A 72,089-nucleotide genomic window follows, 5' to 3' on the forward strand; every position below is an offset into this window, starting at 1 on the left:
TTGTTTTCCTCTGTAAAATGTCTTATGCAATCCTACTGTATATAATAAAAGTACCAACCTGAGGCTGCTGCTATAAATCCGCCTGCCTGCTAGACACAACATGCCCGACTTGCCTCTGCTCTCTCCTGCAGCACTCGCTGCCCTTTAGCACAGATGTAATGTCAGATCAAGCCATCAAATAGTGCATGAAACAAATCATAATTTTCCTATTTATTCAAGCAGCGGGCCAGATGGCAACACAACACACACACACACACACACACACACACACACACACACACACACACACACACACACACACACACAAGCAGCTCACCTCGCCTCTTTGTTATGGAAACAGCAGCTTGGATTAATGCTTAAACTTGTCCCCTGACTTCTTTGCACGGGGGGGGGAGTTCAATATTGCAGGAAATGTGCATGCCATGTCTTATCTGACCATATGGGACACACCCACCCTGCCCTTAGGAGCTAAGGATCAAGGGAAGGGGGAAGAAGTTTTAGAAAGGAGAGAGCAGCTAAGGAAGAGATGAGCATGAGGCGGTTTTTCCGAGCGCACCGGGACGAGGACTACAGTCAGATCCAGTATCTGACGGCCAAGTGCACCCGCATGGCTCATGACAAAGGTAAGTGATAAAGGTCAAGACTTTAACCACTGAGAATAAAGTTACACATTTACAATTTAGGGAAGAGCAAGTGCTGCAGTGTACTGCTTCAACTGCCACTGTTCATGCTGTCTACACTCAAGTGTGAGTTTATTAGGAACACCTGACTAAAACTAATACATGGGATGTAGTTTGTGGTGCTGTTGATTTGTGATGTGTATTAACACAATTCACTGGCACCACAAACTACATCCTCCATAATTATCGTAAAGGTAAATCAACACCTTTAACAAAATGTGAACATGAAGGGAGGATTTACTGTAGAACTGTTGGATTACACTACATTAGTTTTAGACATGTATCCCTAATAAATTACCAACTGAGTGCATGCCTCCTCTAATTCACTATTTTATTTATTGCACTTGAGGCACCAATAATTAACTTAATTTAATGTTTAATTAGGAAAATCCCAGACCCAGTTACACTCTCATAAAGATGATTATCAAAAGTGACAGGGTTAGAAAACCTCCAGCTTTTGTAAAATGCAGTACAAGTTTAATGTAATCTACTGTGTAATTTAACACGCATAGTACTGTCGTATATAAAAGTATATTTACTAGATTTTTGACTTTGTTAGTTTAATGTTTAAAACTAGTTTTGTGACATAAAATGATCCGCTTGCAGAAAATACCATAACTGCCTGAAGAGGTTGAGGCTTTGTGCTTCAGTAGTAACATTAAAGTGTTTGTGCACATGCTCAGGAGTAAACAGTTTACCTGGTTCAAAGGTCATTACTTCAAAGTGAAAATGTGCCTCATAGACAGTAAAACCAAGTAACACAGAATAATCCCATAAAAACTACAGTACACCACGGTGACAATGACCTTAGCAAATGTTGTTGTTTTTATTTTTGTGATGACAACTGTAACATGACGTCCGGGACAGAAGTACAGTCACAATTATTTCCTTTATTTAATCTTAAGAAATGATCAAGTCTGAGGTTGATTCTTCTTCCCTCAGCATCAGATAAAATATCTATGACAGATGTTTCCCCTGGAGACTGATCTGTTTCATAAATATTTCAGCTTTGGCTTTAAAAAAAAGAAACTTGTATTAGTTTGTCCAAAGTGATCAGTGTTTTTTTCTTTTTCTGGACTTCCCATTGTGTTATATGTACGGTAGTTTGCAGAATATGTCGGCTGAATCAACCCTTTAATTACTTTTTATAATTAATTCTTCCCTGTAAATCCAGTGTGATAGTTCAGTGATATGTACCTCTGAAACATGTTTTAACAAATATAACCTCAAATGTGTTACTATGTTTAAAAGACTCCATTCACATTGACTTTTAGCCAAACCATGATTCCATACATCCTCAGGATAAGTGAGCCTTTTGTAATTTATTATTCAAACATAAGTTGTAATGGCTGCAGTGGATTTAATTTGATGATGGCAATTTGTAACAACCACACAGACTCATCTCATCAGCTGAATGCAACAGTCATGATACAACTGTTGTTAGTCATCAGGGCTCTTTGAAGAGCTGCAAATTAAACCTGTATTTATCATAAATGTCTTTTTAATGAACACCTTTGCAGGATAACATTGTATTTAGTGATATAATGAGAGGGTTGGAACAAATTAGAAATCTGTGACCTTTGTCGACCTCTGTTAATGAACAGTGGGAGTTGAAATGATACTGAAAGAGTCAATCTACTGTATGTGCTTGACATGGATGATGAATGATACCTGCAGGGAAGAGGTCTAACAGAAATGAGAGGCTAGTTTTCCAGATGGTATATAAACCTATATTTACAGACTCAATGAAATACAAAATGTTTTCAAAGTCCCAATCCTGTTTTCCTGTGTCAGCTGTTAGATTTCTATTATAACAAAATCCCTCTCCCTCTTTACTCTGGCAAGTAACTAGCACTGCCCACCTACTGAACCACACTTTAATTTTAGCTTTCTGGTAGCCTGTAGTAGTTAAAGGAGTGATACTGTGGTAATAGCTTAGTTTCAGCAGTAAATAAAGGTTACTTTATACCGTGGATTGTAAATTTGGAGAGAGGAGAAAGGAAAGGTCTGCACACTTGGTTCCATAAGGTCAAGCTCTGGTCTTTTGACGTTTATGTTCAAAAGGATGGGAAAAAAAGCTGTAAACAGTAAAAATCTTGCTTTACATTAACATGTCCAAATGGCCTGGATCTTCTGTTCACTCACAGCTGTGGTTTAGCTGCCTGACCTGACTTTGGTGTGATGTCTTGTGTGGCTGCAGCAGTGCTTGACAGGGAGTTCTTGATGGCCAGAGAGAGGGAGAGGAAGCTGCAGAACGACCTGGATGCTGCGAGCGCTCGACTCCTCCACCAGGAGCAGGTGAACATGGAGCTGAGGATGAAGCAGGACCAGCTCTTCGGCAGGATCCACCAGCAACAGGTGACCTGTCGGAAGAGGAGCTGCTCCGTGGGCAGAGAGGGAAAGAAAAGAAAGAATCTCAGTGGTTGAGTTATTGGACAACATAGTATAGTAAGGAAAAAAAACATAATATTATGGAAAGGCATAAAAAGTCATGGTATAGTAAGGCATAAAAACGTCAAAAAAACGTCATAGTATAGTAAGACATGAAATCTGAACAGAAATATACCTAAGGGGAGGATTAGAACACACAACCTTCCAAGTCTGAGGGGACAGTTCCAACCATTGTATTACCGTTTAGTAGTTTGGTTTATAGTATGGTTATCCATAAAAACGTCGTAGTATAGTAGGACCAAAAAAAAATCAATTTTATATTAACGCGTAAAAACGTCATGATATGGAAAGGCATAAAACATCATAAGGTACAAAAATGTCAAAAAATGTCATAGTATAGTAAGGCATAAAAATGTCAAAAAAAATTTCATATTATAGTAAGGCATGAAAATGTCAAAAAACGTCATAGTATAGAATGGTATAAAAATGTGATAAAATACCATAGTATACTAAGGCATGAAAATGTCAAAAAATGTGATATTATAGTAAGACGTTAAAATGTCAAAAAATGTCATAGTATAGTAAGGCAAAAAAAAAAGTCAAAAAACGTGGTAATAGAGTATGGTATAAAAATGTCATAGTATAGTAAGGGGAAAAAAAATGTCAAAAATGTCATAGTATAAGTAAGGCATAAAAATGTTAAAAAAAACATCATAGTATAGTAAGGTATGAAAATGTGATGAAATGTCATAGTATAGAAAGTCATAAAAATGTCAAAAAATGTCATAGTATAGTAAGTCATAAAAATGTCAAAAAATGTCATAGTATAGTAAGGTATGAAAATGTGGTGAAATGTCATAGTATAGTAAAACATAAAAATGTCAAAGAATGTTATAGTATAGTAAGGCACAAAACGTCATAGTATAGTAAGCCATAAATTTGTCAAAAAACGTCATAGTATACTAAGACATAAAAATGTAAAAAAATGTCATTGTAAAGTAAGGAATTAAAATGTCAAAAAATGTCATAGTATACTAAGGCATAAAATTGTCAAAAAACGTCATAGTATACTAAGGCATAAAAATGTCAAAAAACGTCATAGTATAGTAAGGCATTAAATGTCATAGTATAGTAAGGCATAAAAATGTCAAAAAATGTCATAGTATAGTAAGGCATAAAAATGTCAAAAAACGTCATAGTATAGTAAGGCATAAATTTGTCAAATAATGTCATAGTAGAGTAAGGCATAAAAATGTCAAAAAACGTCATAGTATAGTAAGGCATAAATTTGTCAAATAATGTCATAGTAGAGTAAGGCATAAAAATGTCAAAAAACGTCATAGTATAGTAAGCCATAAATTTGTCACAAAACATCATAGTATACTAAGGCATAAAAATGTCAACAAACGTCATAGTATACTAGGGCATAAAATTGTCAAAAAACGTCATAGTATACTAAGGCATAAAAATGTCAAAAAACGTCATAGTATAGTAAGGCATAAAATTGTGAAAAAACGTAATTTGTATAATAAGGCATAAAAATGTCAAAAAACGTCATAGTATACTAAGGCATAAAACTGTCAAAAAACGTCATAGTATAGTAAGGCATTAAATGTCATGGTATAGTAAGGCATAAATTTGTCAAGAAACGTCATATTATAGTAAGCCATGAATTTGTCAAAAAAACATCATAGTATAGTAAGGCATTAAATGTCATAGTATAGTAACGCGTAAAATTGTCAAAAAATATCATAGTATAGTAAGGCATAAAATTGTCAAAAAATGTCATTGTATAATAAGACATTAAATGTCATAGTATAGTGAGGCATAAATTTGTCAAATAACATCATAGTATAGTAAGCCATGAATTTGTCAAAAAAACGTCATAGTATAGTAAGCCATGAATTTGTCAAAAAAACGTCACAGTATAGTAAGCCATTAAATGTCATAGTATAGTAAGGCATAAATTTGTCAAATAACATCATAGTATAGTAAGGCATAAAAAGTGTCAAAAACATCATAGTATAGTAAGCCATGAATTTGTCAAAAAAACGTCATAGTATAGTAAGGCATTAAATGTCATAGTATAGTAAGGCATAAAAATGTCAAAAAATGTCATAGTATAGTAAGGCATAAAAATGTCAAAAAACGTCATAGTATAGTAAGCCATAAATTTGTCACAAAACGTCATAGTATAGTAAGCCATAAATTTGTCAAAAAACGTCGTAGTATGCTAAGGCATAAAATTGTCAAAAAACGTCATAGTATACTAAGGCATAAAAATGTCAAAAAATGTCATAGTATACTAAGGCATTAAATGTCATAGTATAGTAAGGCATAAAAATGTCAAAAAATGTCATAGTATAGTAAGGCATAAAAATGTCAAAAAACGTCATAGTATAGTAAGCCATAAATTTGTCACAAAACGTCATAGTATAGTAAGCCATAAATTTGTCAAAAAACGTCGTAGTATGCTAAGGCATAAAATTGTCAAAAAACGTCATAGTATACTATGGCATTAAATGTCATAGTATAGTAAGGCATAAAAATGTCAAAAAATGTCATAGTATACTAAGGCATTAAATGTCATAGTATAGTAAGGCATAAAAATGTCAAACAAGTCATAGTATAGTAAGCCATAAATTTGTCAAGAAACGTCATAGTATAGTAAGCCATGAATTTGTCAAAAAAACGTCATAGTATACTAAGGCATAAAAATGTCAAAAAACGTCATAGTATAGTAAGCCATTAAATGTCACAGTATAGTAAGGCATAAATTAGTCAAATAACGTCATAGTATAGTAAGGCATAAAAATGTCAAAAAACCTCAAAGTATAGTAAGCCATAAATTTGTCACAAAACGTCATAGTATAGTAAGCCATAAATTTGTCAAAAAACATCATAGTATACTAAGGCATAAAAATGTCAAAAAACGTCATAGTATAGTAAGGCATAAATTTGTCAAATAACGTCATAGTATAGTTACGCATAAAAATGTCAAAAATTGTCATAGTATAGTAAGGCATAAAATTGTCAAAAAACGTCATTGTATAATAAGGCATTAAATGTCAAAAAGCATTATAGTATAGTAAAGCATTTAATTTCATAGTATAGTAATGCATAAAAATGTCAAAAAACGTCATAGTATACTAAGGCATAAAATGTCACAGTATAGTAAGGCATAAAATTGTGAAAAAATGTCATAGTATAGTATGGCATAAAAATGACAAAAAACGTTATAGTATAGTAAGGCATAAAATTGTCAAAAAACGTCATAGAACACTAAGGCATAAAAATGTCAAAAAATGTCATAGTATAGTAAGGCATAAAATTGTCAAAAAACGTCATAGTATAGTAAGGCATAAAATTGTCAAAAAACGTCATAGTATAGTAAGGCATAAAATTGTCAAAAAACGTCATAGTATAGTAAGGCATAAAATTGTCAAAAAACGTCATAGTATAGTAAGGCATAAAATTGTCAAAAAACGTCATAGTATAGTAAGGCATAAAATTGTCAAAAAACGTCATAGTATAGTAAGGCATAAAATTGTCAAAAAACGTCATAGTATAGTAAGGCATAAAATTGTCAAAAAACGTCATAGTATAGTAAGGCATAAAATTGTCAAAAAACGTCATAGTATAGTAAGGCATAAAATTGTCAAAAAACGTCATAGTATACTAAGGCATAAAACTGTCAAAAAACGTCATAGCATACTAAGCCATAAAATTGTCAAAAATCGTCATAGTATACTAAGGCATAAAAATGTCAAAAAATGTCATAGTATACTAAGGCATAAAATTGTCGACAAACGTCATAGTATAGTAAGGCACAAAACGTCATAGAACACTAAGGCATAAAATTGTCAAAAAACGTCATAGTATAGTAAGGCATAAAATTGTGAAAAAACGTAATTTGTATAATAAGGCATAAAAATGTCAAAAAACGTCAGAGTATATTAAGGGATAAAATGTCACAGTATAGTAAGGCATAAATTTGTGAAAAAATGTCATAGTATAGTAAGCCATGAATTTGTCAAAAAACGTCATAGTATACTAAGGCATAAAACTGTCAAAAAACGTCATAGTATACTAAGGCATAAAAATGTCAAAAAACGTCATAGTATAGTAAGCCATTAAATGTCATAGTATAGAAAGGCATAAATTTGTCAAGAAACGTCATAGTATAGTAAGCCATGAATTTGTCAAAAAAACGTCATAGTATAGTAAGGCATTAAACGTCATAGTATAGTAAGCCATAAATTAGTCACAAAACATCATAGTATACTAAGGCATAAAAATGTCAACAAACGTCATAGTATACTAAGGCATAAAATGTCACAGTATAGTAAGGCATAAATTTGTCAAGAAACGTCATAGTATAGTAAGCCATGAATTTGTCAAAAAACGTTATAGTATACTAAGGCATAAAACTGACAAAAAACGTCATAGTATACTAAGGCATAAAATGTCACAGTATAGTAAGGCATAAATTTGTCAAGAAACGTCATAGTATAGTAAGCCATGAATTTGTCAAAAAACGTTATAGTATACTAAGGCATAAAACTGACAAAAAACGTCATAGTATACTAAGGCATAAAATGTCACAGTATAGTAAGGCATAAATTTGTCAAGAAACGTCATAGTATAGTAAGCCATGAATTTGTCAAAAAACGTTATAGTATACTAAGGCATAAAACTGACAAAAAACGTCATAGTATACTAAGGCATAAAATGTCACAGTATAGTAAGGCATAAATTTGTCAAGAAACGTCATAGTATAGTAAGCCATGAATTTGTCAAAAAACGTTATAGTATACTAAGGCATAAAACTGACAAAAAACGTCATAGTATACTAAGGCATAAAATGTCACAGTATAGTAAGGCATAAATTTGTCAAGAAACGTCATAGTATAGTAAGCCATGAATTTGTCAAAAAACGTTATAGTATACTAAGGCATAAAACTGACAAAAAACGTCATAGTATACTAAGGCATAAAATGTCACAGTATAGTAAGGCATAAATTTGTCAAGAAACGTCATAGTATAGTAAGCCATGAATTTGTCAAAAAACGTTATAGTATACTAAGGCATAAAACTGACAAAAAACGTCATAGTATACTAAGGCATAAAATGTCACAGTATAGTAAGGCATAAATTTGTCAAGAAACGTCATAGTATAGTAAGCCATGAATTTGTCAAAAAACGTTATAGTATACTAAGGCATAAAACTGACAAAAAACGTCATAGTATACTAAGGCATAAAATGTCACAGTATAGTAAGGCATAAATTTGTCAAGAAACGTCATAGTATAGTAAGCCATGAATTTGTCAAAAAACGTTATAGTATACTAAGGCATAAAACTGACAAAAAACGTCATAGTATACTAAGGCATAAAATGTCACAGTATAGTAAGGCATAAATTTGTCAAGAAACGTCATAGTATAGTAAGCCATGAATTTGTCAAAAAACGTTATAGTATACTAAGGCATAAAACTGACAAAAAACGTCATAGTATACTAAGGCATAAAATGTCACAGTATAGTAAGGCATAAATTTGTCAAGAAACGTCATAGTATAGTAAGCCATGAATTTGTCAAAAAACGTTATAGTATACTAAGGCATAAAACTGACAAAAAACGTCATAGTATACTAAGGCATAAAATGTCACAGTATAGTAAGGCATAAATTTGTCAAGAAACGTCATAGTATAGTAAGCCATGAATTTGTCAAAAAACGTTATAGTATACTAAGGCATAAAACTGACAAAAAACGTCATAGTATACTAAGGCATAAAATGTCACAGTATAGTAAGGCATAAATTTGTCAAGAAACGTCATAGTATAGTAAGCCATGAATTTGTCAAAAAACGTTATAGTATACTAAGGCATAAAACTGACAAAAAACGTCATAGTATACTAAGGCATAAAATGTCACAGTATAGTAAGGCATAAATTTGTCAAGAAACGTCATAGTATAGTAAGCCATGAATTTGTCAAAAAACGTTATAGTATACTAAGGCATAAAACTGACAAAAAACGTCATAGTATACTAAGGCATAAAATGTCACAGTATAGTAAGGCATAAATTTGTCAAGAAACGTCATAGTATAGTAAGCCATGAATTTGTCAAAAAACGTTATAGTATACTAAGGCATAAAACTGACAAAAAACGTCATAGTATACTAAGGCATAAAATGTCACAGTATAGTAAGGCATAAATTTGTCAAGAAACGTCATAGTATAGTAAGCCATGAATTTGTCAAAAAACGTTATAGTATACTAAGGCATAAAACTGACAAAAAACGTCATAGTATACTAAGGCATAAAATGTCACAGTATAGTAAGGCATAAATTTGTCAAGAAACGTCATAGTATAGTAAGCCATGAATTTGTCAAAAAACGTTATAGTATACTAAGGCATAAAACTGACAAAAAACGTCATAGTATACTAAGGCATAAAATGTCACAGTATAGTAAGGCATAAATTTGTCAAGAAACGTCATAGTATAGTAAGCCATGAATTTGTCAAAAAACGTTATAGTATACTAAGGCATAAAACTGACAAAAAACGTCATAGTATACTAAGGCATAAAATGTCACAGTATAGTAAGGCATAAATTTGTCAAGAAACGTCATAGTATAGTAAGCCATGAATTTGTCAAAAAACGTTATAGTATACTAAGGCATAAAACTGACAAAAAACGTCATAGTATACTAAGGCATAAAATGTCACAGTATAGTAAGGCATAAATTTGTCAAGAAACGTCATAGTATAGTAAGCCATGAATTTGTCAAAAAACGTTATAGTATACTAAGGCATAAAACTGACAAAAAACGTCATAGTATACTAAGGCATAAAATGTCACAGTATAGTAAGGCATAAATTTGTCAAGAAACGTCATAGTATAGTAAGCCATGAATTTGTCAAAAAACGTTATAGTATACTAAGGCATAAAACTGACAAAAAACGTCATAGTATACTAAGGCATAAAATGTCACAGTATAGTAAGGCATAAATTTGTCAAGAAACGTCATATTATAGTAAGCCATGAATTTGTCAAAAAAACGTCATAGTACAGTAAGGCATTAAATGTCATAGTATAGTAATGCGTAAAATTGTCAAAAAATGTCATAGTATAGTAAGGCATGAAATTGTCAAAAAACGTCATTGTATAAAAAGGCATAAAAATGTCAAAAAACATTATAGTATAGTAAAGCATTAAATGTAACAGTATAGTAATGCATAAAAATGTCAAAAAACGTCATAGTATAGTAAGGGATAAAATGTCACAGTATAGTAAGGCATAAAATTGTGAAAAAATGTCATATAATAGTAAGGCATAAAAATTACAAAAAACGTTATAGTACAGTAAGTCACAAAACGTCATAGTATAGTAAGGCAAAAAACGTCATAGTATAGTAAGGCATTAAATGTCATAGCATAGTAAGCCATAAATTTGTCAAAAAACGTCATAGTATAGTAAGGCCTTAAATGTCATAGCATAGTAAGGCATAAAAATGTCTAAAAATATAAAGCTTAAAACTGTCACAGTATAGTAAGGCATGATATTTGGTCGCAGAAGTAGGGTTTGAACCCACAACCTTCCAAGTCTGAGGTGACAGCGCAAACCATTGCACTACCATGCTGCTCCATCACCAGTTCAGAGCATAAAAATGTCATAGTATAGTAAGACCAGAAAAAAACTCTTTTCATATGAAGGCATTAAAACGCATAATATTGTTAGGCATAAAACATCATAGTATAGTAAGGAATTAAAATGTGATAAAACATCATAGTGTAATAAGGAATAAAAATGTCAATGAATGTCATATTATAGGAAGGCATAAAAATGCCAAAAACGTCATAGCTTAGTAAGGCATAAAAATGTGATAAAGTGTCATATTATAGGAAGGCGTAAAAGTGTCAAAAAACGTCATAGTATAGTAAGGCATAAAAATGTCAAATTATAGTAAGGCATGAAATTTAGACACAGAAGCAGTCCAGGGTAGGGTTCGAACCCACAGCTTTCCATGTCTGAAGCGACAGTTCAAACCATTGTACTACCATGCTGCTCCAACACAAGTTTAGAGTATGGGAATCCATAAAAACGTCATAGTATAGCAAGACCAGAATAAACTCATTTTATATTAAGGCATAAAAACGTGGAAATATTGTTAGGCATAAACCATCATAGTATAGTAACGTATAAAAACGTCAAAAATTGTCATAGTATAGTAAGACACTAAATTGGAGACAGAAATAACCCAGGGTAGGGTTCAAACCCAGAACCTCCCAAGTCTGAGGCGACAGTTGGAACCATTGTACTACCACGCTTCTCCTTCACAAATTTAGAGTATGGGAACCCATAAAAAAGTTATCGTATAGTAAGAACAGAAAAAAATCATTTTATATTGAGGCTTAAAAACATCATAATATTTTTAGGTATGAAACATCATAGTATATTAACGTATAAAAACGTCAAAAAATGTCATAGTATAGTAAAGCATAAAAATGTGATAAAACAGGGCTGTTGAGTGGCGCAGTTGGTTGAGCAGGTGACCCATATGTAGAGGGTACAGCCCTCACTGCAGTCAGTCCTGGTTCAAATCCTGCGTCGGACGGCCCTTTACTGCACGTCATTCCCCCTCTCCCTGCCCACCCATTTCCTGTCTCTCTCCACTGTGCTATCAATAAAGGCACAAAAAGCCCCAAAAAATAATACAATTACTTGTATAGTAAGGCATAAAAAGTCATAGTCCATATAAAACCCTACACCCTTGGATTTTCAACAAAATGTAATTTTATTTCAACCTCAAACATTGTTGTAGCAATTACACTTGTTAGGAAACATCAACAGAGTGATTTTTTCTTTTTAAACTTATTGGGTTTTTTTTTTATAACAGCAAAACAGACCAAAACAAAACACAGAAAAAACACAGAAAAAACACAGAAAAAAGCGAAACAGACAGGGTCATCATAGGTTAGGCAAAGTGCTTGACATTCATATAAGACAATATATATAGTAATTAAAAATAAAAAAGGTACAATAAAAAAATGGAGCGGTGCTATATTACATTGCATTAACAAGATGCATGTACTTTGGAGTCCTTTATTTCTTTTTGTGTCCTTTAAAAGCATTGTGGGTCCTCGTGATCCATGACTTTGGTAGTATAGTCAAGGGGGGGTGCATCTCAGCACAAAGGTAAGAAAACAAAGCCCATCTAACTTTACAAATACACAATATAGACATATAACATTTTCATTTCTTCCAGTATTTTTCACATTTTTCAGTGGCATGTCTCAGGGAAAACGTCAATCGCTGCATGATATAAATTTCCTGAACTATTCAGAGTGATTTTTTTTTAAATTTGTGTCATTTAACCTTGTAGTGTTTAACCTCATTACAGCCCCATAATTTGAACGAACAGAGCCATGACCATACCAACAGGCCACCTATGCTGCAATTACAGTAATTACACTTTGAATAGGGCTACCAGTAAGTGCCGGTGTGAACATACGGTAAATGCAGAGAGTTTTGGCAGCAGTTACCAACCTCTTTGGGTTTTTGGCTGCTCGACACAGGCTGCATACAGTAGGTGTGAGCAGTTTAACTAAAGAGCGATTAGTTTTGCTTTCTCACACTGTTTGATTTCGATGCTTTTTAGAGGCCTGGATCCAGTACTTCATGGGACAAAAGAAATACAAGAGAAAAATGTTGCTGTATTTTGGCTTCTTTCTTTCTGGATTGGGAACATTTTGATTATGGGACTTAAAGAGGATTTTCTCAGCTGTTCTAGAAAACTTCAATGGTATTTGTTTGACATTTGGAGTGTGTTACTCACCCACTCTGTTCACATAGATTTGATATAGTTTCAGGTTTGAACTTGCCACAAACTCTTTGACCTGCATGTATACTGCAGGTGTGTTTGGTATCAATTGTGCAGATAATAATGACGTCTCCAGGGAGATCTGAAAAGGTCTATGGTGTATGCTATAAAATAGATGGTGGAAACAGTGGAGACAGAGTAATAAAAACACAATCATAAAAAAGGAATGTTTATGTGTAAATATGCATGTACATTTGCACAGATTACCTAAATGTTTACACTTAATGCCGTGCATGTGTGTATAAGAGGAACTGTGTATCATCAGTAAGTCCATGTGTCTCTCCTGCAGGACCTGGTGGACTCGCTGCAGCAGCGTGTGGTCCTGCTGGTGGAGGAAAGCTCCCGGGACGAGGAGCTGCTGCAGCAGGTTGGCTCAGAGCTGCTGTTTCTGCAGAGTTCCGAGGTGAAGCTGGAGGGCCTGGTGGAGGAGCTGCACGCTGAGGCACAGCACAGAGCTGAGGTAGCAAAGAGCCTCCAGGCGGAGCTGCATGCTGAAACCCAGTGCAGGGCTGAACTGGCGGAGAGACTCCAGGAGAAGCTGCGCAGGTGGGCCCACAGAAGCTGTCATCTCATTCCTAACAAAGCACAGGAAATTTAGCCAGAGACAGTCGAGGATAAAAAACTCAAACTGAATTAATCATCACTTTAATTTGACACAAAATTCTAAATGAATTAGCCACATGCTGCAGCTCTATATACTACTCTTCTGTTTTGCTGTTAGCATTCAACAAATCAATGACACTTTGCACTAACAAACAGGAGAACAGGAAAACTACCAAGAGGGAGCAGAATGTTTTTTTTCTAGACATTCATTTTTTGTTCATTGTGTAACTTATACAATCAAACCTAGGTGTACCCTGCAGAGCACGCCCTGATAAACATTAGGAATACAGTATACATGACTGCATGCCACAACTAATCAGCCCGTACATCTCTAACCCTGAGGAGTTTGACAATAATGCACAAGATCTTTATCACAGGTTCCTGAATAGAAAGAAATTAAATAAATGAAAATATGATTTAAACCACATTAAGCGACAATAAAAGGGAAAAACTGGATGTTTTAACCTCCTTGTGTGGTCAAATCAGATTCACAGTTTAGTGTACATTAATAGTAATAACTGCACCTCAGCAGACAAGAAGCTATGGAGGAAATACCTGAAGAAAACGACTGTGGAAACCTGTCACTCTCCATGTTGTTCTTAGCCGCGTTGAACTGTTTCTGAGTCGATTTAAACACATTCCTCCATGTTTCACCCAGCTGTTAAAACTGAAGCAAATATAAAAACAAAACAGTAATGTTAAAGATAAGGCCGCAGACGTAGAAGAGAAACATTCAAATGAATAAAAAAGTCTGATTACCATCTGCAGCAAACCGGAGCCAAGTGAAGCTCTCACCCTCAGCTCAAACTGTTGTCTCAAGACTGAACAAAAACAGTTTGAACGTGTGATTTTTAAGTTGTCCGATCTGCTGACTTTAAATCCCTGCGGAGAGTCCAGAGAGTTGGCATAGTGTCAGAATATGTTATCACATTATGATTCAGGGAAACAGCAGCCGAACAGGAGGAGAAGATGAAAGAAAATTATTATTGAGGCCAACATAAAATACATTAATGCAACTGTGAAAATAAATCTCACTCACTCGTCTGTGAGGGCTGAAAACAGAAATCCAGATTCATAGATACATCAGATGAAGAAACACCTGTAAAAACAATAAGAATGAGAAAAAGTACTTTGGTTAAGAGCAATCCAGGCACCAAACAGGCATTTATTACAGACTTATAAGACCTTAAATGAATTTTTTTTCTAATTTATTTTTACCATTGACTGTTTTTTACTAGTGAAAAATGAAATGGTAGAGAAGTAGACTTTTTTTGTTTTGTTTTTGTGTTATTGTAAGGCGTTCATGTGGAAAACAGTGTGCCAAAAAGTAAATCAAAGGTAAATTTTAATTAGTTTTTGTGTGTATAGCAGCTTGTAAACCTGGTGCTGACAACTCCATCTATATGTTAAGCTTATCTTTGTGTATCTGTCCTCAACAGTAAGACAGTGGAGGTGGAGGAGCTTCGAGACCTCAACAAAACTCTGACAGAGGATCTGAAGGATTCAAGCAGAGCTCATCAGAAGGAGGTGAGGGAAATAGACTCAGCTCTGCCTCAGTTTTTTTTATGTGGGTACCAAGACAACCTGAGGCCTCTCTGAAGTATTAAGAAACTTGAGAGGTTCTCTTTGTGTTTCAGCTTTCAGACAGGTAAGTCTCAGGCCTTTAGAGAGGCTGCAGCAGGACCCAACTGTGGGTTAGTTGAAATCACCCTTGTTGTGATGCACCAACAACTCTGCTTAGCCAATCAAGATGCACAGCACTGGCTGCACTTGTATTTAATATCAATATACATTAGTATAGTGTATCATGTATAGTGTATAGTGTATAGTGTATCACTGAGTAGTATATTTAAAAATGCAGTAGATAAAAACTTGTAACTATGAACATTTTGATAAGGTTCCCACTAGACAGTAGAAAGAAAGTCTCATAAAAGAGTTTAAAAAAAGATAAAACTTTATTATCCATCAGAACACGACACAAGTGTGTTATCAGTATGAATAAATGAATAAAGACACATGGTAGATTTCTTTAGACAGAGGATCTATAGATAATTTTTTTTCTGTACTTGTGTAATATTGGCTGATGACAGACAAATATACTATAAATCTTAATTCTGTAGCAGAATCTTTCAGTGTTTAATGTGACCTAATAAATAAAAACACACAGTAGATTCCTTTTTACCAAATGATAGAGGACCTACAAAATAAAAGCATGCCAGAGTTGCTGTAAAATTTCAATGTCCATGTTCAGTGTGATGTGAAATGTAAACATTAAGAGATTCTGTGGTCATTGATTTGACATTGTGAGCTGAGTTTGTGACATGATGCTTCAAAGCCATCTGTTACTTGTGGCTGCAATCCCACTTTAGTCCAGCAGGTGTCAGGACCGGACACTTTATTCAGCAGCCTTTGCTCTTCTCTGAGTGAATGTTACATAAATAGATAAGTAATGGAGTTTTAATGGTTTTACAATGAATCCTGAGTATTTCTCTTTGTCAAGCTTGCAGCCAAAACTCCTTCAGAAATAATGCAGCGCAGCATCAGCCGGCTGCCAGCTCCTGCAATCTGAAGTGATGGATTAACGCCGCTCATGCTGTCTCAGGCTAATTTTGGTCAATGCGGCAGTGTGCCAGTTAAAAACAGTGAATTACAGCCCCACCGCTGGACTTTGAATAATTAATTTTACGAAACATAAAACCTCAAGGTTCAAATTTATGTAACGCAGCCAAATTTTAAAAACTACCACCACCCCAGAGAGAGCACACTAATTCAGATTTTGCTGGCATTAGGTTTGCATTAGTGTGTGTGCGGTCTGGGCATTAGTGAAACATTCTTCCACACTGTCAGGAGTTTCTTTTTTATTTACACTTGGCCTCAAAGACTCACTCCCTCACTGGCCTCTGCTTTAACCAGTCCATCACACAGCAAACAGTCCAGGTCTACAATTATCTTTCCTGTGAGATCTGCATAAGTCCAGGAGAACAAAACAACAGACTGCAATGTCAGAGACAAACTTAATGAGAACATTTATTTGCGGTGGATCAAGCCTGTAAATTATTGTGAAAGTCATGGGAGTCAAAGATTAAGTCTGACTCCACTGCGTTTGCTCATCTTTCCAGATGACAGCAGTGAGTCGTTTTTCTGATCTATATTTAAGCCCAGACAGACATCCACACCACAAATACCCTCATTACTTCCTGCTTTCTTGTTGTTGTTTCAATCACATCCTGGATTTAGACGTAATAAAATTATGTTCTGTTGTTTTTGTTTTTTTTTTAAAGGTGAGAGAACTGCAACAGGAGAATGAGGGAAGTCTGAGGAAACTACAGGAGACAGCAGAACAGTTTGAGTGGCTGTGTCAGCAGCAGCGCTACTGGATATGTTGTGTGAAGAGGTGGGTGTTTTCTCCCAGAACAAGGAAGCACATTACCTGATCAAAGGACATTAAACGCCTCTTTCTCAATCAGCCTCTTACTGTAGAAGATGGTATCCTGCATGAACACACTATAAATTTGTCTCTGATCTTTTCTCACTGGCTTGAAATGTGTGGAACGGAGTTGGAAAATGGTGCTGACGGGTATTTCCGTGCACCAATTAAACTTTACAAGTATAAAAAATAACAATCAGAGTCTGATGACAGCCGTTGAGTTGTTTGCTTATGTAGCCGCTGTCAATCAAAGCTGATTAAACCACAACCACACAGTCCCTGATGACGTAGACATGCTCAGCTCAGATAGAGTTAGTTAAACACAAATACTATTAGAAACCAATCTTTTAAGGAATCTGTAACTACCAAATTAGTTTGTAAGTAGTGTTCAACTTCATCTGAAAGTGTTTATAGCTGTTCCAAATGGCCACATTACAAGACTGCCATTATAGAGAGGTGCGAGATGCAGTGAAGCACACAAACAGGACCTTTGGACAGTCAAAAGTTACTTCATTGTTGAATCCAGCCAAGATGAAGTGGGGTGACGGGGTTTCAGATGCTGTTTGATGATTATTATAAGCATTTCATTTCAAGCACACGGATGCCTTAAGTCCTAAAACCAAGACGCTAGCTCTAATCAGACTTTCAGCTGAAATGAATTGTGAACTGTTGTTCCATGTTGTTATGAGCCATGAATTGGGTTCACCTCCGTGGATAAATATTAGTATCTCAGCTGCTAATCGTCCATATCTGAGCTCTCACTATCTTTTGTACATGGTGCATTAAGACCATCTGAGTTTAACCTGCTGCATAATCAGAAATTATAGGGATGTAAATCCATGGCGCTGTTAAAACCTATTTCTGTAGATTCAAAGACTGTCTGTTGAAGGAGAGAGAAGCTCTGCTGCAGCAGGTCAGCAGGCTGGAAAAGAAAGCTGAGAAACTGAAGACGAGCTCCCATGATGACAATCCCACACAGAGCCTCCTCTGCCCTCTACAGGACACTGAGCACTGTGACAGGTAAGAAATAATGAACAGACAGGAAACAGCTATTGTCTGAATCCTAACAACAGGTGTCACGCCCAGACAATAGCCCCAAATCTGTTTACATTTTTTTGTAAATTCCGTCTTTATTTATACTACAATCCTGCAACATACTGTACCTGTGCAGTACACTTATCACATGAAATAAAGAAGAAAACATTCCTCTACATGTCCCATTACCTTGCTTGTTCCACTTCCTACACACTTTCCAGTACAACATGAATCTACACAGCGTTTACATGTTTAACCTGCCTGTCTTTTGCAGCAGTATAACATCGTGGGATGCAGATGCAGTGGCTGACTTGGAGTGTGAGGTGGAGAAATCAGACACGTTGTATGAGGAGCTCTTTAACCAGGTATTACCTTTACTTCTCAAAATGTCTTTACATTTCAGAGTGCAGCAGTTCAGTCTGTTCAAATCTTGGGGTTCAGAAACACGTGCAAACCTCAGGGGTGAAATATTAGAGATTCATTAGGAAGGTTTAATATTCATCTTGTTATGTTTACCAATCCCCAGAGGAGTTGTCGTGCTGGCAGGTCTTCCAGAAATTAGAGGTACGTCTTGGGCGTTCTCTGTCTGATGCAGACTGTTAAAAGTAAAGAAGATTTGAAGTTAAGATATTTTTCATTTTCCAATAATCTGCCTGTTGTTTTGTTGATTGTTTTATCTATAATATGTCAGGATGTTACACATCCCCACAGCTCAAGAAGATGTTTTCAAACTGATTGTTTTATTGGGAAAACAGTGCATAACCAGTATATTCAGTGACAAAGAAAAGCATTAATTCATCATATTTGAGGAGTTAGAACCAGAAAATGGTTGTCACTTTTGCTGGGAAAATTACTTAAATTATTAATTAATCATCAAAATAGTTGTTGATTAATTATCCATCAATAATAATAAATCATAATCAAATATCTGTTGCATGTCTAACGTGAAAGTTCAAATGCTCACCAGCTCCCTGAATGAATGAACTTTAACAGGACCCTTGCAGAAACCTGTATTTTAAGAGTGACCATGTCTGTATTAAAACATTTCTGGACTAGAGACAAGGACTGATCTCAGGATTGAAATAGAAGACATCCAAAAAACAGAGCTAATATTCATCTGGGCGCGACTGCCAGTCCCTACGGGAGTTGACATACAGCCAGAAACTCTGAAACTTCATGGGTACTGGAGTATCATCATTGTTTTTGTCTTTTAAAGGTTGCTTGAATGCAATGCTTTATGCAATCAATGGGTAACCGCAGAATGTTTTTGTAAAGAACCCCTTAAAAGCTTCTTACAATGTGAACATTCACAGTATGTCCAAGACAGGACGCACAGGCCGGTCTTTGTTGGTGAAATTCAGATGCTTTATACACTCATTCCTCCCACCTGACTTTTTGAAGAAGTATGGGAATGTCACACAAATTGCTACTGATCATGAACTTAGGTTTTTCCCTTGGTTGAATGCTGCTTGTTGAGAAAGCTTAAACTTAGGTCAATTTTAGCCATTTGAACAAGAAACCAAAGCAGCTGTTTCTCTGGTACAGGGCTATTTTATCATCTTATCAGAAACAGGTACATATTGACTACAGTTGTCTTCAGTTCTTATTAGATTTTATAAGGAGTAACTTTCTTTACAGTGATTGACTCAGTGTTTTAAAACCTCTGGAGCAGAGACAACTGCAGCTCTCAAGGGTGAAATTTTAGAAATCCAAAACACAGAGCTAATATTCATCTGGGCACAGCTGCCAGCCCACTGTGGGCCTGTTCTGGTGCCAGGGTTGTCAAAACTGATCCTGCATGGGTACTGAAGTCTCATCAGTGTTTTTATTTTGTCTGTCTGCTGTGTATTATCACGAGGACATGCAAATCTATGAAGTATTCAGCCGAGTATGCAGAGAGGAGGAGCATGGACGATCAACTGTGCCACTGGAAGACATTGCAGTACCATCAAACGGCCACAAGAGGGCACAGGGGAAACCGATGGATTGGGGTCATAATTCATGGTTTTTAGTCATAACATTTTTGAACAGACATTCATGGTTCACATTGACTTAAGTGATGCCCTGACAGATCAAAATAAGTTAGTTTGTCCAATTGTTTGGTTTATGATCAATTACCAGGAAAACTAATTACACTCCCATCAGTCTCAGCTGTACTATGTGCTTATTAACAAATGGTTAATACACATGAAACACAAGCACTGGTGAACATAAATATTATCTTTTAAATATCAGCACTGTCCACCTGTTTTATGTGCATTTTTCAATTTGAAAAAAATTTGAAACATTGGGAATTTGAAAAAAAAAAAAATTGCCTAAGGCAGAAAAATTGTTGTATTGACAAAAACAAAATGCAACACAGTGCAATAGACACAGACTTAGTGAATAAATCATTGAGCATGTGACCTAATTGTAATTGAAGAGACTGAAAATAGCAGCAGAAGAAAACATCAAATCTCTGAGGAGCAATAATGAGACTGTTAAATTCCTCAAATTGATACATGAAACAAAAACAAATGCCATATTTCCATCATGTTTTCTTCATTGTTTTTCACCATCTGGGGTTTGACTGTCGCTCTTTTAATTACATCCTCTTGTTGCATCTACTTCTTCTGCAGTGGTTTTAATGGCAGCTGATGGTACAATTAGGACCAACAGCTGCTTATCTTGATGAAACCAACTCATAATATTTGAATAACAGCAGTGGATGGAAATGAACATCAATTTGCATTTTCTTTTGCCAAATTTCTTAAAATTCTGTTAAAATTTGTGCTACATTTGGATGGAAACCTGTAAATATTATTGTGACCGTGTGTGTCACACTGAAAAAAAAAGAAAATCAAGGTATTTATCTGTGGAAATAGTGAAAAGCTAAAAATGTTGAATGAATATGTATGAATATGTGAATTATTTCCTGGGTATATGAAGAGCTCGTATATGCTCGTATATTCTCTTTGTCCAGTCGAGTTGAAACATCATCTTTTCCAGCCTTACTTTTTTGGGAGCTATAATCCAGTGTGCAGACTCATACTTTTTTCTACACAAAGAACTTCTCATCTTATATAAACAGGCACTTTACAGGAATACTCAAAGTCTTTAGGTAAACATAGAGGGACCCCAAAATGTGCCATGTGGAACTTCATACATATATTAATATTCTAAAGCTGAGGTTCATACTTACCAGCCTTTTCTTGTCTTTTAGAAAAGATCCTCTACCTTTTAGAGTAACAGTCTTTCAAATTCTTTGGACCAGAGACAAGTGAAAATCTCAGGGGTGAAATTCAAATTCAAAACACATAGATATTCATCTGAGGATGACTGCCAGCCCCCTGTGGACTTGTAGTGCTGCCAGAACATTCATAAAACTGATACTTCATGGGCACTGGAGCCTCATCAGTGTTTTATTTTTTCTGTCTGTCTGCTTTAAAAAAGTTAAAGGGCTTTGAGGAACTTTTGATTGCAAAGCCATTTTGCAATCAAACAGGAACCCCGCAATGCTCCACAAAAAACTCCTTTAGGAAGTGTTCACAAATCCTGACAGGACCTCAAACGCTTCATCCTCCTGGAGTATTTTTTTAGTGAAGAACCCAAAAGGTGTTTGCTGGCTGCTGTGGGATTTTTTAAAAGCTCCCACATCGTCAGAGTGACAAGTTCAGTGTTTTTAAAATCTGTGGATAAGAGGAGATCTGACAGACAGAACATAAGGCTAATACTCGTGTGCGGATGACTGCCAGTCCCCAGTGGAGCTGTTGTGCTGCCAGAGCCTTCAGAGATTGCTGATACTTTCTGTGCACTGGAGTCACATCAGGCCTTTTCTCTGTCTGTCGGCTGCACATGGCTTCCTCCCAAACCGTCCAGGTCCTCTTCCAAAGCAGCAGAGCAATGACTAATAATGACTGGAGGGAGGTGATTGCCAATAGCCTCTGTGCTTCATTCCCCTCACCTCTCACGGGCTCTGCAGTGCATTTCTTGGGATAATTATTGTGATTGAGTGCAGATGATGCAGGGAGTTCTTTTTCTTTTTTTTTTTCAGTCGCTGCTGAGCTGAGAGAAGGGAGGAAATTTAGCTGGAGGAGCAGGGACTGCCGGAGACATAAAGGAAACAGCCATGATAAAACACATTACTAGCTCTGACATGATTTATATAAATGGCAGATTCTCCGTGTGTAGACATAAGATATGTTCTTAGATGACACGGAGATAGAACGATGTTCAAAACTTTCAAGTTGTATATCAGTGAACTTCAGTTCAAATAACATTTGTGCAACTTCAATCAAGACTGTGCTGAATCTGGTGGGCAAGTCTAAATGTTTGTAGGTTACATAAAAGTTTCAGCAGAATTTTCAATGACGATTTCAATGTGTAGTATGGGTTGAAATCAGTGACTGTATGGACTGATTTAAAAATTATCCCGGATATGAGCACCGCCATCAAAATTTGGAGGTAGAGTCTGCATAGTAGTGATCAGGTAGTGGAGCCACGGTATCGAGTTCCTGCTCATACATCCACTCGACCCGATAGCCAGGATTAACAGCTGTCAATCATGATGTTACACTCTGTTTTATAGCATCAAATATCTAATTAAAACCAAACTCATCAGAAAAATGAACACGAACATACGTCAGACTGATAATAACTAAAATGACAGAAACCGTCTTTGGGAAAAATTTATTTCACATGTTCTTTGATTTGTTAGTTTGGCTCACCGCTAATATGGAGAGGGCGGGGTTTATGACCAACACTGCAGCCAGCAGCCACCAGGGGGCGAATGAGATGTTTTGGTTTCACGTTTAGGGAGCTGTCACGTCGTTGATCTTCACATACAGTCATTGGTTGAAATATGCAAGCGTGTATACGTATATAAAGTTGCATCAGTCAAGCCAACAATGACTAATGTAGAAATAGATAATTATGTCCTGCAAGGCCACCATACTATGGCTAGATGTAAGGGACAGCCTCCACTGTGTATGAGGTCTTGATTGGTTAAGCAGCCAATCACACATGAATATGTTTTTTGGGCACAGGATTAGGAAGAACTAGTGTTGAATTAGTGTGTATTGCACAGCTGAGACAGCGCCAATTAGGGCAGAAAATACAAAATAGACTCATTTTGTAGTTAATTTGATTCTGTTTAACTTCACTTTAATTAGCCCTCTCCTGACCGACCGCCGCGGCTTTGCAGGACGGAGAACAGCGTGTTTTCTTTGTGTTAGAAACTGTGACGTCAACTGAAGGACCTTAATATGTGACCTCGATGTCCCCAAACACTTCTCCTCCAAATTTAGCTGAATTTTATCCTTGATATCTCAACATGCTCTGACCTTTAGATACTTACTTGGACATTTTTTCCTGAAGGCATTTTCTCACCCTGAGTTCCCCTTCTTGCACACACATTATGTTTATTGTCTTTGGTCATCTTCACTTACAGTTTATTTTTCTGTCCTCAGGCAGGGAGTCCTATCAACGGACACCAAAAACCTCCTTGAGGACAGAAGCCTGGAGCCTGGACTCATCTTTGTTTTCTCTTCCCACCTTCTGCAAACCAGAAGATAATGACTAGATGTTTATGTGTGTTGTTAGCTATGTGGAGTAACTTCCCAGTCATTGTGTAAAAAACCTAACAATCCTGGAAAAACATACCTGTGAAACCAAAAATTCACTCTTTGTCTCCCATAATTGTTCACCTGTCTTGAAAAGAATCTGCGTTATGATATATGACTTCACTCACTATCACTGTACTATGTTCTCCTATATCCTCCTTTTACTGTGACACATGCACATCACATGTGCTGAATGTAGTCTGCTCACATTTTGCTGTAATTGTCCATTATTCAGACCTTGTAATAAACACCACTACCAAGAGCAAAAGCACCTGAGAATGTTCTTTTTTTGTTTTTCTGCCAGTGAGTCCTCGCCGGGGAACCAGCAGCTGGTGCACAGAGGAAACAACAAACGTGTTGTTAAGACCAAAATGAAGCTCTACATGTTGCTCCCACAATGAGAGTCTGCTGCATCTTGTCTCTGAAGATCAGAATGTTTCACTAATCACTTGGCTTTTCCTTGTCAGCAAATAATCTGAAAAGTACGTGAGGTAATATTAGCTCACACTAATGATGACGACTCTGAATATGTGAACCACATGATACGGACACGGTGTAAAGGCAAAAACAGGTTACAGACAATGCAGATGTTTGATGCGTGCATTCTGTTACACTAAGTATTCAACAGTCAGCAAAAAGCAGCTCCTTTTTTTCAATACTTTATAGGAGCTATTTGTAAGTTTTTGCTATTGCTGCTTAGCCAATGTTAGCATTAACAGCTGTATACTTTTCAGTCTTGGCAAGAGCTTTGATGGGACGACCCATGCTACCCCAGTAGAAGAAGAGAAGTGACAGCAAAACAAGGAGACCTGATCTTGGCGAGTAAACGAATGAAGTTTGATGCTGAACTCGCAACAGACTGGTAAACAGCTGTTAATACAAAACAAACCAAACAGCTCCTTTAACCAACAATTAACCAAAGTTTTCATAGCCTGTGCCTAATAACATGTGGTATGCAGGATGCAAACGCCAGTCAGGTGTGCATTAGATCATTATGGGATGCATGAGATACATGAAATGAATTCAGCTTCTTTCTTTTTTTTTGAGTAAAACTTTTAAAGCAAATACTTTCCACTGACTCCTGTAAACAGTTTCCAGCCTGGGGATTAGTTGAGCATCTTAGTCATCTACCAAAAGACTGCATTTGATTATAACCTCTCCCCATGTGATAAGTAGGGTGAACACCTAAATTAATCCTGGATATTAAGGTCAGAGTACGATGAAGCTGGATGAAGACTTTGCAGTAAACAGAAACGCAGTCTTTCTGTGTTCATTTACACTCCATGTCAGCTAGGTCGCATTTAATGAAAAACTGAGGATGAGGATTTAGAAGTTTTATGGATCATAAATGTGTGAATAACTTCAAACAAGCTCAACAATAAAGATCCAGTGTTCAACGCTGTCAAAAGATTTAAACAAGGGAAACACATCCAATCCAGAATAATGAGATTTAGGACACATTTAGAGCAACACTTATTTCTGTTGGGTGTGAAACATGTGAGTAGTTCAGCAATCAAAAGTTAAACACTGGACAGGCTCTGGTGTGTATTGTTAGTGGCTTCACACACTTGCTTGGAATTAAGTTCAAGGACCAGAATCAGTAGACAATATTAGTATGTTCTTTTTTTGGCGAGCGCTAGTTCAAACAATTCAGCTCCAAAAGTAAAACATCCTTGATAAAACTGTTGGAGCATGAACACTTCCTGACATTCGCGCCAGTCAACGAGAACACAAATACAGGCAAGAACGCACATAGAGAACGACCTAGTGAGTGGGCAATATGTTGCATTAGCCTGGCGAGCTAAAAGGTCAGTAACGGAAGAAATAAAGCAATAATTTGGGTTGCTCCTTCAAAGTATTATCTGGGTTGTGGCCTGAGCTCTAGGCCCAACTCTGGGAAGTCTGTGCGGCCTGAGCTCTAGAAAGAGCACGAACGCCGCCGGAAAAGAATGTGTGCAAGTACACGACGACTGCGTAAAAAGTCTGGGAACGAGGTTGCAGGGTCAGAGGTAACCGAGGCGAGGTGCTGCTGTTCTCGGTCAGACGTGTCAGGCTGCAGGAAACCCGCCGTTACGTCTCGTCAGAAAGGTGTGGCCCCCAGATCTGCGGCAGCGCCCCTTGACCATGAGGGACATCGGTGGCAGCAGCGGCAGCAGTCTGCCCTCTGACTGCCAAGCGCCAAAAAAGGAGTCTGACCTAAATGGGCTGTGAATGGCAGAGGTGTAGCCAGAGATTAACAACGTGCGGCAGCTGGAAACAGGTCGCGTTTGCACACAATAAATACTGTTGCACCCTTCCATGCAGAACGAGACTCAGACGTTATAGGTGTTATTAATAGAACAATTATAGGCAGAGCAAGAATAGCATGTTTATGTCCGAACGTCGTCACAGCCAGGGAAAACACATTACAGATATTTAACACCAGGATATACCCATTAAAAAAAAAAGTGAGACTTGTTAAAATGGAGACCGAGAGACTCGTATTTCCACGTGTGACTTTTGTCTGTGTACTTGCTTGTACAAACACGGATTATCTGGTAAAAGCATGCACTGTACATAGCTTAAATGGATTATAAATAGCACCACATGGCTTTGGAAACGGTTCAATTATCGTGCATAAAAGCATTTTTTAAACATTTATGAGAGCTGGGTTCCGTTTCGAGAAATATCCCTCTGTCTTAAGCTCACAAAACAAACTCTGACCCGTTCAACACAGTTGTTTGCGGTTCGGGGCTTAAACTAAAGGACAAAACGCTAAGAGAATCATGGAGTCACGTCCTTTTCTCTCCTCGTGGAGACGAGTCTTCAATCTGACTGAGTTAAAAGTTGTTTACTCTGCTGTGTCCTCTGTGTATACTGCTGTTTGGTTTCATCAGATTGATTACTATGGATGTTTTGGGACTTTTTTCTGGCTCTCGGAGGAAGCGGCGAACTGCTCAGCCGCATGCTAATGTAAAACAGAGCGGGATGATGCGGTTTTCCCTCTGACACTGTTTGGATGGGTATGTAAATGTTTAACAGTGGCGTGAGTAAACACACACAGGGGTTAGGTGTCGGGGGTTTTGAGGGGGGCCTTGTTTGGCCGCTGAGGATCTTAGCTGTTAACGCCGGCGCTGTGCACGGCAAGCGAGATCACGACACACAACTGCATGTAAACACAAAGCTACTCTTACCTTAAAGAAACACTGACATCACATATAGAGGAATCTTCGCCATAAACAAAACAAGGGAACAAGTGAAAATGCAAACCTGGCAGTGTGCTAAAGAGGGTGTTGTGCTTCTTTAGTTCTACTACACGGCACGGATTAGACATTTGAAGATGTGTTTGCTTTATTTCATTGGGATTGTCTTTGCAGGAGCCCAGGTTCCCCACACATTACACACATTACGACCACAAAGTTGTCACAAGGATACAGTGATATCTGACAGCTCAATTACACCAGCAAACATGATTAAAGTTTGAGTGAGTTTTCTGTTTTCTGCAGTGTTTTTCGGATTAGAAATGGGGATTAATGACAAGTCATTCGCTGTCACTCACGTGCGTGCTGGTAGTTACTCTTCTGTTTTCTTTGTGGTGCATCTTTTAAAAGTCACTGCTAGTTCTTCAAGCTTAAACTTTGTAAGCTTGGTTTTAGTTTATTACATTTATTTATTGTTTATGTACAACAACACAGAGACGCATTGCACCAACTAAACTTTTTAAAAACATTGAGCAGTGGGTTAGTCACATTATTAATAATAAAAAAAGGACTTGTAATAATCTTGGCCCCTGTCAGATATGTTTAATATTTGGTTATGTCCTGTAGAAATGGATGAAGACATGATTTAAAAGAACATCTTTTAGGTTTGTTTGCAGAAAGGCAGCAGGATCTTCACAACGCGATGCATGAACAAAATGATTATGTCAGTTACCCAAATGTCAAGACTGCGTGACGTCAACTTCACATTCCCTTTAGCTAATTTTCATCTGCAGCCTCTGGGCAGTTAGACACACCACAACAGTAAAGTTCAAATCACAAAATACGACATACCAAGTAAAGTTATATACTCAGTAAGACAATATTCATTCATTGAGGGGGTCTAAAGTATTTTGTTGGTAGACAATCAGAGAGTTACACAGACTCAGAGTAGCCTGAAACTTGTGGGTTTACTTAGTGTTCAGCACATAACAGTTGTTTTCTCCCGTTCCCACTATACATGACACACTTCTCCACGCTGCGCTGCTGGGAGACTTCTGAGTTTTGAATCACAGGAGGATGTTTGACGGGCTCAGCGTGGTCCCTGCGCTAAACCACACAATATCATCACCCCCAGCTGTGAGTGTGTGTGTACATTGACTGATTATGTATATATTACTCGTGTTCTTACTGGAGATGCCATCGGTATCAAACGCTTTCAAATCCACTGGATGAAAACAGGTGAGCTGCGTGTGATGTCTTTGTTAAAACTTTGTGAATACTTGTCACCATTGTACAGAATGCGTCATCTTGTTTTCATCCACTGGCTTCTTCCTTCTTCTTGGTTTCTATCTAGTTGCTGGCGTGTTTTTTGACACAGGGAGTGGAGGAGGAAGTGACTGGTCGATGGCGCCAGAGGTCCAACGAGACAATCATCGACAAGGACCTGAATGTAGGTGGTGTGGCTGCAAACTGCAAGGTTTTTAAGACTGCAAAGCTCGGCATGAGAACGTTCTGGACTCTGCTGTTTGACATGAGATTTGTTGGTAGATGATTTTACAGAATAAGTTCAATGCTCTTAACCAGGAGGACAGAACACTCGGCTCCCGTAAGGCTCCTCCTCCAGAAGACGATGGTTATGTTGTCAGTATGAATATGCTGAACCATACATCGCTTTCCTGGCTCATAGCTTCCCTCTGTATGGATTCAATAGGCTTTCTGCAGACAAAAAGAATGATTGATGTCAGGGGTAACACCATCTGAGTGGCTGTGTCTTTGTTTTGCTATCCAAACGAGGAGTCAGTGTGAGTTTCAGTGAGGTCCGTTTTGGCCGGTCTTCACTTCTTCAAGGAGCGTTTATGGGCTTGGGCTCGGGTTTAGTTTAAGGTAAAAGTTGTGGTTTTAGCCTGTAGAGCTGGAGGGAAAACGGTTTGAGGATAGGGAACGAATGTAGACAATAAAGGCCCTCCCAACTGTAGTTATGCAAACGTGCGTATAGCTCCATGTGTACGCCCCGTGCATGTGCGTCTTTCTTGCGTGACAGAGACAAGATGTTGACACACCATTGACCCCTGGTTGGCATGTGGCGGCAGCTTATTTTACAGCCCACGGGGTGACTGAAGGGTGACTGTGTGTGTGAGTGTGTGTGTGTGTGTGTGTGTGTGTGTGTGTGTGGCAGCAGCACTGAGCCCCAGACGGTTGCCGAAGCCGTCCGGACCATTGAGTGCACAGGTGAAGCACAGCGACAAGGTTGTTCCAGCGTTGGCCAGCTGAGAGGAAAAGCCTCCCTTTACTGTCGTATGAAGCCTAATATCAATGGTCTGGAAGACAGATGTGTTTTATGTTGAGAAATATACTTTCCACTCTATGGAGTGTTTACACTGGCAAGGCATTTTGACTGATATTATAGTGGCTGTATTTCATTGTTATTACGCTGTCAATATTGCCAGTATTCCTGCTAAAATTTTTTGATAAATTGCTCTAGAGGAGATTTCCAGGATGACCTGCTGACCAGATGGATGGAGGTGAAAGTCGTAACCTTAATTTGATTTTCAGCTATTAAATCGACTTCTCATGAGCTCATTTGTGAACCGATGATGACGTAGATGAAGGCACGAGGACAGAAAGTTTTTCTTTAAACCTTCAGGCACATAAATGGCGACAAAGAGGGCGAAAGTTTAACAAGGCAGTGTACACGTTGATTCCCGTTAAGGTATATACTTTTTTGTGCGACCCTTTTTGAAAGATGCTGAAACTTGGATAAGAAGATTGAAATCTCTTAAGCCTTTACAAAGAAAAGTCAGAAAGGGACCAGCATCTATGAAGCACCAACCACCTACAACAACAACAACATCTCCACTCGAAAACCACAACTTGTTATTTTTACATTTTGGTTTTTCTATTAATTAAAAAAACAAGATATAAAATCCTAATTAAGCCCCTTTTCCACTGAGCTAAAACCCGCTAACATTCGGCTATTGTCAGCAATGGAAAAGGGTACAATTGGCATTCACACCCGGATCAAATGACTGCAGTAGGTGCAAGTATTTATGGGCTTCCCTCTTTCCATCTCAAAGCACAAACACTGTAAACTCACCTGTCAACCTGCTTATACTTGTCAATTTTGGTATAAAAAGAGTAAATCTGAGCTTTAGAGGTGAATAAAAATCTGTAGTTCACTACAATGAAGTAAATAAATGTGCATTTTTTCCCTCTGTGCTCATATTTGACAGTTCAAACTAAATAAAAGTTAATATATCATTGATGTGTGTGTGTGTGTGAGAGAGAACCCTTCTTGTGCTTTTCTCACTTGTCTTGCCCATGAAATCCTGAAAAATATCATGTTTTAGTTTTTCTGCAATTTGCATGAAAAATAAAAGATTAAAATATGAATTGTTCCCAGGCTTAGGGGGGGAAAAACAATAAAACTAAATTTCATTTTTTGGCCATATCACTCAGCCCTAGTTTGGACAGAGCCAGACTTGCTGTTTTCCCTGTTTCCAGCCTTTATACTAAGCTGTCAGTTGGTCTGGTGTGTGCAGTGTTATTATCTCATCTAACTCGGCAAGAAATCAAATACAACATAGCATTCAGTAATATCGTAATATATAGTCATATACATATGATATATATGAGACTATATATTCTTTCAAGTGTTGCAGAGCTTGACTTACATCTGAAAAAATGATGCCAAGTCCACCTGCAGACTTTGTTTTTGATGGAATAAGTTTGTCACCTTAATGTCCTTCTCCCGACTCTTGAATTTCTCCTTCGATGTGAAACCAGAAAGAAATGAGGTCGAGCTGCTGGCACCAATTTGGTATACAAGGTGCACCAGGTTGTAAACATTTCCTCCTCAGGTTTTTGGCAGAAACATCTGTGATCTATTTTCTCTCAGACCTGAAATGCCTTTTGTGTGCCAGGGCAGGATTGTTTTGGAAGTTTTCTTTCTTGGTTCCCTCTTCCCTCTTTTTTTTCTTCTTTTTTTTTCTTTCATTTTCAACACTTCAACATCCAGCTATTCCTTTGGCACCTCAGAAGACAAGAAGACAGAGGCCTGCAAAGGATCCTGGGAAGAAAGTCAAAGGTTTTTTGTCAGACATCAGTAGAGAGGGAGGGATGTCTTTCTTTGCTTTTTCTCTCTGGCCATTAAAGCAACAGTTGAGCTACTGCTGCCTGGTTCCTGGTGGGCGTATATCATGTTGTGTGTAGATGTGTGGAAGTGTGTAGAAGTATTGTCAGTACTCTTTAAATCAGGACAATCTTCCTCAGCATGCGAAGCCACGATGAAAGCTGTGGTAAAGCAAGGCATTAAAAAGCTCAGTCAGCTCACTCCCAGACTCACATTTTCAAATAAGACATAAACCAGAAGAAAGAGTTTGGGCAGGAACAGATTATTCAGCTGTCTCACAAAAAAATTGATTCTCACGTTTATTCTCATAATAGCAGACAGGCTGACCATCTTCACCTTGATTTTATTATACGAAACAACCAGTTTTCAATCACATATCATGGTGTAGCCACAGATATGAAACCCCAAAGAAGACGTTGTTAAGAGCTTGCTATGTATTTAATTTTAAAAAAAGAAATGACATGTAATTGAGTGTTGCATTATTGGTTGTTTTTTAGCCTTAATGTTGCCAGACAAGCGAGGGTTTTCAAGTCCGTTTACAGTGTTTCTATTGATTAGTACTGAAAGTATTTCATTTAGAGCTGCAATGATTGGTCAAATAATAGATTCATCTGCAACTATTTTCATAATCATAAATCACTTTTAAAAAAATGCCCAAATCATCTGGTTCCAGCTTCTCAGATGTGAGTATTTCCTGTTTTTTTGTGACAGTAAACTGAACATCTTTGAGTTTTAGACTAATAAGTCCTTTGAAGATGTCGCCTTGGGCTTTGGGAAATCGATAATGAACATAATCATTAGTTCCAGCCATAGTTTCTTTAGCCCAGTTTAACCTAAAGGCTGGAAAAAGTATGTTTTTCTGCCACAGTTCCTGATGGTTAAAAGTGAGTCAAAAGCGTCTCCTGATGTCTTTACTGCAGAAATAAACTGGGGAAGGAATCATCTGTGTCAAGCAGCAGAGAATTACCATCATCAGAGATGATGACAAGCTAAAGAAGACGGTCTGAAAATGAAACCCACTGCTGGATGAGATTATTCTGACCAAGTCCAAGAGTCTGACGGTGTGATTGACCTACTCAATTGTCGGATTAATATTCAGGCCCATACGGGAGATTTTGTCTCCGGGTGATTATTCGATCTGGGACTGGGTACATTACATGATTACTCGATTTGTGAAAAGCCTCTGGTTTCTCAACCTCTCCTGTCACATTTTATTTGCAGTTTTCTCCAAAACTCCCTTAAATAAATTGAATTTACGCAACATAAAAAAGTTTTTACCAACTCAACTCCAGAGTTAATGCAATGCTGTAGTCACTTCATAATCCAGATGTCAAATTCTCACAAACTGTCAATGACCTTTAACCTCCCTGGCACACTCTAAATGTTCACTTTTAACAGCAATCAAGGCAACTGATGTAGATACATGTCTGTCTTTGATATCTAGGGAAGTCCGCTCAGTCTTAAGTGTATGTTCTTCATCATATTTGACATGTAAAAAGCATGGCGTGTGTTTCTTCATGACTGAACCGGCCACTGGAGGTCCCTCTTGCACCAGGATTGCCCGGTCAGTCAAGGCCCATTTGGCAAACGGCGAGACATCTCTCAAATGTGTCTTCAATTAGCGGGCTGCAGTCAACACCATCCTCCGACTTGGAATGTCAGCTGAGTTGGAGATAACCTCCTTGGTTTTCTTTTATCTCACCATAAAAACCCCAGTGAGGGACAAGCTCTGTTCGGGTGTCCTGCATACATTTGTAAAGCAGATTCAGAGTTGCAGATAACAAAAAAAAAAAAGAAAAGAAAAAGATCCACTTCTGAGGGATAGTTTTTACTTTTCACTTCAATGTTGAAGTGACTCATATTGGCGCAGTTTTCTCTCCAGTGTGCAGGCTGGTGCAGTGCTCGTGTCCAGGCAACCTTGTAATGAAAGGGGTTAGATGACAAGATGAACTCGGTGCACAGGTGAAGATTCTTCAGCAGCAGGGTGTGTGGATGAAACACATGCATGTGTTACGGTTCCACAGGCAGCGGCTTTGAAAGTTGTTACGGTTGTTATGTCCCCGATATTCAATATCCATAAATTTGACAAACTGCTCTGCACAAAAATTACAAGAATTCAATGTTTCCCCGGGAATTTTATTCACATCGCTGTGGGAAATCCCTCACAGCTTTAAGACCGTCGTGGGACGCTATAACTCTCCACTGAAATGCAGACTAATAAAATTATTTTAGGGTTCAGCAAAGTTTTTTTTTTTTAGAGCAGGATAACCCACCACACCTACTCAGTGGTGGGGTGGGACTGAGAGTCATTACTGTTATTTAAATGAACTTATTCGAAGAAGCTCTTATTGTTGTTTGAACAGCTCATTTAAAGTCAAACTGAAATTTGAATTCCTCTCACTTTTGTGTGTGAGAAAGTGCAAACTATGATTCTGTAGTTATCATGCATATGCAGTTTTCCAAAGAGAATAAAACGATTTTTGGACATGTTTGTGGAAACAGCGTATAAACTTCAAGACTCTCAGTAGATGTTTCCAGTGAAATGCTGTAAATCTCTGTGGTGAACTGTGGACTGGAGCATGTCTGACTGTTCAACCTACAAACGTTGATACAACGTGGTTTTTTTCAACTTTCTAAACAAGTTCACATTGTGCTGGTCATCACCCATGAGAAATTCAAGTTGCCTCTCCCTTTACACCCTCAACATCTGTGATGACGCATCATATTGTTAAATTTGTATTCTACTTAGAAAGTGGAAGCTAACAAGCTAGGCTAACTCTAGGGAAATATCACTTTTCCCAATTTCATACTTTTTCAACTGATATGGAAAACATCTATGTATTCTTTAACAATTTTCTTAATTTAATAGCAACTACTCTTCTAGCTAATCTTCTGGAAGAATATTATACTGTATATATTTATATAAATATTATCTATTTACATGTATGTGCAAAAGTGTATTTGCCATTTCCCTGTTCTCAAGATAAGGAAAAAGCTAAGTCACTAGCTTGCGCTCAAAAAATGGAAGCCAGTAGCTTGATTTGCTAATGTGAGCACTGATTCCCACTAGACGTTACTTTTTCTTCATGTTAGTTTGACACAAGTTGATCATTGACAACTCAGTGCTCTTGTATGATATATTGTTCGATATACAAAGGAGGGGGTTTAGCTAACGTTAGCTGTCCTCCTCTCATGGAACAAGCTGTGGTGATGGCAGAAAGAAAACAGAAGATGCTGACAAATTATATAATTCAGACTCTGACTTCGAGTTCAAGTTCATTAAACCGTCATTCCAACCGTATCCATATAAAAATACACATGCAGCAGAATCAGACGCCAAGATCTCAGTGTTAACAAACAGCTGGCAACATAACTGTGAAGCCATCACCACTGTCAGCTTAAGTAAAATGCATTATTAGCACTGAACCAAAACTTTATCAATTTTAAAGGAGCTATACACACTTTTTTTGTATCTGTTTTACGTGTTATGAATAAACCATTACAAATATGTAAAACAATAAGCTAATTTAGGATATTTATGTGTTGTGACTATAATTCAGCATAGGTCTATCCCTAACATTCAAAATGGCTGGGCGCCCGACAGCAGAATAAACACATGCTTTAAAAAAACTGATGGATAGTTTACTATAGCTACAAAAAGTTATCCATTAAATCTTGTTGTAGTCACCAAACAGGCTATGTAGGAATATGCTAGCTAGGGTGTAACCATGTTAGAATAACATGTGAATGCTCCAAAGTAGTAAAAATGGGAGGTTTTCCTGTTCTTCTGACGACATGGTGTGACTGCTTACACAACTGCCTCTGTGAATATGAAATATTTAAAGTGCCTGCCCACACAGATATTGCACAAATCAGATTACTATGTCAACATTGTCAATAGTACCAAATATTTAAAACACACCAAAGACACACAGTATATATACTTATAATTTTCTTGAGGAAAGGGAAATTTAATTTCGATTTAAAAAGACATACAGTAGAAAAAACACATTCCATGTACTTCTGCAGTCATACCAATGGTGTAACTGAGAGACAAGCATGTTGGTCAACTGATATGATTTTACACATCAGCTGATATATGAATACATGCCTGCAGTCTGACACAGATACATACATACACATGTATATAGAGCATGTACATGCTCAATCACACACACACACACACCCATTCCCTTAACTGCAGTGTAATATTATTGTAAGATTTCCCACCTGTCTGCAGCTGTCAGCAGGGTCTTCTTGCTACGGATACCTCCCACCTACTGTGTGTGCAATGTTAACACACACACACACACACACACACACACACACACACACACACACACACACACACACACACACACACATACATACATATACACACACACACACACACACACACACAAACAGTAGTCTCCTCCCCAGCAGGAGAGGGGCCTCGACGAGCACAATGACCGAGTCGTGCACTGCAGGAATGCAGCCTGCCCTTCTGCCAAAATTAGGTATGACAACAAACCTTAAAACATTCAGCAAACAATTATTGGAACGGAGCTACCCGAGAATTGTAACGTGGCCCATTCTGTGAAAACAAACTAAAAAAAAAAAAGAAAGAAAAGAAAAAAGCCTTTGAGTGCAACAAGGGGGACACCCAAAACTGTTTTTCTATCCAAAGTAATTTTAGGGCTTTTCCAAAATCTCACCCCCATGGAGTCGGTCAGTCAGTGCTTTGGAGTCAAAGTATGTTTTGAATAAAGTGCGAATGTGGTGTGTGGCACGGTCACTTGTTGTAATGTGAAAAATATGGTTACAATTAGGTAAATATTAATAGGTTTGGGGGTGTACGATGTGTGTTTGTTTTTCTTTTCTTTTCTTTTCTTTTCTTTTCTTTTCGTGAACACTGTGTGGACCTCCTGTTGAGCGATGTGGGAAGGTTTACGGTGCTGATATTACTTCAAGGAGCTTTGAAAGAGTGATAAGATAAATCGATGATTAATCAAATGGTCAGTCGATAGAAAATTAACTGATAACAATTTCCAGAATCATTGAAGTCATTTATCTTGCAAAACTGCATAACATTTGCTCGTTCCAGTTTTTCATATTTGTGGACTTGTTGTTTTTCTCTGGTTTAAATTATTATAAATTGAATAATTTGGGGTTTTGAACAGCTGGACAAAACATGCAACCCTTCAACTCTGGGAAAATGTGATGGGTATTTTTTTTGTTCAGTCTTTGTTTTTTATTGTTAAATGATTAATCCAATTATCAAAAACATAGTCTATGGATTCTCTGACAATAAAAATAATCATTAGCTTCAGCCCTACTGTGAACACATATTAAAGTATTTTGGTAGTTTTTTTTGGTTTTTTGTATTTGTTAGGTTGACCTTTTCTGAGCTGACCTAAACAAGAAGCTGCATCCATCTGATCCCCTTCATGTGCAAACATGTAAATTTGTGATTATTATTCGTGATTATTGGTGCATAGTTCGATCAACACTGTTTAAAGGTCCCATATTGTATAAAGGTAGATTTCCAAGTCCGTTTTGATTACAAAGCAGGTCTAGGTTCTATATTAATACTGTGAAAGCATCGAAGTGCTCAGTCCACAGAGAAATGGACACAGCCTGTATTCAGACACTGAGCCTTATAACAAGCCGTCAGGACTTCTGTAACTTTGTGATGTCACAACAAAGCAGTCACCACTCTCAGCCATGCCCCAAGCCCCGCCCACCTGGACCCACCATCCAACCTTGCAGGATTTGGTTTCTCTGAATGTTTACCCGAAAGCTGCTATATTTTTATTCAATCACTCGAAAAACAGTCAGTCAATCAGAAGAGAGGCTCAGAGCCTCCTCTCTTCTGATTGGCTCACCGACCTGTTGTTACCAGAGCTCCAGAGAAATACCTGAGAGAAGAGATGTAAAACTACATTTATTTGGTTTTTGTCACTTGAAATCCACAAATATATCTTCTTATAGATTTCAACACTTCAAATAAAACACAGAAGAAGAGTAGAATATGGCACCTTTGATACTCAGTACAGCTCAAATCATTATGACAACACTGGTCAGAGAAATGATAAGTCTAAATGTTGTTTTTTGTGGCCTTTCCACCTTGACCAAAATAGATTTTTTAGTGGAAACACTTGCAAATTGTTTATATCTTTGTTTGTTTGTGATACATGACCCCCGCGATATCTTGTTCCCCTATTTGTCGGGGCTGAGGCCTTTTGTATTCCTTGTTTTTGTGGCTTGAACCGAGGCTTATTCTGCTTCTGCACTCTGTTTAAGTGTCTCTGGACAAGAGTGTCAAGTAAAAGCCTACAATGTAAATGGAAAAAATGTGTGTGAAAGCTCCCCACACATACATGCGTGACTATGTATGCACTGGATCCTATTTGTGTATGTGTGTGTCTGTTATGTATATGTACGTATATTTTCTGTGTGTGTATGTGTGTGTGTGAGTAAATCCTTCTCCACTTGCTCCGCGACGTCTCTGCCAAGCAGACAGGGTGACATGAGAATTGAACCATCTGCGTCTCTCTCCCCCCGCCGGCCCGATCGCCAGGCAGCCAGTAACTCGCTCCAGCTGTCTGGGAATGGAAAAGACGATCCTGAGACGTTCCAAACGAATGGCAACCGCGATACAAAGGAATGAGGGATGGAGAAAAAAACAAGAGCGACGTGAGACGAGGCAGATGTAAGATGGTACTTTCTTTAAGCTACTCGTCTTAACGTCTTCTCAGTGACTCACCGCTGGAGCTGCACTGTTTTTTTTAACTCCTGAGGCCTCACCAGAGCAGACACAAGACAGGACAGCAGGTTTAACCCCTGTTCTGATGATGCCTGCATGTCAGGACTGTCAGAAACACAACAGCCTCACTATACTGTATGCAGGGAGGAAAAAATAAATGAAGAGTGAGACGAGCTAAAAGCCATAAAATTGAAGATACACATGTCACTGTCACAGCAGCTGTATTTTTTACCACTGCAAATCTTGGCTCTGCAGCTCTGTGCTGGACAACCACGATTTGGAAAATTAAAAACATTCTTCTTCTCTTCAACTGCAAGTACCATTTAATCATAATAGCTACAACATTACAACAGCAAAAAAAAAAAATAAAAGTCTTATTAGCCTAAATTACTGCCATAAAGAAAAGTGTCCCCTCTCCTCTAATTTAAACCCAACAGGCTGACACTGTGAAACACCAATGAAATTTTGGCACTTTTCCACCTACAGGAAGTGAAAATCCGAGAGAAGCATTCCTGTAATTTTGCTCATTTGAGCTCATTTACTACAACTCCTGTGCACTTTAAATTACAGCCATAGTGCAAAACATGTTTGCGTTTAAGATTTAGATGATTCAATAAATTTTTAGGTGACACTTTATTTAAAAGGTGCGTAAAATCCAATTTATTTCCAAATAGTGTCCTTAGAAGTTTCCTGGAAAGAATCATGTAATTTGGTGCTAATGACAGGTAAAATAGAGAGTGGTCACTTGGTACACTTCCTGTTATTAAATAAGCTGAATGCTGAGTGAAACTTTAATTCAGAGGAGACCAGGTGAGCTAAAAATGCAAAATGTGAAACATGTACTTCAGCATAAAGTTTTGAATAGATAGAAGTTATTTATATTCATTGGGATTTAAATAGAAATTTTCTTTCATGGGAATTCATCTGGAAGTCAATAATAAACTCAAGACAACTAAGTGAACTAAAAACAACAGTCTCAGAACGTTGTCTCCATTTTTCCTGTGATTAAGACCAAACTACATGATTCTTTTCAGGGACCTTTATAGAAATGATCAGAAAATGACGGACCTGTAAAATACAGCATACCAATTCTAACTTGATTAGGATATGTGATCATCAAAGAAAACCTTAAATCTGCATTATATTTAATCAAAAATTGAATAATCATTGAAATGCAAAGCAGCTGCACTGTGCTGAAAATAAGGTTTTCAAATCGACCTGAACTTACAGTAAAACCACGTTTTATTACAACTTTTATTATTGCAGCCCTGGCCATCGGTTCACTCAGTTAATATTAACTCTGTGTTACTACCATGTCAGCTGCAGATGTGCACACTTACAGTTTGGTTTGTGACATTAATGTTTTAGCTAATTTTGCCATCACTAAAAGTAGGACCTACTTTTAGTGATGCCACCATTTCCTGAGATATCAGCATTTTCTTTGGTGAATACAATGGACAGGTGCAGAAGTCATTTTATAGTCACATGTTCCACATATCCTCCAAACATGTACAGTACTGTGCCAGAGTTTTAGATGTTAGATGTTTAGATTCTTATCCATACAGTCATAAAGAACTATCTTGAGAGATAAGACGAACGAGGAGTCCTGCAGCAGATGGTCTGGCCCCCACAGAGTCGTGATCTCAACATCATGGAGTCAGTCTGGGATCACATGAGGACACAGAAGACACTGAGACAGACTAAATCCACAGAAGAACTGTGGCAGGTTCTCAAAGATGCTTGGAACAACTTACCTGCCAAGTACCTTGAAAAAAACCGAGGAGAACTGGTGCTGATTTAAAGGCAACAGGTGGTTACAGAAAATACTGATATGATTTAGGTTGTTTCTGTTTTACTGCAGTTACCTGATAAATAAAACTTTTACTTTTAGAGCCTAAAACTTTTGCACAGCAGTGTATGTCCACGACCGGTCTGTCACAGTAGGTTGTACCTATAAACACTGGGTGATCACTCAGTCTGCATACAACGCTGAGCTCTGCATCCTTGTTGCTACACTGCTGCCTGCCGTTAGGAATTGAGCTCCCTCCATTTGCACTGCTGTATTAGCATTTAGCTGTACATGGATTAATGAGGTCATGTTCATTAAGGGAGATCAGGTTTGTTTCAGAACAAACTGAACTCTCCATCTTTACAGATTTCTCTCCTCTCTTCCTTTTTGTTGGTGTAAACTATCACAGACAGCAGTTAGCGACATTAAACATGCCGTGTGCACTTTTAGCTTTTAGAGCCGCACATTGAGCCGAGTTGATCCGTTGAACACGAAGTAACAATAGAGATTTTGGCACCGCTGCAGTTTGATGAGCAGATGATTCTGAACACATAAATTAGAAAGTGGAAAAAAGGGCCGAATGGTTTGAAAAGTTTAGCTGCTGTCAAAACAGTTGACGCAACGCTGTCAAAACAAGCAGCTGTGAGTAAACCCTTGATTACAGAGAGGGATGTGTATCTGCGGCATTGTCATGGAAACAAAGACCTGCACGATGCTGTGTGGGTTCTTTTAGAAACCCTTCATACTTAACTCCTTTGGTGATGTTAAACAGTGATAGTATCTGGGAACGAGCTCAGTAGCCTTGAGTAGTGATGCTATCGCAAAGTTATTCACCCTGACTGCTTTTGCAGAGGAAAAAGTCAAAATGCTGAATAACATCACGTCAGGCTCAAAGAAATATGGAATACATGTTTAGATTTTGTTTATCCATCATCCACAAATAAGTGGTTTGGATGAGGATCTGTAGCTAGTGAAGAGCGTGCGTTCCGCTGTCTTCCTCCATCATATCTATGTGTGTGTGTGTGTGTGCGCGTATGTGTGTGTCAGTTGTGTGTTTGGTTAGTTAATTCAATCCATAAGCCGAATCTTAACAGTGGTAATGCACAAGACAAAATTATAGTCAGTGCAAAAGAACAACATTTTCAGCATCAGGCAGCAAAACGGAGCCACAGGGTCATAAATCTGCTCCAGTGTTTCCTGGCTACAAACTGCTCCTCGGTGATTGTTAGAGAGCTGCTGCTGCTGAGGCGAACGCTTGGACGCCATTTCTCCTCGCAGTGGCCAAGAAAACTGCCCCGCGTGTCACTGCAGCGGGCGAGTTTTAACGCCACTGATGCACACTGACTGCGCGCTAGCTCCAAGCCTGAATTTGGTATCAAAACATAAGGAACATATTTTAATACTATTTTCTGCACAGTGCGGCTGCTGTACATCCATTAAATTGCCTCAGAGCTGAGGTCCAAAGCACTTCAAGACCACAAGCTCCCCAAAGAAAAACAACGCATTCGAGAAGAAGAAAGAATACCTATTCATCTGCAGGCCGAGGTATTTTCTTTGCGGCGTGCCCATGACTCTTTTTAATAATCCTATATGGCCGGGTTTAAATCTTGATTTTATAAACGTCTGTTTTCCCTCCAGGTATTTTCATTGTCAATTAACCTGCATGGATTGGTGTCAAGGGGTGGTGGTTGACTCCTGGACCCCAGACAGGTTGGAGAATGTCTGGCTGTAAAAGAGAGAAAGAGGCGTCTGGGTGTGGAGCTGGGAGTTGTGGGTTTTGGAGTCTGGGGGTAAGCGTACTGTGGACTATCCATAGTGCTGGTTTTTACAGCATCTGCAAAGGCAAAAAAATAAAAAAAGGATTTTTTTTTTAACTTCCATGGAGTCATGGGTGTATTTTTGGAGACCATGTAAACTTTTATTTTGGCGAAGACAAACATCAAAATTTGTAGTTACATTGTTTTCCCAGGGTAGCCATGATTGGTTCCACTTTGTTTGTGCATGTACACAACGAGGAAGATCAAAGTTTATGAGCTGCACTTCTCCCTGAGTTCCTCTGAGAAGTCACTGACATGGACAGATTTTGAGACAACGGGCCCCTGGACACAGACAAGGGCCCCGCTTCCTACATAGGAGCAAGACCCCTAGATTGAAAGAGATGTCATATGTGGTTATTCTGCATCTCTTTGTTGTTTTGTGTCTCTTTGTGGCCATTTTTGTCCCTTTTTGGTTAGTGTTCATACTTTTGTGGCTGTTTTGTGTCCCTTTGTGGTTGTTTTATATCACGTTGTGATCATATTGTGTCTCTTTGTAGTTGTTTTATGTCCCTTTTTGGTAATTTTGGTTTGATTTGTGGTTATTTTTCAGTGGCATTTTTAGGTGAAGCCCAGGAGCCCCCTGACCCCTCCGGCCCCTGTACTTATCATCATTCTCCTTTCAATAATTAACTCCAATTGTACTGTACTTGGACACTTTCCAAAACTCTCCAAGGAACAATTTTGCCAAAAACAAACAAACTAAACTGAATTCAAATCTGATTATAAACCACATGAGCCTGAGCATAGAATGTAATTTGCACAATCTCATCTACAATCTGTAATCTACAGTTGTACATCTATCAGGGAGTTCTGCGTTTATTTTAGCACAACATACACGGCTTAGCCAGTTACCAAAGAAACAAGTGTTTTCAAACAACAAACCATCCCCACTAAGCTTTGGAGGTAATTAGTGGGGGTTTGAATAAAAGCCAGTGCATACTGTAGCATGTAGTACACTGGTGAGCGGCAGAGGACTCGCCGCTTTGATGTAACATGGATCAGAGAGGACTGAAGGGTGGCTGCATTCCCAAAATACAATGTGACCTCTAAAGAGCCGGTTCAGAACCTGTCTTCAATCTGCTCTGGGATCAGAGCTTGGGTCACAAGCCTACACCATGCTGATTATGGCACCACAAGCCAAAAGAATGATCTTAGATCACAATTTCTTTTCCTCAGAACTGGTGTTAAATCCCAGAGAGAGAGCTGGTCGGGCTTCAAAGTCCAAATTCACTGTGCTTCAGTTGAAGGATGAAGCTAATGTAAACGTCAAGGTTAGCAAATAGGGTATGTGGCTGGATGGTCACAGGTTTAAATCTACAGGCCAACTGGAGAATTCAATCATCTACTCTCTCACCTTTTAGCTAGACACAAAGCCTCAAGTGGAGCACCCGGTGGCCAACGCCAAGACCAGGAATGAAAACCCTCCTGCTCTTCCTCAACAGGTCAAGTTTACTGCTGAGCACTTTCAAACTATCAATAAACTCGACTACAACTTCAAAAATGACAACATGACATACAAGCGTGACCTTTCTGACACAGCTTTTAACACAAACTCACAAAGGTAGCATCTGTGCACTGATGTTGTTTAAGCTTCATACAACTGTTCATACATTACATCCAGAGTTTTGGATGAATTAAAATTTTGACTCGATGATGGCTCTAGATGAAAGGTGAAGTATAAATTCTTCCTGAGGGGGATGTGAATGTCTGGACCAAATTTCATGGCAATCCATCCAATAGCTGTTGAGATATTTCCCCCAAAACCACAAATGTGAACCTCATGGCGGCACAAGAGGAAAAGTCTGAAGATCACAAAGTCATTAGATTCATTGTCTATGAACCGTGAATGTCTGCAGCTAGTGAGACTAAAAAAACCTACTTTGTCACCTTCTTCACCTTCATGCCTTTTTGTACCCCAAACCCATAAAATACATGCTCTGTTGGTGATGAACTGTAGAGCAAACGTTTCAGGCACTTGAGACATTTAGATTCTCATCTATCACGCAGTTCCATCAGGAGGCGTCTGATCAATCACAAATTCATTCTGCAGCACAACAACAACAACAACAATAACCCCAAACCAACAGTCAGTCACTAAGAACTATGTTCAGAGACAAGAAAACAAAGGAGTCCAGTATCAGATGGTCTAGCTACCACAGAGTCAGTGAGTCACTATCGGAAAGTGAAAAGACGGGCTGAGGCTAGCTGGTTAGCATGCTAGCTTCAGTCCAAGAAAAGACGTTAGAAACAAGAGTTAACATCAGCGTTGCTTTCCACCTCTGGAGACAGCTGTTGGTGCGTAAAGGTATGAAGTCTGATGCTGAACTCACAACGTTTCTTCCAGACTGGTAAGTAAACAGCTGTTAATGCTAATGCTAGCTATGTAGCAATAGCAAAATTTACAAATAGCTCCTTTAAAGGCAAAGGGTGGTCACAGCAAACACTGATTTGATATAGATTTTTTTCTGTCAAGTCAATTGATAAATGAATTCTATTCATGGCATTCTTACTTTACAGCAGTTTTTTCAGTGCATGAAACTTTTGCACAAGTCTGTATGTAGATGCTAAATTTTACTTATTGACACTGCAAGTTATAATAAACTTTGTAACTTGACATTTCATGTAGCCAGTGCTGCATTGTAGGTAGTTTAACTGTTATACATTTTCTTGCAGCTATAAATGTGAGATCATTATATATATTTCGGGATCTTATTACCAGGGTCTGCCAAGAAGACATGTGCAAGGTGATAATGGAATATAGACATAACGACAAAATGATATGTTGCGTTACATTCATTTGGCAGAGCAACTTACTAAATTATGTATTGTTCAAAAAAGAACCAGAACATATGAGAGAAGGTTTTGCAGAGATTTGCAGAAGGGCTGTTTCTGCAGAAAATAACTTCAGTACAAACTCTTCGAGACAGGACTGGAGATGCGTGTGTGTGTGTGTGTGTGAGACGATGGGAATACTGGGCAACACCAGGTCAGGTTACAGGAGGAATAAGTGAATGATTGCAGCTGAATGTTATATAATGTGACATTTTCAAATAAACAGATCTGCATTTTGCTACTCTCTATCGCTGATTGCTATAACACAATTGTGATTCAGAATACGACCAGCTCAGGGAAGCTTTTACATTTGCTGTTCCAAACACACAATGTTTGATTGGCCTCTCTCAGGAAAAAATTTATTGGCGGACGGACAGTGATTTTTCCAGACTGTACTGAACAGAAAAATGAACTGTATAGTCTGAGGAGAAACTCCTCATTAACAGAAAATGAATGAGAGGACTTACCTCACAGCTTGATTGACAAGTGAACTTTGGGAAGTGCAGTGTAGAAATAGCCTGTCAGTGAGCTTGCAGATTATGTTGTAGGGGCTCAAAATCTGAAATAGTCTTTATACTGAATTTAAAACTGACACCGTGTTCAGACTCCTTCACAAATACAGTCGGATTTTTCTTCCAGCTGTTCCCCTATTGGAAGCCAAAGAGGAGTTAATGTGAAAGCAGTGAAGATTTAGCGGTGATGTTTATCTGAGAAAAGTATTGTTGCTGCACAAGTGCATGTATATTATACTGCAGTATTGTAGCATTTACAGAACGGTTAGCATTTTTGTCTGTATCAAACCCAACTTGGTGTCATGAGTCATGATATTCAGACTATATGGTTACTACTCTGTGGGGGAAGGTTTTTGTTTCACTGTTATTGATGACTGTTGGTGTCATTAACGGGGTGTGTAGTTGGCAGGATTTATTTAATTTAATTTTAATTTGGGGCCATGGGACCATGTACAATATAAAAACATAAATGTTATGTAACATTTGAATAGGAAGAAAACCCTGTTATTTGGACTTGTGAATGAAATTGTGAATAATTTCAAATTAAGATTTAAAAAATTCAGCCAAAATTATATATTCATTTTAAAAATTACATAAAGCCATAAATACATTCAAACACACACGATCACAGATATGACTGTGGTGGCATCGCAGCCATCACTGTTTTTTGACACTTATTTAGTTCATTCTTTAATCAGCTGGGAGATATCGTAGCAACAGTTGTCCCACTTAGCGTGACGTGATTACAGCTGGCTGAATATTCTTTCCCAGGACACGAATTGTCCCAGTTTATGTGAAAATGCACTAATAATGTAAACCTCATTTGTTTTCTTCTGCTGATATTCCATTTTCTTCCATCCTTACGTCCAAGCCCGTGTCTGTGAACGTATGAAAACGGGTACAACTGTGACGATTGGTCACTGGCCATGCTTATACTTTGATTTGATTGGTAGCACAAATACGAGAGTTGACCGTATTACCTGGCAACTGCCACGCCCATCCACGTCCACGACCCCACCGTGAATTCAGGCAGAGAGGATTGAGGCGGGTTCTAGAAAAAGTGTTAGTAAAAATGTAAGTGGTAGTAAAAATGGCCCCATGTCTCTTTCACCTTATCACACATGAAGTTACTACAAGAAGGCTGACAATGCTTCCCAGAACCCTTATGCACATTTCTTATGCTGAACATGTCTGAATAAGTGCGTAATTCAAAAAAAATTCCTCCTTAGGTGACGTAATTTCAAAACCAGTTATATAGAATCCTCCGTGGACAAAGGCTGGAGTCCGGAAACAATGAAATGAGCAGAGCCAACAGGCCTTAATGAGAAAAGCAGTGCTACACCTAATCCAAAGACTAATTCAGCTGCATTGTAAACCTGCTGGTGAGCATGATTGCCATGATGGTGAACATGCCTCCTTTGTTTTTCGGGCAAAAAATGTCGACTCGCGTGCCGGGTAGAGCAAGCTGATGTGTGCATTTAAGAAAGAGAGAAAGAGAAAGAGAGAGAGAGAGAGAGAGAGAGGGAGGGAGAAAGAAGGAAAGAGAGAGGGAGAATTCATCCAGGGTGGCCTTTCCCTTCCCTCTTAAACTTTTTTCCATCAGAGACAATGTGTGAAACCAGTAGAAAACTTTCCAAATCTTTTATAACTCTTGGAACAGCGCAGGAGAGCCGATGAATTTCACCGTTATTATCGAATAAATTGCAGTCTGGAAGGTTCCAACATAAAGAGCTCATGTAGTGCACTCTAACAAAAAAAAAAAAGAAGAAGTTAAACAATACACCATCTTTCAGCAGGTTCGATTTGAAAAATAGAAGCAGGGACTTTTGAAGCTGGACCAGATGACAGCTTATGGATTTCCCATCTCTTTTTCCCCTTGAATGCAAATAACTTTACCTCGCTAAAAGACTTGATGGATGTTGCAAATCAAATTTTGGTTCTTGGGGTTTCTGGCACGCAGAAACATGTGTGATGTCTTTGTAACACCCGGGAAGGGCACTGTGGGGTGACCCTCGAAGTGAGAACAAAAACTATTGGCGGAGGTTAACACACTGATGTAGACATTGTATAACTTCCACTTTTAACTGCGTTTTGCTGAGCTTCTGCTTCTTCCTTCTCCGAGAGGACAGTTTATTTACAGAATAAATACTCGGTTACACGAGCATTTAAAGGCAAAATCAGTTGCAAAATATAATAATTTCAAAGGGGTTAGTGACTTTGCTCACAAGGGTGAAGTAATCAAACAGTCCTGTCTAACAGACTGTTGAGTCCAAAATGAAGGAAGCTGCTGTACAAAAACACTAAAAGAACTTGTGACAAGGCCTTGAGGCTTTCAATATTTTATATTCATATTCCCATGGAAAGCAAAAAGGACAACAAAAAGACATGAGTCTCAGTTCTTCCTGGCCTTCCTAACCTGTCTACACCTACTGGACTGGATCCATTTGCTCCTGCTTAAAATGGAAATCTTTAAAACCAAGTTGTAAATATGTCGTTTTATTGTTTTCTTTTTATTTTAGTTTAGCTTCGTCATTTCCTAAAACAGCTGGACACCTTTAAACAGTTGCTACTCAAACAGGGGTAAACAGTCCATTTGTTGGGGACTGTTTTCAGCTGCGAATTAACACACATTTGGTGGACTGTAGTGAGTGTTTCCAGCAGCAGGGCGGTGTTTGTGTGTGTGTGTGTGTGTGTGTGTGTGGGACTGACTTAAAACAGGGCCTGAGTTCATGTTAATGAAAGAACATTTCACCCAGTACAACAGTGTGGCTCGTTTATATGTTTTAATGGAGCTCCTGCTCTTATCTCCGGTCTGTCTTCACGTATCTCTCTGCGTGTCGTTTAACGTGGCTTTGCTTTTATGGTGCATCAGTGATTTATGTATTTTATGAACTGCATGTTGTTTTTATGTCCGTGCCTCTGCTATAATAATAATGCAGCACAATGTTGTCTTGGTTAATCCATAATCCTTTTAACATTTACATTCCCCCTTTCATTGCTTTGAAATGTCTTGTAGTGTTTGCTTCTAACATTAATATTCTCTTTTTCTTTATTGCTCCGCATGATTGCAAATGATCTTAATAACTTTCTCATTTTAATCTTGTATTCTGTTTTAGGACTACAGATGAAAAACTGCCGCTTGGCTAACTCTCTAACTCATTGGCTAAAACCAATGTTTGTTACTGTGCACTGTCCCTGTTGATTAAACCAATAAAACGATGGCACAGAGGAATAAGGTGTATCAGGCTTTGCCTACACAGGAAGTGTTATTGGGGGAATCACAATACACGTGGAATATCATCAAGACTTATCCTATAAAACAGTCTGTAGGATGCAGTAAAGTGTATCTTTAGGGGATTAATGCAGCTGTGATGTGACGAAAAAAGCAACATAGTACAGTGAGCAAATATTGTCCACCCTGCAATGAAAAATAAAGCAGATTGTTCATACAGAGCAACAGCCGCTACTTTCCTCAGCGGGAATTAATGTTCAATAATATTCTCTGCTGCCTCTAATGCCTGCAATAAACAGCACGACAGCCGAGAGTGGGAACAATTGATTCAAGAAAACAGACAAGAATAGGACTTACATGTATCTTGTGTTTTAATTCTTGACTGTTCAAACTGCCAGTAATGTGTAAAACAGTGAGTCTGGCGCTCGCGCTGCTGAAAACCAGTCAGTGCTCTTGTAAGGAAGAAGTGCCAGAGTTTTTGTTTTTTTTTAGCAGGAACTACTTTCTTTTTTAGAGATAGTTATTTTTCCTCTTGATGCAAATCCCACACAGGCAATTCACAGCTTCAATACAATTTCCATTAACTTTCACACCTCACTTTCTACACCCTTTGTCTGTTCATCATCACGCCATGTTAGTCAATAGCTCATAACCTATAGGCTCATAACAGGACACCGAATGCATCATGGAAGGAGAAGAAAGTCCTAATGAAGGAAAATATGAGCTGCTACTCTCATTTCGTAGAGAGGCTTTAGAGAGAAGCGAAATCAACCTCACTGTCCAAAAAGTCACTTCAAATGAGGCAGAACATTCATAAAAAGTGTATTACTGCCCATTAGTTTCAAAATGCAACAGTTCTCGTGTTCTGAGGTTTTATTAATGCATGCCAGTATATACCAATTTATCCTGAAATGTCCAAGATCTCGTGGACTATTTTTACTCTCCCTCTCTGGGAGTGGAGACCTCCAGACCAACGTAATTGGGCAATTTTTTTTCTCTGTTGAGGAAATTATTCACCAGCAGTCTTTCTTCTCTCTCTTAAGAATTGCCACCCCCCCCCCTTTTTTTTTCTTTTTGCATTTATTTGGTTAAACTGACCCCTGTGGTTGTGAATCAAGGTCCTGTGATCCCTCCATTTCTATCTGAACTTCCTGCAAAAATACACAGCACAGAGGGTCTTCCTGTATTTCCCCTTCACTGTGCCGAGGAAAAGTTAAACAGAGAGAAGCCGGAGTTCACCGCAAGCGTCGACCCGAACGCACTGACAGAATTCTCGCAGATTGCACAGTGGGACAGGTTTGACAGCTGTGTGGTCTAAGCCGAGCGTTGCCTCGCGCCTCTCGCTGGCCCTCTGACCAGTGGCGTTTGTGTATTCTGGGCCGCAGCGCGGTCCCCGAGTCCAGCCGGTGTCAAGGCTTGGCGAGACGAAGCAGACGAAACCAAGTTCAGGCTCGAAAAGGAGGAGCTCGACCAAGATCAACAAACAGACCCAAATACGCGGGAGGAAGGCAAAATAAGCACGACACGGAGCGGGCGCTCGCGGCCCATCGCAGGAAGGGGTTGGATCAGCCTTGGAGGTAATCCTGGGCTGCTGCCTAGGAAATTGATTGGCTAAGAAAAACAGGTCCACGGTGGGTGAAGCATTTGGGTAATAGTTTACCCAAGAAGTGGCAATAAGCTGACATTATGATAATTAGATCAGTATGTTTTTGATTAGTGAAATGAAACAAGAGACTTCATGTGTAGGCCCCGTAGGCTAGTGACAACAACACCAGATCCTTGTCTTTCTCAAACAGGAGACACGCTGGTTTCTAACCGAGCAACGTTATCATCCCTTTGGACTCATGTTTCTGTCCACTTGATGAAAGTGGACTCTCTTTAAGCTCTTTAGCTGCTAAATGCTTCACTATGTTCACCAGCTAGTCTCTGACTGTGTCTGCCTGCTGTTCGCAGGTTTTTAGAGCTTTTACTCTGAAATCAGAGCGGTGAGAGAGAACCAGAACAGGAGTCCGGACAGATAAAGTATAAAGCTCTGTAAATCTGAGGGGAAGCTGCAGATCATCTGAACAGGTTCATCACTAGAACTGACTCTTTTCACACTGTCACATTGTGATTTGATGAACTGTTATAAAAATATACTGTAAATTATAGATGCTTTAGGCCTTCAACAAGATTTGAGAAGAGTCAGAAAACCTCTGAGGACGGCACAGTTTATCAGTCGATCCGCCACTTTGGTCCAGATTCAAACATCTCAACAACTATAGGATGGATTGCCTTGAAATTCTGACTCTTGGTCTGGAGAAGATGGAGCCTAATGACTATTCATCCAGCGTCACCTTTAGAAATATATCTCAATATCTACTGGATGGATTGGAACAATTTTTTGCTCATGTTCATGGTTCCCACATGATGTATCTCCCATATGAGTTTCCCCTCCACCGTCAACATGATTATTGTGTTTTGAGTAAAGCCATTAATTGTATTGCAGCAAAATTTGGCCAGACATTCATGTCACCTTCAGAATAAATTGATCTAACTTCTAATCTAGTGTCATCATCAGGTCAAAAATGTAATGTGAAACACTCTTTGGATAAGAGATGTAAAGCAGGTCTTGCAGTTTGATTCGCTCTTAGGAGACCTGCTGATAAGTTTGTAAGGCCTGGCAGCCACTCAAGTCATACATTTTGATTATAATATAGTCTGACAACAGAATACCAGATTTTTAACACCTCCTTTTTTAAATTCTTATCCCCTGTTATCATTAACATTACATTATTGTCACGCTGGTGTTTTTTTTTTACTTCTACAATTATTGATTTATTCTCTTTTAACTTCTTCTGTTCTTGCTGTGGTTCTCAAACTTTGTCACATAAACGACCCCTAAACAAATTACAACACAAATTAGACCACGGACCCCCATCCGATAAGATCTTTGCTTTTATATGTTTTAGTAGAGAAAGCGTTTATAACCGACTGGTTTTTGAGATGTTGATAAAATCTATTTTAAAGGCACTTGTCACTTCATTGAAACAGAACAAAATAATGCCACTCATGTTCATCTCCAGTGTGTCATTTCTAAGATATATCATTCAGAGAGGAAAAAAAAAATGGCCAAGGATTTAGACTCGGAAACCCTTTTTTCGGATGTGCTTTTGGCTTCTGTAAATAGTTTATAGTGCGTGTGGTTTCAGGGTCTTCATGGTGCAGGAGGCCACCTAGGATAAGCTACATCAAAAACAGCAAACACCGGCGAGGAAAAGGGCTCCTCTGCACTGTAAAGAAATCATGCTCTGTGGTTTTGTAATACATACAGTAGAGCAGCAGATAATTATTCCAAATGCTACCATGACATTTATCAAAACCAGCCAAAAAAATGAGGTCATAATACGATTAACTTTGTGGGGTTTTGAACTACAGACTGTTCATTCAGTCGTCGCCCCCCCCCCCCTTTCTCTAGATGGCTACAAAAAGAAACTCCTCATCTTCTGCAGCTTTCAAACCACCAGCTTTTCCTCCTCCACTGTTGTGCGGTCTCTACAGCAACACTGACCCTTGACCCCTGCAGGAAGAGGGGCACGGTTGAGCTATGGCTCCAGTAACTTAGTAGGTCCATTTCAGCGCAGTTCAACCCTAAACAAATAACTCAAGGCCTGTATTCTTTGAACCTCGCAGCTCCCCAGATTTCGAAGGTTAACACCACTCGCTGCTTTGGAGAGTGATCTATAGTTTCATGCTTTGTCATTTTTATCGAGCCCTCTGCCCCCGTGGTCACGCTGGGTCATTTCAGTCGACCACATGAAACCTTCAGCGGTAACAACGGTGTAATTTCCCTCGCTGAAAACTTAATAGTTACACACACTTAATAAAAACGGATTCTCAAATAGCTCTTTGGCGAGAAGAGGAGACCTGGTGTAAGAATCAAGTCAAACCAGAGTTCATGGTCTGGATTTTCGTGAAAGTGAAAATTTAGCCATCACACATGCTAAACGAACGGGAGCCGCGGGGGCAGCTGTCACACAGCTCGTAACTCTCAGAAACGTCACCGTCAATCAGCATCAAACGGCGGGACTTTGCTTTATGGTAAATGATGACGATTTTGAACTAATGTCAGCGTTGCTAATCCAAAGAGCCTCCACGTGTTGCATATGCTGAGATGTCATTTTTGAGGCCGAGCGAGTTCTGGGAAAAAAATATCCTCACAAGAGCCATGAATGTGTGGATGACTGGTGAGGACGACGTACCTTCGCAGTCTGCTCCGTGGCCTCTCTTTCCCAAGGTCATTTATAATTTACATTGGCTACTTCAATACTTCAGTTTACAAATGAAGGATTTCATTCCAAAGTACAATTCATCCACTTTGGAAAGTATTTCTGTAGGCGTGTTATTAGATATCTTGTGAATGAGAAGTTTTTGAACCAAGAACTTGAGTTACAGACTGTCTCTTGACGGGCTACAATGCCTCTGATTGGTTTTAATTTCACGCCAACAATGACTCTCCACTGGAATAGGTGTCCATTATTTGAAAGAATGGATTTTTATTTTTAAACAAATATTATCAGTACTTTTCTGAGGTATTTTGAGCCAATGATCAGTTAGCGCATTCATAACTTTGACCTGGCAGTTCCAGCTCTTCCAAGATTTCCAGTATTTTCCATGACCTTCTCAGGTGATGTGATATACAGATGGCTCTTCTTTGTGCACATTTTGCTTCTCATCCATTACATTATTCTCTGAATCGCCGCCCACATCTCAGACTTGTTTATCAAATCAAATAGATCTGGTGTCAGGCCTATTGACGGCTGATTTCCCCTGACTGGGGAAACAGTTTGGGGCTCTATAACGTTATTGCACTGTATACAATAAAATAAAATAATGTGCGGGGTTGTTATCGATCCTTAACTAAGTGGTTATTATCGTAACCATAACGGTGAAGGTGCCCTAAAGGAGCTTTAATATCAGGGTATCATATGAAAATGTGAAAACGTTAAACGAGCTGCTCAAAGTGATGAACCTGAATTACTATATTGTGCAGCTCCTCAAGGCTTTACAGAGCTTTGTAGTGGGCTCGCAGCTCATCGTTCAGTTGTCGAGCCGGCTACCTTACAGCTCTGGTTCACTCAGCTATCATAAACTTGTTTTTGGTCGCAGCTGTTTGCAGGATAATGTTGCTGTGTAACTGCTGGATGTGTAAATAATAAAACAGTTTGCTAAAAAGTTCAACTTAAAAAGTGATGTCAAAGTAGTAATTTTAACACAAACCGTCACCGCTTCCTTTCCTTAAGAAAAGAGTATTTGTTGATCAGAGCATCAGAGAATCATGAAAAATGAATCTATTTCTAGTTATGACTAATGTACGGTCTCCCCTAACCTGCCCAGCCTCGAGCTGGGTGGGTTGTGACACAAACTATTACAGTTTTATCACACCGTAATGTTTTACTGTTTACATGTAGATTAAAGGTGCATGAAGTATTCTGTGACTCTTAACTGCCATTTATTTTTCTTTAAAATTTATTAAATTTTCATGTCAAACTGGCCATTAAAACAACAATAAGCAGCCAGACACATGAAGCAGCTGAACAAAGGATGAAAAGCTAAAAGGAGTAAGCCAGGCACACCTTATCCACAAAACACATTAAGCAAACAATCACAGCACAAGCAGTTAAAACATGATAACATATAGTCACATAACATTACATTAGACATCCTGAAGGGAAACAATCAGACAAACACAGACAGGAACTGAAACTCTAACAGATCTTTTGCACAACTTGTCCCATGTTTGCAATGAGAAGAGTGGACGCAAAAGACTGAAAAATAAAAAAAATATATTGCTTGGCAATAAAGTGAGTTTCTATGTCTAGAAAATCTGAGCTCATTGCCAAGTCAACACTGCTGATAACTTTGGCAGGTATCTTACAGCCATTTGCTGCTATGCAACAGTGAAAATATTTCTTGTTGCCTCTTAATATCCAGGGAGGGAAGATAACATTCACATTACATTAAGTCGATCAGGACTTTATCTGTTATCTGCACATCTCCACCATGTTGTAAAGGAACATCCTCGATGAATGTGGGAGAGCAGTGGCATAGTTTGTCGAAAAAAAGTGAGCTTTCATTTTGTAATAAACATTTCCACGCCTCAGTGATGCTTAACTGTCAGCTAATAAATATAAACAAGGAGGCTCCGATTAGAAACTGGTGGAGTCCCTGCTTCACTGCTCTATATCAGCACTGACGTGCAACTCTTGGATTGGGTTACAATAAGGCTAATGTCTTTTGGCTCTTCTCGTTGGATATGATATAAGAATGGGAGTGATTTAGGTGGGAAGTGGAGTCTGGGTTATAATAAATAGCCCCAAAACTTCTAAGCTTATCAAAAATCAGAGCAGCTGTGGTCAGTGGACAGAGAAGTAACGCTCTGGGCCCATAGATGGTCACTCAATCTTGCCAACGGTGGTTATGAGGATGAAACGCAGCTGCTTCCTTTACAGTTTGAGACATTGAGGACTTACTGGATGGATGTGAACTGGCTTGTGTGAGGTCCTGGGGGAGGAAAGAGACCCAAACCACAGCTGCAGGGCAACAAGCCATACAAGACCCACATCTCTTCACTTCCTCGCTTGCACCTACGCCCGTTTCCTGTCTGAGCAGGGATATTATACAGCTGATAATGACACGTAAAATAATAGCTGCACAGATGATGAAAACACTTGACCTCCGACCTCAGGGGGATTTACATCCGACCTCAGTAGTGCGGAGAGAGAATCTGCCGCCCAATCAGTGCCTTCCCCTCTTGTTGTGTGGCCTCAGGAAAGCGTGAAAGGAGGCTGATTTCTGCAGCCTTGATTCAGGATGAGAGAGAGGAGCTGTGGTCACAACTCAATCTGTCCCATATGGGGAAGATATGAAGCTCGAGGGATGAGCTGAGCGAGGGGAACTGAATGTGCGGGTGTGTCTGGCCTGACGGGGACAGCGCTGTGGCAGCTCAGTCATGCTACAGCTGAGGGGACTGTACTGAGACAGACCAGATGAGCTACGCTGAGCTGGTTTAAGGTTTGTTGTGACCAACATTTAATTTATTCCCCATCAACCCTGATGTGCAGGAGTAAGGGTGGTACATTGACAGGGTTGGTCCACTGCCTGTTGGCAAGTAGGCTACCTTAACAGAAAAGTATGCGTGGTCACGGTCTGCTTTTGCAACTGCCTGCAGGGCCAAATAATATTTTAATAAATACAGAGGTCACGATTTTTTTTTTTTTTTTGCCTAAAAGGTTCAGTAGTTTGAGTCTGAAGATGCTGAATCCAGCCATAAAACATATGCCAGTCTGAGGGCCTCACTGGAATCTACACTGCTATACAAAGCCGAAATGCGAGGACTACAGTATTTACTCAACATTTTGTTTTGACCTGAATCTGACATCGCGGCATCTGTTTTAACATATTCATTTTTTATGTCAGAAATGTACAGTTTTTAAGAAAAGGGGTTGTTAAATTTGCATTTACAGCAAAGCACAGCTAAAAACGACACCAAACAGAAGAGCCAGATCCAGTTATGTAAGCTAGATGGTGAGGAAGCTAGATGGCTAGCTCTGGCTAAAGCTAAATTTACTTACTTAGTGCCTTACTATAATTAAAATATAGTGTAATCATTTTGATATACAAACATCTTTATATTTATTATTTACACCCAGACTTCGTGTGTTACCAATTTCAAAATCCACAGCACTTTATTACTGGTAATCCCAATTGGGAAACTGTGAAATTCCTTTGTGGTGTTGTAGACATAACCAGAAGTCCATAGTTTCAGTCCCCAACAACAGCCAATCCATCAGCTGACATGTTGAAGTGCAAAGCTTTTAGTGAGACAATGAGGCCCTCCCCTCTGACGTCGACACAGTAACACCAGCCAAATGCGTAACATGTATTTATAAAACGTAAACTAAGACTGCTGAGAAATGCGTGTACAGTAAACTTTAGAAGATGACGTTTCCTCCTGGAAAGATACCGGACTTCCACATTACAGGAAGCCTACAGGATGTCTTCCTGCCTGCACTGCTCTATGATTGAGGCCCTGAAGTCCCAGCAAACACCTGTATCATCTAAACTCCTCAGGGGCAATAAAAAGAGTGAGGGCCCGCTACAAGAAGAGGGGGCTGTTTGCTTTTTTCCCCTCTTTTGCCAATCATTGCACAGCATGGAAAACTATCTATTTCTGTCCTTTGGTGTTTGTGTGTGTGTGTGTGTGTGTGTGTGTGTGTGTGTGTGTGTTTGAATAGGTGTATGAGGGGTCTACTCTGACAACTGAGTTGACTGGAAATGGTTTGTAATGAGAGTCAAATGAGCCGTATAGCATTATCATTGTGAATGACACTGTGTAATTACCTCATTCACACATGGACACCATAACACTTTGAAAAAGGCCAGTGACTGTCTGTGGAGAGTGTGCGGTTGTGTGCGTGCGCATGTAGTGCGAGCATGACTCACTGCCTTTGAACCCAAACACTCACTAATGAATACTCATCGATACGCACAGTATGAAAGTGTGTCTGTGTCTGCCTCTGTATCTGTGCCCGTGTTTGCAGCTGCATTTAAAGCACTCCAGATATTTAATAGCAAAAAGAGATCTGGCTCTCCATCAAGTGAAGTGGGTCGAAGACTACGCCGAGGGACCAGCAGAGAAAATTAACGTATGCATATGATCATCCACTGGGTCAGAGTTCACTTTCCAGGCTCTGAGAATGCAATTCATCAGACGGCTGACACTTTTGAGAAACATTTGGAAGTTGTTGGGGTTTTTGGACAGAAAGTGGTGGAAACTGACCAGCAGACAAGGATTCTGCAGAGTGCACCAAGTTAAATTTAAGACTTTTTAGAACCTTTTTAATACCACATAGACTGTAATTTAAAACTGTTTTCAAGGTCATGCTGTCGAAAGTATGAAAGAAAACCAGCAGGGATGAGATGGCCTAGATTTATTTCATATTATATCAAAGTTTTTCAGTATTTTCCGGCAGTAAATAACAATAATTCCATATAATATCATTTATTAAAACCAAAGAAAATAGACAGTTGGATTAACCAGTTAATAATGAATTTTTGCTAAAATCAACACTTTTATGAATTCCATTATGAATCAATAAACTTTCTGGCTCCATGCTTGAAAGCTTAGCTACTAGCTACACTAACTAGGTGTACGTCTCCCAACAGCCCACAAACAGATACAAAAATGTCTTATAACTGACATTACTGCTTAAAGCAGGCAAGAGAATATATTTAAGACTTTTGTCAACTAAATTTCAGACTTTTCAAGACCTGCACCTGAGCAGAGGCCAGCTGGGCCAGATGTTGTAATAGAGAGCTTTCTTGTGTAAAGTGGTGCCCCCAGTGTTGTCCACAGAGGAGGTCCTTGGACCACATTAGCTGTGACTCCTCATTTTTAAGTGGACAAATTCACCACAAGTTTTTTTTTAGCCACGCTATAGCAGCATGGTTTATTATGAGCGGCAGTGTCGATTTGTCAGTCTTTCCACCGCTTTTGTCCAGCATTCAAGCATTCACGGTCCCCGGAGGATGAAGATCACAGACTTTGGTGATCCCCTGATGTTTCCTTTAGCACTGCAACTTATATTGTACCATGATGCACTGTGTGAGAGAGAGAATAAGCTAAAACAACTCGACCCTTGACCTTTCAAAGGTCAATATTCAGACAATTTGCTGTTGGTTGATGATGCAAATTCCAGGGTCAAAATTCCCCAAAGGTTATTTTGTTGGGTTCGTCCATTTGCTTTTAATTGAAAAATGTTATATTTGGTAAAAGGGTCATTAAACCATGAGTATCTCTTAACATCTATCATGAGATATTCATATTTTGGATGGTTCAAGATTAATTTGGTCATGTCTTGTTTTTTATTGAAAAAAGCTAACATGTAGCTTGAGGCAGAAATCCCCTTTCTCAGGAATGGCTGGGGGAATCTATGAGAATGAAGCTGACACCACTGATTTCCTAAAGAAAAACATGGTCCAACTCAGCCTGAACTTATGCATTCACTGAATCCTTTTTTTAATAGGCAACCCCCAGCACAGGGTGGGCCTCACTCTGCAATTATAACCCCCCAAAAAAACCCCTTTACCTTGCACCTATGGAACCAAACGCTGAAAACATGTTCGTAATAATGTCCCCGTCTAATGATGGATAGCTCACTGAGCTTGGAGCACTGGCAAAGTGTCTGTTTAATTTGGACGGCTGCTCTAAGCATCTCTCCAGGTTTAGTTTTTCACTACGTCCCGTCTGCTCGTTTTACCTCTTTGTGTGTTAGTTCAGCTCTCTCTCTCTCGCTCTCTGTCTTTGATATTTTAATCCATGGTCACAGTCCTAGCTGGAAAAAAAACGATGTGGGGTTCAAGTGCTAAAACCTGACAAATAGAGCTGGAAGGAGCCTAATCACCAACTTAGTCAAGGTCTGAGCTATAAAATCGAGTTTAAGACATTTGAAAAGCCACAAAAATGGAAGTGCAACATGCAAGGATCCAAGTTGAATTCATCACAGTTTGATACACTCTGGCTTTTGGAGGTGAAAACTGATATGTATGAATCAAAACATACAAGTAAGAACTGTCTGTTTCCAGTCAGCTTTGGTCTACCTACAGGTGACCCTTGGTTTACAGCCAACACGAACATACACAAAGAAAAGGCTGTTTTATGGTATCAACATTGAGAGTAGACCTTCAGTTAACATAAATAAAAAACTTCTGGGAAGAGACATATCTCTGAGGCAGACTGAATCTGCACACTGATTGTTGTAAGCCCTTTATGGCCGCAATCACAAGGAGCCCCAAAGCAACAACTCAAGCCATCAAATACAACTCCAGAATCCTCGAGATCAAGAACGGAAATAACGTTTTTGTCAATCGTCCAGAGACGCTAGTAAATCCCCCAAAACTGACAGGCTGCGTTCAGTATTTTATCAGTTTTTTAGGATGGGGTAAGGCTTCCAAACAATCGTGGTTTACCTGCCAGAGCACTTACACGGGACAAGATTTAGCAGCACTGGCTTTTGGTTGTTGTCAGTGTCACTTTGATCTGTACAAACTGCAATTATTGTTTAAAAACACAGACGTGATGGACCGTGTTCAAGCCAGGATTGTCTGGAAAGGGGTCAAAGACACTTATTGTTTCTAGGGGGGGTCACTTCTGCATCCAAGGAGGAAAATAAACAATACTGTGAAAACTGTACACGTGTAAAATGCCAGGAAATATTTTCACCAGGATTTAACTGAGCCATATTGACAAATACTTTATCAGTATTTTACATGAAATCTTCTCCAAAGAACTTGAAAATCAATTTGCATCTAAAAAAACAGTAGCTCACTTAAAAGAAAAAAAAGAGATACTTTTTCATTATTCTCATTGCTATATTCAAATGTGGAATTATGTAGTTTCCCTTTATTGCACTGAAAATCTTTGGTTCAAGCAGGTCAGATATCAGATTAATCCCTCTGGCTCCGTGTCTTCAGTTTGGCTGCCAAGCTAACGTTACGGTAGCTAACATTAGCTAACATTTTTGTTTCACACACTGACAGGAATAAGCTGCTGCTCAGTCCTCCAGAGATCCCGACTAAGGTGATAAAGATATTGATGACAATAACAAACTGCTTCTAAATCACATTTGACAATTACAGCTGAAGATATCACATAAAAATGATCTTGTTAGCTCTCAGTCTCCCCTGGCTACTAAGCAAACATTATGTTAACTAATGTTACGGTTTCACAGATTGACAGAACAAGCTCCCACTCAGCTCTGAATGCTTTTGAGATCCTGATTAAAGTGATTTAAGTATTGTGTACTGTACTGTAAGTGATGTAGTGAAAGTAATAGTGGATCATGACTATTTTTACTATTTGCTAACATTAGCTGTGAGTCAGTACTCTACTGCCATTTAGCCAAAATGTACAGGAACTGCTGATTTTGGGTCACATACACAAACATCAGAACATTTTATAGTTTGGCTAATTCATATAGTTAATGTTAATACAGCTGATTAATTCTAATGAATCAGCTGCCTGCTAACAGCTTTTGCTATTCTGCCATAGACAGCTCTCAGGTGACATTACATAGCCGACTGTAAACTAAAAGTGTTTAAGTCAGCATCATCAGACCTGTAGCAAACAATGTCACCATGGTTAGCTAGCAGTGGCTAGGAAGCTCATCTTCATTACTTTATCATTTTGTAATTGGTTAATCCATCTTTCCATTTTTCAGCTGCTTATCTGACTCCAGCTTCCATTCATTAGTTTTATACTTTGGCCAGTATGATTGTGAAATGAGTATTAAATTGCAATCTGTGTGGTATAAAAAGGTATTAAAAAGTCTTGTATATGTTTCATAAGAAGGTCATTGTCACAACGAAGGCTTAAATCCTGGATGCAGATAAATGATCCATCCATCCATCAAACTATCCACCATAAGCTAATAAGGAACTTAAGTCATTCATAAACCTACACAAATAAATGCTTTAACTAAAAACATTAGTGTACATTTTCATTTTGCTGAGCATCAGTAGACTTTTCACCACCACCCTCTGGATTTTCCCATTTCTCAAACTCCACATCGCTTTTTCATCTGCAGACAGGAGACGGATCATCACTCATCCAAAACACTGTATGCAAAAGAAACAGTAGTACAAATCAGCTCATGAGCATTAGACGTCTCAGATCCACATGTGAGGCATGGGGATATGCTGTCCTTGGAAAAAAGTAGCTTTCCGGCACTTCTGCAAGCCAATGTGCCTTTTATTTAGCCGCCAGAGCTAATCACACATTCAGCCAGAGTCAGCAGGGTGTGCTCTGGCATTTATTTACAGTCGAGTCCACAGCCAGGACATATCATCCCTGATTCAGTAATTCAAAGAGCCTGCTCTCCAGTACAGGCTGAGTCCCTCAGCTGCCACATTCATTGCTACAATTACGCTGTTACTTGGGAGGGAGCTAAAACATGAGATCATCATGGATCCAGCCACCTACAACATCTCGTGATTGTGTGGACTGGCTGGGAGCGCCACTGTGAAGTGACCTTGTAAAAGTCACATGTAGGAGCGACTTCTAATGGCACTATGGGACTTTGTTGTTTTCTCCACCTGATGAACATTTTCAACTTGTTAATTTGATACTCTCAGTAAAGAAAGAATTTAGCTTTGCTATACATAGAGAAAACCTTAAAATCCCCAATCGCCAGTTTTCAGTTCATATCGGATCTGGATCAAATTATACATTTCAAAATAATGCTCTTAGCCTTTTTCTAAATCTTATTAAAGCAGCAGATGTGCGAAAGTTACTGTGTCAAGACAGTGCCAGAGAAGATGTCAGTCAAAGGAAAGCTTATTTAATTGGAGTTTGGGACTGAGCGAACTGAGAAAGAAAATAACATCAACACTGGAGGACATTCCTGAGGCAGCCCAGTATGAATGCAATTCAGACCACAGCTTTAAAATGAGCTAAAATGTATACAGACACCCTTGGACTATTGCTTTATATTCACATCATATCTATGTTTCGGATTCTGGCATTCACAGGTGTGGAGCAAGTCACAGCGGATAAAAATGCAACTGTATATGCTCAGAGAAGTGGAAAAACAAATTGTGAGATTCGCCCCGACATGGTTTCCCAGTTGCAGGTAGAATGGGTTCAGCTTAACGGGGGCCAAAGGCCTCCAAGTACATAAACATAAGGCCTGGAGCTGCACCAGACTTCATGGGCTCAGAGCTCCATGTTTTGCAGCACTGGCAAGTTTTGATTCCAAAAAGGAAACCTTGCCATTACAAGGCAAGTGGGCAATGAAAATTCAATTAAGGCCCCACACCTCTGGTGCTTCACAGCGGTGGAGGTGTTCGGCTCTCCATGGGAGGGAACTCATTTTTCAGGAGAATGGCTCGAGTTACCTTTTGGATGGAAAGCTCAGTATTCCGCATCCAAATATCTGAACACATCAACACGTAAGTCAAATTATAGATTTCATCTTGCGGTTTGGTAGAATATGGTTCCTTGTGGTCTTATTAGAAATACGTCATGTTTATGGTTTGTTACTGAGAGATGACAATAAATAAACAAAACCACTGCTGTGTGAATAAATCACTGATCTTTTTGGTTGCCAAAGATTACGTTTTTATCTTTTTAAAAAGATTAAAAAAAAAGAAGCATTTGGCTTTGGGAATATTACCTTATTTTCTCTTTTAGACACTCAGTATTGAAAAATCACTACCTCTGTCCCTGAGTTGAAGCAGACAGTGAAATTTTCTCCTCTGGCAGAAATACAATCCAATTGTTCAATTTAAGTGTGGCTTAAATTTTCTCAAATGGCTGTCCTTCGGGAAGGGAACAGATGCTGTTTTTACTGGACATTTTTGTTCCAAACATTTTTTTTCCCCAGTATTTAAAGTGCACTTTCAGATCTGTACCTAACTGTGCTTAATCCTAGTTTTCTTTAGTTTTGCACTTTGCACCACAGCCCCATAGCAATGGAAACAATAATGAAACGTGCTGTTTTTTGGCTCAAGTTACAACATAATTTTTCTGACACAATCATTAGACTATTGGACTAATTTCTCAAGCAAAACAAAAGAGATTTGCTCAAAAGTACCAACATATCACTCGAGTAGAGAAATGGATATCAGCAGAAATCCATATCAAGATTGATTGGGCACATTTGCCTCAGTAATGATAAACGAAAAAAACTATTTTGAAATGCGCTTCTGCACAAGACTCTCTGTCCTTGCAGCAAACCTCTTATTTATTCTTTGTACCATTCAATGAACAGAAACTTATGGATTAGGGCTTTCGGGAGTTGGAACAAATTGCTTGTGTTCTGTTTTCTGATTTACTGTATATTTGACTTTATTTAACATCTGTAGCCACCGCTGAGTTAATTTACTGAACAGGTATTCAAATAATTTCCCAGCCTTACATGTTCAGCTTCAATCTGCAATAATTGATTGATTTTGACCACTTGGGGGCACCGGAAGAAACTGTCAAATCAAGACTTTATGGCAGAGCAGGTGTATTGAATTAGATTGTACAGGTGTACCTAATAAAGTGGATACTAGGTGTCATGTTCTCTACAAGGTATAGAATAACTTCAAACCTTTACGTAATACATGACCTACTGTACGCTGTTAGAGCCACCATCGGTTTGCAGCCCCCGCTGACTCCCCACAATACCCCCCAAGCGTTACTGCTCTCTGTAAGCAATTAAGAATAATTTATTCTCTGACTTGATGTAAGCCATATTGATATTTCCTCTCCCTCTCCTTTGGATGAATGCAATGAAGAAAAACATGGTCTTAAAGGTTGTAAACATGAAGAGGGTCTGGTTGGGAGATAATTACAGCAATTTCCATGATTCATTCATAGCAAAGCATGCCGATAACGTCCGTGAACTCTGCAACATAATGACGACACTGAGGGATGCAGAGGAACGCTGAGGTTTAATGAATCACATGCAGCACAGTCACGACAAAGAGAAGTAAACAAGACTGAGCCCATAAAGGGACAGGAGCAGACCTGTGCTTCTCTAAAGCGGCATTCACCAGAAGCCATGACCTCACTTTTTTTTTTTTTAAATCCCACAGCACTTTGAAGCTCTAATCTCCAGAGTGCCATCCGGTCACAAGCTACTGCTGCAGTTTAGGTGAATACAAACAGTTTCTGTGCTGCTGCCTGTCTGAGCTACAAACCATTTAATGAAGCAGACTCTCTGCACACATGATGACCCAGGCTCAGACCTCAGCTCAGTGTCTCAGCTATGGTCTGTCCCATTCCTGAACTGTGTCGTATTACTGCTAAGACTACTATTACTGCCACTTTGCCATTACAACTGCTACTACGTACTAGGCTACTTTTATTTAAAGTTCCTATCTTGGCACTGATTGAACCCCTAAGAACTCATCTCTTTTCATCTAAAAACTTACTTATTTAAAACTTTTTTTCCCCATGGAAAAAACCGTTCAGGGCTTTAAATTGGGTTGCATGTAACTCTACACCTTTGCCTCATTTAATATTTGTGGATAGGCAAATTTACCCCACCTCTATCTGCACCCTTGCTTGTTTTCATTGGAGGGGGTCTTTAACTTTCAATGGCTACTACCACTACTGGTACTATTACTGACACTAATATGTTAAAAAAGAAAAAAAAAAAGTATTATGAAGCATCTACTTGCATCGATAACCAATCGGTGATTCAGTGCTTCTTACGTATAATCAAACAATAAATCTGAGCATGAGAAGAAATAAATAAATAATAATAACATAAAATAATAAGATGAAGAAGATATATAACTAATGATACTACTAGTACTGACACCTGCGCCATTATACTACTACTAGTGTAATTACAATTACTGCCACTACAACTGCTACTACTACTATCATTACTACTACAGCCATTGCTACTGCCACCACCACTATTATAAACAGCCTTTACTTTTATCAAGAAGAGTGCTACGTTACTATTACTGCTAATATAGCCGTTACCACTACTATTAGTACTATAGCTGTTGCTACTACTACTGTTACTACTACAGACGCTGCTACAGTAATTATTACTACAGTACTACTACTACTACTATTACTGCCTCTAATACAGCCATTACGACAACCGACTTTCCTACTACTAGCCTACTACTACCTTTTATACTGATACTACTGATACTACAGCATTTACTACTACTTATGGTACTACAAGTTCCACTGACAAAACTATTGCTATTATTCAGAATACTATTGCTTCTAAAACTCAATCCTCTGTTTACGCTGCTGCTGAGGACACAAATTCCAACAATGAAATAAGAGGGAAAACTGTGGTGATAACGCAGAAAGAAAAGTTACACAGAGATTTACAGACAATAAAACTGAACTGTCATAAAATAGTACATAACAGTGAAACTGATCAAAAACATGGTAAGACATAAACAAAACAGACAAAGACAACTACCAGAGATTAAAAAAAAAGCTATACTGAAATCCATCACTTCAGATGTGTGGTGAGAGGTAATTTACAGGATGACACCGAAGCCTTTTCTCATTATGTAGCCTGTGCTTTGCTGTGCAGACCCCCAGGCTCCTCCTCCTTTGAGCTGGGTTTGCTTCCAGCTATGACGGCTTTGTTCTTCCAAGGCCTCTTTGGGGCCTGCTAATGCAATCAGCGCGAAAAAGCTCAGACATAAAATATAATAGGGGGGAAAGGAGCAGGAAGAGTTATAGGGCTGGGATGAATAGTTTCCCCTTTGAGTTGGTTCCGTTTTTGTTCAATTTATTGCTCTCAGCTAGCTCCTGACCAGAGAGCTCTCTCTGTTTCAGCTCTACGCCGGAGGGGTCTACTGAGTCTGCCGCACGCTGACCTCATCTGTGTGAGCCAAACACATGTTCTGTTTCTGCAGGTTCTCCCCTCGATCCCCCCTACACTGCAGCAGGACTTAGTTTAATCCATTTCAATGCTAACACTACTGTATGTTGTCATGGAGCGGCCTAACTGGAGATAAATGTGAGTTTAAAAGAAGCGGCTTTCCAAAATCATTAAGGTGGAGAAAAGGTCTGTTTGAATTGTTAATGGTCGTGAACTGCAACAGGGGGGGCGGGGCACATAAACCTCTTAAAAGTTCATGAGTAAGTGGGTTTAAGGCCCGGTCACACTAGCATTTAAAATGGTGAATGTTTGTGGTGAAATCACTTCAGTTCAATGGAAGTGCCACAATCAGTGGATTTGCCTGCAGGTGCTGAGTAAATCAGTATAAACCGACTGCAATGCCAGTGTTACTGTTCACATGCTTCACTTGTGTATTTTGTGTGTAACCGGAGGATTAAAAACTTTCTCCATGGGGGCAGATTAGGACCTACAGTCGTCCACGGCTGAAAACTGAGTATCTTCCTTGTGAAGGTCTGCTTTTCTACAAACAGTTACCATGGCAACACTCAGCGTTAAAGGGGATAGTTTGGGTTTTTTCACCCACAGTAGATTCTGTTCAGCGTGCACCACGATGGGAAAGCCGACCGGCAGCACCCGGCAGAGCGGCGTGTTGCTGTGGCCATGAGAAAAAACATTTTTTAGAGACTTTTAAAAACGGCCACCGAAACAATCCGATATCCGTCTACATGTACGCTTCATGTGGAATATTTTCAGCGGTTTATCTTCCCGTGAAAACAGCACTTTCCTTTGCCGCTACATTTTTCAACCACTGAGCACAGGTGCACCTACTCTTCTGTATTACGCTACAGCTGCAGGTCAGCAGAGTAAATCAAAACGCTCCGTAGGTGCGCTTGTGCACAGGAATATGGTAGCGCAGCGGTTAGAAAATGTAGTGCATCCATGACAGTTGTTTCTGTGCTTGCTTTCGTTTCCAATGGATAGTAAGATATTGATTTAATTTTAATGATTGTTAGAGTTAGTATCACAATTAGCCCATTTACAGTTAATTAATTAGGCCTAAGTGCTGGAAAACCATTGATTCCCTCCATCACCGTGTTCACCCCTCAGGAAACAATCATCAAGCCCAACTGGAAAATGTAATTGTCAGACAAAGTAACACTTCGAATATGTTTGATTAAAGGCAAAAATAGCTTCAAGCGTTGGCTACTTGAGAAGTGTTTAGGTGTGAAAAAATGAGTCACCTCTTAATGTTTCCAAAAACTGAAAAGCATCACTTCTAAACTTCTGAGTCCACTGTTCCTATATTCTCACCAATGATGGGGTTGGATGGAGTTGGCGCCGATGCTGCATGACATCAACACGGCCTTTTGGAAACGAGACTCTCTGGTTCCAATCTCAGCAAGGACATTTATGTTTTTTTTTTTTTGTTTTTGCTATATATAGTCATACAGGCTGTTAGGAGATCAGAAATAGAACCACACGCATGGATGACTTTACTGATGATTTACCTTCACTATGAACAGTTTGAGTTCTGGGGCTCCCATGTTCATTGATTCCTGTCCAGCAGGCAGCACACTGTGAGGTGAGGTATTGATCACAACAATCTGTGTCACTTTGCTCTGAACACTGCTTTAATGTAATGATGCCAGAGGCTCAGAGGGCACTTTTTGCAAGAGCAAAGTGATACCTTGAACTCTTACTGTGATTTCTCTCTTCTCTTTCAAACAGAGTTGATTTAGTGTCAGCCTGAATCTGTAGCCCAGATCATGTCAAAAAGGCCCCGATCTGGCCCTGACTCCTGCTATAAAACCACGGTGCTGAAAACTTACTAAAAAGTACATCTGTGTAATTTGACAGTATATTGCAGCAAGGTTACAATCATAAAATGAGACACAAAAGATGGACTATAGTGCTCAAACTATATTCAACGTTGGGTATAAACACAGATTACTTAAAGTAGAAAGTGACAATTCAGCAAAGTACAAAACAGCAATTAGCAAAAACTCCATCTGCAGAAAGATGGTGTGAAAATGTGCAACTGCATCAACATTTTACAGCAGCTTTCTGTTGGTCAAAATCAGAATCTGACTTTATTTCACCAAATACAACAAAAAGTGTTTTAGTGCCAGTGACAGAAAAGCAAAATACAGAAATAATAATTAAATAAAAAAAAAAAACAATAAGTGCAATGCAACATATACTGCAGTTCGCTAGGTATTTAAACCCTCACTGTGCCATTCGAAACTGCCACATAGCAACAAGTAACAGCCACAGCCAACAGGCCATGAACTCACAGTAACGGCTGCACCGCACCATCAACTCCACCGCTCAGGAAAAAGATGGACGAGAAGGTGCAGTGGAATTACCAAGTGCAGCTTTAAGAAAAGTGGTGATTTGTTTACCTTCTCCTCAGTGAATAAAATACTGAGTCATAAACGGTGTCTCCATAACAATACTAGTACTTTCAGCTCTGATAATTGTTTGGCATGATACATGTTTGATCTCGACTTATGATTTTGATTCACATAGAAAAAAAAAAAACCTATTTCCACAGCTTTTATTTAACAAATATCCAGATATTGATTTATGTTGATTTTGAATTTAACCAAAAGTTTGACAATTTTTTACAATACAGTATGCAGTGCAAAGACTTTATCATTTCCTTAACTTGCTACAGTGGACTCAACCCTCTATTATAACATGACATGAGGTATTTGTTTATAATTAAAGTTAACCGTATGTTTTTTGCAGGAAACAAAACAACTCTTGGGTGCGTGAGCATAAAAAATCTGTTTAATTAAAATCAGTTTAGTGATCTGCTTCTTCTTAAAAAGCATTTTATTGCTTTTTTGGTGGAAATAAATCAGTGATTCTTACTGTATTGAAAACATCAGTTCTGTGTCAAACAAAGTAAAATTTACTGGTTTTCAGGTGCAGTGAAACTGCCAAGTGCCGCTGTAAGAAAATGTCATCAAACAATCCTCCAAAGGGACTTCATTCTTCATCACACAGTTATGACATGTGCTACATGCTCCTCAGTGAAATTACATCACTGCATCAGGGCCCACAGTATCAGAAAATTGAATCCAGACCACTTTTTACTGTCTGACTTGATCACTTTACTGCTACTTTTTTTAAGCTGTAATTGCGGTTCGGTGTCTTCAGAGGAAACGCTGTCACCGCATGTGGCCATTGTTACAAAGTGATTTACAGGATGAAACTTTTAACACTAAAATTTATAGTGTGCTCTGTTGACACAAAGAAAATCTAACAATCTTATTTTCCATCCATCAGTTACATCGCTAAAAAAAAAGAAATATATATTCAAACTTGGGAAAACAGATTAAATTCCTCATTATATCTGTAACATTTTGGTTTCAGGCATCGTTGCATGCGAAAAGTGAAGTCAGTTCAGTTTGAGCTGTAAAACTTCCCCTTTCTCTTTCTTCACTTCAGTGTAATCATGTAATATGTTTTCGTCACTGGGTCTGCTTCACCTCACAAAACCATTCAGGAACCGTTTCACTGTCTGGCTTTCATCACTGAGCCTCCTGTCGCTCCTCCTCGACTGCTGCACTTTGTTTAATCATCCTCGTGCCGAGTCGCGCATCGCTGCTCTTGGATGGCGTTGCTCTGCCTGCAGACATGTTGGACTTGTGGATTTTCGCCGTGAGGGTTTTAATGTTCTGACATTTCCCCCCCGAACACAGCAAGAACAGAGATGCTGCCACATGCTAGTTCTGACACACACTCACTCGTATTGTTGAGCGATGTAGCGTGGCCAAAGCTTTGATAGTCAAAGCTAAAATTTTATGTTTTCAAGTGAAAGTTTTTGACATTTTCATATAAATAAATTTAAATTTTTGCCAAATTCTTTTTTGCTGATTGCTTTAACACAACAGTGATCCAATCTTCTCATCTTTGATCCAACTTTAGGAAAGCTTTTAAAGTTGGTGTTTCATGAGAAAAATCTTCTGGCTCACAGGAAGTAATGCATTTTATGATTCCAACTTTTTTTTGTGAAAAGCAGAAGAACTGGCTTGTTGAATTGTTCAGTGCATGAATGAGAAAATCTTTAACAAGTCCTCAGGCTGAACTGAGAGTACTGAATCAGCTTCACTGAGTGAATCAGTGGCTTTTTGTAGCGGACATTCCTCCACTAGTGACTGAAAAAGCCATCACTGACCTGTCAGCCGGGCCATGATACAGTATTTTACTCCTCGATTAAAATCTTTATGGATCAGTATGAAGTGCCTGTCCGCTCTTGGACGCCGCCTAAAACCCCCCGACTCTCTCACCTTTCCAACATCAGATTAGGAGGTGGATGTGTACGCCAATACCTGTAACTTTCCGAAATCATAAACCTGACAAGAACGACCGTTTTACACAGAGATTGACCATCTGTGCTGAGGTTAGAAAGTTAGCAGGATTTCAACTCTCGAAAGCGCCATTTTCTTCGTTCCTTTCACAACTGTCACTTTTTTGTATGTAGCACGGAGCGCAACAACACAAATGTCTTCAAGCAGCGACTGTCCTAAAGTGTGCGCTGTTATCTCTGTTTGTATGATTCTTCATTTCAAGATTACAAAGACAACTCTTTGCAGTGAGATTAGAGAGGCAGTAGGACGTATCCTGAAGGAGGATCTAATGTTTTGCACTGACTTCAAGCTCCAAGGCCGCTCATCTACCAGTTATAAACACTTTTACTTTAGCTGGGCAACATGACATACGTACTAGTATTTGCTGTCCAGAGTCCTTACAAATAATCTGTAAAACACTGCCATGTACCTGAATTCAACACTGATTGGTCTGTATGAGTGTCAGTCAATAAATGTTTCGTTGTCACGGCTGTGGCTAGCCAACGAGCGTCCCATGCTAACAGTTAGCTCTCATACTGAAGAGACATTTGGTTTTTTCTAAAGAGCTCTAGGACTTTAACTCCTTTTATTTGTAAGGTACCCAGCACTGAAAATGCTGCTTTCATGGCATCCATGGTGGTGAAAGGTGGGCTCAGCACTGAAATAACTGTCTCCCATCCTGATAAAAAATGCCTATGGTGGACAAGCACATACATGTGCTCGTGCATTAATGTGCGGTACACTTATGTGACTGAAAGCCACAGAAACAGTCATAATATACCCACGTTGCAGAGAGATATCTGCTGAATTAATAACTGTAGAAACAGTGCTTTTATAGACCAAGTTTTGTTCTGCAAAACACAAAAATTAGAAGAAAGCAAAGGCCGAACTGAAAGGCTGTTAGAAGCAGCTCTGTAAATTTAATGACTCATGAAGAATGCAGTTGCTCACTGGTTTTTGTAGTTATGTGGTTGGTTAAAACGACTCAGAGTCTGCAGCCATGCTAGTGGCTCATGAGGCTGTATCTAACCACAGCAGAGCTTTGACTCACAATAAATGCTAACGTCAGCTTGCTAACATGCTGACAATGCTAACATGTTGATGTTTTACAGGTGTAATGCTTACCATGCTCACCATCCCAGATTAGCACAATAGCATGCTTTCTAAATAGCACTCTCTTTTCTTGGTTTTTGGTCATAAACCAAATTATTGGAAAAACTATTGGAATTTTAAACTGATTGTGTTGGAGGAAAAGCATCAGCAAAGTGATTCAAAAATTCCACCTTTGTTGGGGGTAAGACATGAGCAGTGACAGCAACCATGACTAAATAGACACAGAAACCAGTTTTAAAATCATCAAAATCAACCTTTATCCAAAGTGGATATACAAGACGCACACCCTGACAAATGATTACTTCTTCTCAAACAGACCCAAACACCTGGAGATTAACCTACTGAGGGCCATCTTTGGTTTTCAACTCATCATCAATGCCAACAGCAACAAGTTCCCAGTCTCTACCGAGGAGAGATATCCTGTGTGAGAAACACGGTGGCGTATTACAAAATGATTAAGAGTGCAAAATCAAAACATTGTGGCACTTTTTAAAAGGATAATAGGCAACCTAAGCCCCCGCTTGACAAAACAGGAACACTGAATTTCAAAGATCTTGAAAGATGAATTATGAGTGACTCCACGTGTTTCCAAAATAGATGGACAGTATTTTGGAAATGAACTCTTTCATTAAAATTCCCTCAGTAATGTCTGACATTTAACTTCATAATTAGGAGAGCCGCTGTGGGGGGGCTAAACCCCCCCCGATGCCTCTTGGCTTCAGGCTGCTTAGTCATGATGCAACGCTGCAGCTTTACAGCCTGGATTCACTGCGAGGGGTAACCATCTGTTTTCACCTCATCCGGACTGAAAAATGATCATGTACACGAGTGACCTCTCGCAGTAGACGTCCTCCAGACGAACACGGGGGAGAGATGATGTGGGGGGTTTTTTTGTGATATACCCAGAATGGCTGTATATAAACCAGAATGCAGAGGCCACTGCCGTGCTGCGCTGAAACCCATTTAAATGGCAGATAAATTAGACGCACAAAAGGTCGAGTTTGAGGTTGTAGGAGGAGGAGGAGGAGGAGGAGGAGATGGGAGCAACTGGTTGCTGCTCTTCTTCCCAGAACTAAAGACTGGGGCTAAATCCACATTGTTGGGCCATTATGCTCAACTCTGAATCCGATATTTGCTGTGGGTGATTATTTTTAATCTATTCTGGACCAGTATTAACTGACAGTGATGTCAAGTTTTCAAAGTTTTGTTTTTCTACTTGTTCTGAATGCTGTTACAGAATGCGCGGTTACATTGTTCAGCGATTGTGGCCGGTGTGGTTCGGCGACGTAATGTTTTGGTCGGAGCACGGAGATGACTTAAGTGGATCTTGTCGGCGCATTAA

The 72,089-nt window shown here is 39.0% G+C and overlaps 1 protein-coding gene across 5 annotated transcripts; it reads left to right on the plus strand.

The window, feature by feature from the left end:
* The first annotated feature begins 467 nt into the window (after positions 1–467).
* On the plus strand, positions 468–23,879 carry LOC111232450 (centrosome-associated protein CEP250-like). 5 transcript variants are annotated; one of them, XM_022759975.1, is made up of 9 exons: positions 468–623; positions 2,881–3,038; positions 13,249–13,505; positions 15,002–15,089; positions 16,844–16,956; positions 17,857–18,009; positions 18,299–18,389; positions 18,551–18,588; positions 23,472–23,879. In XM_022759975.1, exons 1-8 carry the CDS (start codon positions 527–529, stop codon positions 18,584–18,586), a joined length of 993 nt encoding a protein of 330 aa, XP_022615696.1. In that variant the 5' UTR covers positions 468–526; the 3' UTR covers positions 18,587–18,588; positions 23,472–23,879. The 5 variants fall into 5 exon arrangements, with proteins under 5 accessions (XP_022615696.1, XP_022615700.1, XP_022615695.1 ...); XM_022759979.1 differs by lacking the exon at positions 18,551–18,588 and having other exon boundaries at positions 2,828–3,038; XM_022759974.1 differs by lacking the exon at positions 18,551–18,588.
* The last annotated feature ends 48,210 nt before the right edge of the window (positions 23,880–72,089 follow it).

Source organism: Seriola dumerili, unplaced genomic scaffold (assembly GCF_002260705.1).
Source record: "Seriola dumerili isolate Sdu_G_001 unplaced genomic scaffold, Sdu_1.0 BDQW01000331.1, whole genome shotgun sequence".
In the NCBI taxonomy this organism is placed as follows: Eukaryota; Metazoa; Chordata; class Actinopteri; order Carangiformes; family Carangidae; genus Seriola; species Seriola dumerili.

What these genes read in the sequence shown, in the direction of transcription:
- LOC111232450 (XM_022759974.1), top strand. Translation starts at nt 527, where the DNA reads ATGAGCATGAGGCGGTTTTTCCGAGCGCACCGGGACGAGGACTACAGT. An exon ending in TGGATATGTTGTGTGAAGAG is followed by an intron (nt 16,957 to 17,856) that starts GTGGGTGTTTTC and finishes CTATTTCTGTAG; the next exon opens with ATTCAAAGACTGTCTGTTGA. An exon ending in GACACTGAGCACTGTGACAG is followed by an intron (nt 18,010 to 18,298) that starts GTAAGAAATAAT and finishes TGTCTTTTGCAG; the next exon opens with CAGTATAACATCGTGGGATG.